Genomic DNA, 72,089 nt, shown 5'->3' with positions numbered 1-72,089 from the left:
ATCATTTCCAAATTATTTCTTCTCACTAATCCAACAGAAGCATTCTGCAATAACAGTGATTCTAGATATTTTGATACCGATGGCTTCCCTTGAGCTATGAGTCTTCATTGAACACCTGACCTGGTACCTAAGAATTGAGTAAAGCTTCCGAGACGCGTCGCAAATCAAAAAACTTGAACTTCAGTGACAGGAGAAGCTGCGTTTTTTTAATTACATTTTAAATTATAGCAGTCTACAAAATACGCGTTTGTGTGAATTCATACACGATGTTTAATTCATGCTTTACTACTTAAAGAGTGTCAATGATACAGACTATGAATCATATAATTACTTATTTACAGTTTGTACAATGTAGGCGATGAAGCCCACACGTCGCTAACACACAATTGCAGTTGAACTTAGCACATCGTGAGCGGAGTTATTCCCACATGAAGCCATCCCCTAGCAGACCATGTCGGAAATTACCCATCCTCTTTATGGGGCCATTTGCAGAAATTTCGGCCCCAACTCTGTGTTCCAGCATGCAACTTGGGAACAACCTCATCCCACGCGCCTGCCCTCCACCAAGTCCCTACAGTAACACCCACAGCCTGCGACACGACTATGTTGCCATTGCCTTCCTGGCGCACCATTCCCCCCCCCCTCTCTCTCTCTCTCTCTCTCTCTCCATCTATCTATCTATCTACAACTTCTTACAATGAAAGTTACCAACATTTCGTTCATCAGTTTACAATCTATAGTATAAAAATAATTACAGTGCACTTTTAGGTTTCTTTCAGATTTTGTTTCACATCCCGGTGAAATTGTTTGAAAAACTACTGTATTTCCACAAATACTATAGGTATAGACTATGTAATTTTCAAGAGGACTAGTAAGACAAATCACATCGAACACACATTTCAATTTTTTCACATAGCAATAATGACGGTGATGTTTGCGCCAATTTTACCTCCTTTGAACAATTCAAGTTTTCAAAAAGAACTGTTAAAAGATTCCTGTAAGAAGTTTGTTAAGTACTTTACAATATTGTGACTTTATTAGTTCACTAGCGTTAACGCTCAAACAAAACTCCATTCAAAAGTGATAGACAGTTGTTTCGCATTCTGTACAAGATGAGGCAGCTAAGACAGGCCACTCCATATAGATCCACAATGAATAAATGTATCGAGATGCAGTTCTCACCAAGTTTTACTAAAATTTCCTGACGTTCACAAGTAATTTGTATCCTCTGTAGTCGCCAAATTACAACACCGACTTTTTGCCCCTTCTTATAATGGAGCTATACACTTTTTTCTGAGGCATTCGAAAGAAAAGCCTAAGAGAACTCCTACGACATACAATGTATGGGACTTGATCAAATAATATCAAGATAACAGCACCGCGGACAGCAGTTCCGCCAGAAATAAAGGTCCCACAACATCTGTCCTATTATTACACCCGTAACTCAAGTACTGTTCTTCTGTTTTCCTGTGCGCTTGTTCTGCTGTTCTAGCAATCAGATAACTTTCTCGTTAAGCTACTGAAACATTCATAATGTATACGACAGTCGAAAAGTTAATATACTTTATGGCGAATGTCACCAAATTACACACTTCAAAAAAAGTTTTGCATCACCTCGGTTCTGAGAGTTCTGGAACCTGTACAGAAAATTGGAACAGAGAACAACATAAATATCATTTCCACCCTTTTTATTGCTCATGAAAATCACACATTGTATGTTGTACCACTATAGAGCGAGACCTTCAGAGGTTGTGGTCCAGGTTGCTGTACACACCGGTACCTCAAATACCCGGTAGCCTGTCCTCTTGCATTGATGCATGCGTGTATTCGTCGTGGCATACTATCCCCAAGTTCATCATGGAACTGTTGGTCCAGATTGTCCCACTCCTCTACGGCGAATCGGCGTAGATCCCTCAGACTGGCTGGTGGGTCACGTCGTCCATAAATAGCCCTTTTCAATTTATTTCAGTCATTTTCGATGGGGTTCATGTCTGGAGAACATGCCGGTCACTGTAGTCGACCGATGTCGTTACCCTGAAGGAAGTCATTCACAAGATGAGCGCGAATTGTCGTCCATAGGACGAATGTTTCGCCAATATGCTGTCGATATGGTTGCACTATCGGTCGGAGGATGGCATTCACGTATCGTACAGCCGTTACGGCGCCTTCCATGACCACCAGCTGCGTACGTCTCCCCCACATAATGCCACCTCAAAACATCAGGGGACCTCCAGCTTGCTGCACTCGCTGGACAGTGTGTCTAAGGCGTTCAGCCTGACCGGGTTGCCTCCAAACACGTCTCCGACGATTGTCTGATTGAAGGCATATGCGACAGCCATCGGTGAAGAGAACGTGATGACAATCCTGAGCCGTTCATTCGACATGTTGTTGGGCCCATCTGTACCGCGCTGCATGGTGTCGTGGTTGCAAAGATGGACCTCGCTATGGGCGTCTGGAGTTAAGTTGCGCATTATGCAGCCTACTGTGCACAGATTGAGGTGTAACACGACGTCCTGTGGCTGCTCGAAAAGCATTATTCAACATGGTGGCGTTGCTGTCAGGAGCCATAATCCGTAGGGAGCGGCCATCGACTGCAGTAGTATCCCTTTGGCGGCCTGAGCGAGGCATATCATCGACAGTTCCTGTCTCTCTGTATCTCCTACATGTCCGAACAACATCGCTTTCGTTGACTCCAAGACGCCCGGACACTTCCCTTGGTGTGAGCCCTTCCTGGCACAAAGTAACAATGCGGACGCGATCGAACCACGGTGTTGACGGTCTAGGCATGGTTGAACTACAGACAACACGACCCGTGTACCTCCTTTCTGGTGGAATGACTGGAACCGATCGGCTGTCGGACCCCCTCCGTCTAAAAGGCGCTGCTCGTTCGTGGTTGTTTACATCTTTGAATGGGTTTAGCGACTTCTCCGAACAGTCAAAGGAACTGTGTTTGTGGTACAATAGCCACAGTAAACGTCTAGCTTCAGGAGTTCTGGAAAGCGGGGTGGCGCCAGAAACTTTTTTTTATGTGTGTGTAATAGCAGCGGTGCGGTTGTATGCAGATCGTGCCAAGCAGTCACGATCTCTCTTTGCAAAAACGCAAAAAATGCTCTAGAAACTTGAAGTATGGAGAATAAAATACGCCAAGGAAATGAAGAGCAACCTATTAAATAAATGAAACTAACATTTTAGCAGCAGTAATACACAATGCAAATCTCACTAAGAGGCATGTCGGAAGTACATTCCATCGCAATTCATCTTCTTCAAATATCGCCGCATTTACTATTTTATGGCGGTGACTTCCAAAACTGGTTACAATTTGCCGAATTCTGTCAACGACAAGTACAAAACGATGTGGTATATCTATGCAAAATTTAGTTTAAGGAAAAAGCATCGTTTACAGACCATGGATAAGTCATTCTTCACAGTATGCACTAATCGTCAGTTGAATATCCATTCTGACACAAAGAAGGGGATAAAAATAACGCTCTCGGTCTGTTAACGTTTGGTGAGGGTTCTTCCAGACCTACATCATTGGACCCACTTTTATTGTGGGAATCTAAACACACTCAATGATCTCGCGTTCCTACGATATGATACTGTTGCAGTTATAAGACATAACACTGAAAATAACGCAATCAGTGTGGTACCAACATGGTGGATGTCTCACCAATGGGGGGCGTGCATTGACAGAACCTTTTAAGAGAATGTATGGACAGCATGGAACGGTCGTTCAGGACACGCAAAATGGTCTGCACACTCACCCTCTTAACACGACTATATTTTGATCTGCGTGAAAATTATAACAAGAGGTCTATCAGGAAATACCGACAGCTCCCGAAGGCATGAAATGCATTATAAGACGGGCCTGTGCTGCCGTTAACTCCAGATAAAATTCAACGTGCAGTGTTGTTTCTCCAGAATCACTTTATAGCATGTATCAATGCTCAAGGTCAACATTTCGATCACTTTGTATGATAGCCGTGATAGTAAATATACGAACCGTATCTGAGTTACGTGGTTGCTTACATTTGTTATAAATGTGCGTACTTTCGCGGAACGTTTTCGCCAGGCGGCCTGACATCGGTTCTACGGCGTTGTTACCTCGATACTGTTTGATACTGTTTAACTAAATCCCATGCATGTTATGTCACTGAAGTTCTCTTACAAGCTTCTTTCATATCCCACAGAAAGAAGTACATGGTTCCATGAAAAAGAAGTAATGTCGGTGTCGTAATTAGGCTACTATAAACGATAAAAATTATACTTGCGAATCTCAGGAAATTTACCATTTTGTTCGCTATAACTTGATGGAAATGCACGTCGATATATTTCTTCTTTTTGGATATATTTGAGGCTCCCTGTCTTAGCTGCCTCGCCCTGTTTATGCCCAGTGCGCTTACAAATATCCATATACAATACATACTGTAGTGCTACGCTGAATTACTGAGTTTATCATTCTCTGGTAAACTGTGGAAGGTATTCAGATGATTAAATTCACGTTATTCTCTTGCCTTTGCACTCACTGAGCAGATATGCGACCAATTTGTATTGTGATGATTAAAACTTTTTTTGCATGTTGTAATATGCAGATTGTTCCAGAACAAATTATAAATGTTCTGGGGACTGCTAGTATAGATTAATTCGAATAATAAATTCCAAATAACACTCGTCGATTTTTTGTTATTTACTCAGATACATCCGTTAGAGGGTAACCCAATCAAATTTCACAAAAGGATATAAGCAAGGGCAATATTAGGTTTACAAGAAGTGTCACCTGAAGACTAGAATATGCAGAGACTCCGTCAAGCTTGAAGGACATAGCCATCGTTGTAGCCAAAGGAACCTCTTCCGACAATGCTGGCGGTTTTTTTTTTTTTTGTCTAGATAGTGGAGCCTTGTAAGACAATGCGGTACCATTCCAGATCCAATCAATTGGTTCTCTTTTATACTGTCAACATATTTACACAGAAACGTACTTCACGAAGGCGTGTTAGTTTTCGCCGGACCAAAGACGTGAGTTACGAGTGTTATTCATACCATCAGGAATGTCAGCGACTGCATCAGTAAACAGTATTAATGGGATTACAGGGCGATGTGCAATTATCCAGTGATAGAACTCTAGTCGTCTTCTCTCCATCTCGAAGGTGTTGAATTTGCTGTAAATGATAACGGTAGAGGCCGTGCATACCTAATGTCCTTCATATTCTTGTATGTGAAACACTAATAAGTGCAGAAATTCTGTGTGTGTTTGTCGAAGGACTACTTTGTACCAGCTGAATAATGTTTTCTGTTTCATCCACACTCTTTCTGTCTGCATCTGAGATGAAGTATGAGTGCTGGACACTGCACCAGCCTCGCTTATTTTGATGAGTATACGAGTAAGCACTCTCGAACCCCCTACTTTGCGATTACGAAATCCTCTACCGTATTCCCTACAAGCAACAGTAACATTTCCACAACAAAATCCGTACACAAATATCAAACTGACATACTCAGCGTTATATATATGCAGACCGAAGTGAAGAATGAAAATTTATATCAAAGGCAGGGTTCGAACCCGAGTCTCCTGCTCACTAGGCAGATGAGCCAACCACTACGCCACCCTGGCACAGTGGCTTTGCACAGCTGCACGGATTGCTCTAACACGCCTCCCTCCTCAGTCCAAATTCAGATTCACTCCTAACTCGAACAGCACTGCAGAGGCTTTTCAACTATATCGAGTAGAACCTCAGCATCCAACAAAATGGGAATCTTGCCTCAAACCAGGCAGAGGTTCTTTTAATCAAATGACACCGTATGGTTCCTGAATTCGTACATCACAGATGTTTCAGACTTGTCAAGGTCTCTGCAACAATATAGTTACATTTGCTCATAATCAGCATTAGTGAAATGCGACATGCTTAAACGACGTATTAGAATTGGCCAGTACAATCACAGTTGAAAAATTCATTTACGTAGACTTGTAACCTCCCCCTCACTTATCGACCTTAATGACAGTGAAAAATTAAACCGCGTGCACCTAAAGGAAATTTGGGAAAAAGTAATCGTCACCGAAGTTAATTTGTCGGTAAAGAGGGAGGAAAGGGTTACATCTAAATGAAAGGAAAAATGCAAATGAAATTGGTGGAAATTAACTTTGAGAAAATGGTAAAATTAATAAAGAAAGTAAATGTGCGGTCGTTACATTAACAATTAATTGGCGTTAATTAGATACTTGAGATTTGGGTAAAATTACGGTCGCCAGTCCTATGGACAACTACTATAATAACTGAAAATGAAAGATTAGTGCACATATATTTAGCACTAAAAGCGTGGCAACTGAAAGTTGACACGTGTTGTGTGAAAACTGAATGTTTGCCAGAAGTAATAAATTTCGCTACACTCTGACTTAATTTAGCAAAAGATTTAATAAAACCAGAAAACTGAAAGTTAACTTAGTGACTGAAATTAATAGTGAGCTTTGTTTCTGAAGCACTTCGAAATTCAGTAAAATAAGGTTAGTCTTAGGCTACCTCAACAATAATTTCAAAAGCTACTTGAATCTACGCAATTTATAAATAAGAGATTTAACTTTGAACTTGAATTGAATGATTCTGAACAATTAACAATAGTAAAATTTAGTATGTACCAAGCTGAGCTGCAGTCACAGGTAAGCTAAAATATGGTAACAAAACTCGCACTCTTAATTTGTGCTTGTGTAATCTAAATATTGTAGCCAGCTATGAATACTTTAACTGAACTTTGAAATTAAGACAGTGAAATGGAACGATATTACTTTAATGCTGGCATTTGAATTTCAACGACACTCGGGTTCATTCTGGAAAAGGAAGGGACCTCGCTTGGTAATGCAATTGGGACAATGAGCAACAAATGTCCATACTAAGTTGCTGTAATTCTAGTTATGAAAATGGAAGCCGAGGTCTGCCATACAGTTCTAAAACTTTACGTGCTTCCAGTCTTCCTTGATGGTTGATTGAAGGTTTGAAGCTGTCGATCGAGGAGGTGGCGACAATCACTCACTGTCGGTCGTAGCTGTTGCAGAAGCCGGATGTTGGCACGCCTTCTTCTCGACACGGTCACCAGGCGAAACGGGCTCTTGATGTGCACCAGCTAATACTTCCCGTCCGCGACACCATGTCAGAAATTGTCATAGCAAGTCCAGCGCAATTACATGCTGCCAAACCGAAAGTGCGGCAACTCGCAGGAGTGTCACACAACACACCTGCTCCACCGCCCTACTCCAGCCAGACTCTCTCTGCCCGTGCTCCACGCGGCAGAGTTCACACTAGCAAAGATCCTAAACACATTGGTTCTCCACACGACCTATCGATGTAATCGTTTGATAGCATAGTTTTCCCTAGGCAAAACCCAGCATAAAAATACAAATAATATTTACAAAACAAACCAATTATACATCGATATATATATATATATATATATATATATATATATATATATATATATATATATATATATATAGACAAATTGTAAAACAATTACAATATATAAACGCAGAGAAATGTCGTATCTTCAGGTAACAAAATAAGGAAAGAATTTATAGTGCAATAGATGTAAATAGGAGGATATGCATTTCCGGTGTTACAGACTGAAACAAAATGACAATAGATAAATAAACATATACCAGCTGCAGAATGCAAACTTATGTCTATAACCAGCTGTATCTCTGAAAACAATAAAAAAAATGGACACATGTTATATGGTATGTTTTATTCGTGGAGGTATCGTAAATAATAGCAAAAAACTAACTTGGTTGAAAATGTACTAATACCTTCTATAATATGTTGTACTTTTCCTTTTGAGTCACCCCGTATGTATATGGGGTGTATCGTAATTGACAGTGAAAACTGACCTGACTGAAAATATACAACAACAGAACCAAAAAAGTTAGCATGAACATGGGCTGATCATTTGCTTCTTTTATCTGGGCATAGCGCAATGATCTCACAACAAGCTGACTGAATAAGAAACCCACTATGTAATCTTCCTTAAATATAGAAAGCAGGTGGCGTAACATATTTATTCGCCAATATCAGGCTGTCGACTCCCAATAAATAAAGGGGGATAGGTCTGATGCTAACAACTACCGCCCAATCTCACTTCTGACAGCTTTCTCAAAAACTTTGAAAAAGTATGGTATTCAAGAGTAGCTTCACATATTTGCAAAAATGAAGTACTAACAAAATGTCAGTTCGGTTTTCAGAAAGGAGTTACAACAGAAAGTTCTATATATGCTTTCACTGATCAAACATTAAATGCTCTGAATAACTGAACATCACCCATTGGGATTTTTTTTTGTCATATCTAGTTTAATTCATATTTAACTGGAAGAACGCAGAAGGTTCAAATTAACAGTACAGATAGTCTGCAAAATTCAGTACATTCCTCTAACTGGGAAGGTATCACACACAGGGTTCAGTCTTCGGTCCCTTATTGTTCTTAGTATATATTAATGACTTGACGCTCTACATTCATGAAGATGAAAAGTCAATTCTCTTTGTTGATCATACAAGCATAGTAATCACACCAGACAACAAAGGAACTAGTTGAGGAAATTGTAAATAATGTCTTTCAGGAAATTATTAAGTGGTTCTCTGAAAAGGACTCTCACTAAACTTTGAGAAAACATAGTGTATACTGTTCTGTACAGTAAATGGCGTAACACCATAGTCTTTGAACCGAAGTCTGTTGCTAAGACAGAATATTGAAAAATTTTTGGGTGTTTGCATTGATGAGAAACTGAACTCGAAGAAAAACATCGATCATCTACTGAAACGTTTGAGTTCAGTTTCATATCCCATTAGGGTTATTACAAATTTTCGTGATAAACATATCACTAAATTAGTCTACTATGCTTATTTTCATTCACTGTCTTCACTTGGCATCGTATTTTTGAGGTAATTCGTTATGAGAAAAAGTGTCTATTGCTCAAAAGCGTGTAATCAGAATGGTAGGTGGGGTCCACGTAAGGTCACCTTGTAGACATTCATGAAAGGAACTAGAGATATTCACAGCACCTTCACAATACATGTATTCACTTATGAAATTTGTTATTAATAACCCTTCTCATTTCAAAACTAATTGCAAAGAGCATAACTACAATAGCTACAACACTAGAAGGAAGTATGGACTTCACTACTCTGGGTTAAATCTGACTTTGGTTGTGAACTGTGCTGTCACAGAAGTCTCTGGTTGTTTACAAAATACCATTAAAAGTCTGACAGATGGCCAACCAGCATTTAAATACAAATTAAAAGAATTTTTGACTGACACCTCTTCCTGCTCAATTGATGAATTTTTAGATACGAAGATGTAATTTAAAAAACATTTGAAGAAACGTTATGTTAAACTCACATGTTCCACATCATTACAAATTGTCGTATTCGTGATGTATGGAATAAGCATTAAATACGTAGCGTACAGGTGCATGTTGTGACACATGGGCGACGGCATACGCAAATTTTGTGTCTGGCTGTGATTCGTGTTCAGATGGCCAAAGCAGCGAAGGTGACTGTTCACATGAAGAAGGAAATTCGGGTTCGAGTGCCGGACTGGCACAGATTTTCCTTGACATCGTTCCAGTATACAGCCGAAGGTGGTTCACATTTGCAACTGCTAACATATTTTCTGTAGATGGCATTAGCCCTACTTGCCTGCATGTGGTTGCACAGAAATATTTGTCATCTGCATAACCAAGCATATCGAACATTTCATGGAATTTTGACGTAAATTGTGTGTGTGTGTGTGTGTGTGTGTGTATGTGTGTGTGTGTGTGTGTGTGTGTGTGTGTGTGTGCGAGCGCGCGCACGCGTTTGTGAATAGGGTGACTCACCTAAAACTTGCACTGCAAATATTGCGGAAATGTAAAGTGCTATTGATCTGCGCCTTTCCACAAAATGGATTGGTAGTCAGGGGCTCATATTCCTAGCTAATTAAGATTGTAACGATACTAATAAGAAGTAATTTTTGTGCAGACGTGTACTTTTTTAACTGGAGCAATGACTATTGACATCAACAAACTAAAAGTAGGTTAAATTAGAATCTCAGTGGAGTTTGTCGCAGGATTCTAGTGCGAGATATCGTAATTTGAAAAATTCCCACACCGACGCTCGTACTTTACCTGTGGTAACACAAGTGCACAAATTAGTTATGTGGATTCTGATCAGTAATGACACAGTTGATCATGGCAGGTTGTGTTCAACTTGCACCGCAAATATTCCGGAAATGGAAAGTGCTATTGATACGCGCCTTTTCACAAAATGGATTGGTAGTCAGGGGCTCATATTGTTAGCCAATTAACAGATTGTAACGATACTGAGAAGGTGTAATTTTTGTGCCGACGTGCATTTTCTTAAATAGAGCAATGCCTATTGACATCAACAAACTTAAAGAAGGGTCAATTAGAATGTCAGTGGTGTTTGTCGCAAGCTTCCAGTGCGAGATATCGTAGTTTGAAAAATTCCCACACCGACGCTCGCACTTTACCTGTGGTAACACAAGTGCACAAACTAGTTATGTGGATTCTGACCAGTAATGACACAGTTGGTCGTCGCAGGTTGTGTTCAAAATAACCATCGGCAGTGGAAGTACACGCTTCCAGTCTGAAATGGAACAATTGGTGGACTTGTGCTAGCATTTCAGCGGAGATGTCCGAGCAGGCTGCTGTAACATGTCGTTGCATATTATCGGGTGTGGTTCGTATGTCCTTGTAGGCAGCGTCTTTTAGCTTTCCTCACAGAAAAAGGTCTACTGGCCTCAAAACCGGGAACGGGTCCGCCAATATATAGATCCTTAGCACCCAATACAACGATTTGGAAACAGTTTGTGAAGACATACCATAGTACTTCGTGTACTATCGGCTGGACAGCCATCATGTTGGTGCCACGGGTCCATGTAGTTTGCCGAGTAACGTCTTTTAGCATCTGTCGAAGATGACATGTTAGGAGATGCAATACTTGGACGCATTCAGTCTTTCGCCTATGAGCTAATCGTTCACTATCCTGCGCCACCCATTTACACTCCTTGGACGGTGACATTCCATCTACGAAGCCAATGGGGATTGTCAACAGAACAATAGTGCATGTTTCGGGGATTTACCTGGCCATGATTGATAAATATGCCTTCATCACTAAACACGATACATGATACTTCTGTGATATCCTGTCTTAATGCCGATTTACAGAAGATAACAGGATTCTCATAATCGTTTCCATGCAGTTCTTAATGGACAGATAGGGATGGAACGTATGTGATCGAGAACGCCTAGGATACATGCCTGACTCATGACACTTCCCCAGGCGATTGGGCGGGAGCTAACGTGCAGATCAATTGCAGCAGGATCAAGAACATTAATTTACCGTTCTTCTGTTGTGACTTTTTTGCTTCTGTTTTGTTAGTACTACCACAGTACTGGCACTAACGAGAGGCGGTTTTGAAACTTCTCATAAATGACTCGCATTAGAATCCTACAACAAACAGCACTGACATTCTAGCGCAAAGAGCGTTTAGAAAGTCAAATTTTAAGTTTGCAATCCAAGAAATCAATTTCACAGTTCCCCCCACCCCAGATAAAAGAAATCTCGTTCGGCCATCTCGAAAAAATAAAAATTAATTTTTACATAAAAAATGACAAGCAACACTGAGCTCTTTGAGAGCTTAGAAAATCAAACCAAAGAAAAATTTAATTTCAATACAGAAAAAAAATCAATCATTTCTTAAATACAACAACGTGAGTTGAATGATTTTATTTACTTTTTACCTTGATAAACGAAATGGAAATTTACAGGTTTATCTAATTTTTCATCATTTTTAAAGATTTTAGTATATCGATCTGGAAGAGTAATTTCATATTTTTCATCTAAAATTAATGATATCTCCAAATTTAGTCGACAAAATTTCTGCTTTTGAAATTTCTTATGGTTTATCTTTTCCAGGTCTGATAATTTCGTAAAAATTGCTGAACAACCATTACTATAAATGTTGAGTTTGGATAACAAAACCTTCATTGCTTCCACTCAGTGACATTTTTATTTATGTAGAAAAGGATTTTAAAAAAATAAAAAGTTAAAAAATGAAGAATGGCAAAAATTGAAAAAATAAAGAATGAAAAAATGAAATGTTTTCTAAGTGTTTTCCAACCGTTTGGGAAACATTTTCATTTTTGAAGAACTCAAGTTTTCAGTTTAAAAATTTTCAGCAAGTATTCTCTGTTGTGAATCATAAGTTAATTTCTTTTTGCGAAAAACAATAACATATGCTGTTGTATCATTTGGAATATTTTCGTTGAAGACTACACATAATTTAATTGTTGTTTCTTGAGTTGTTACAACATTCATTCTTTTATATATATTAATTGCATAAATCTAATAATTCTGAATAAAACTAATGGACTCATATTTAAAACGATGTTTAAGTGTTATTCTTTTAAAATCTCTGAAAGCATCATAAGCTTTTAAGAAGTTATTTGGCAGTTCAAGATTCCACAATTCTTGTGCAAAAACTTCATTTGTGCCATTTTTAACATAGATGTTTTGTAATTTGTCATGGTTGAATAAAAAAGAATCATTCAACTGATTATTTTTTGGTTAGTTTGGAAAACAACGACAATAAAGTAAGGTGTATCAAATTACAGTAATTAATGATACTTAGTTCAAAATTTCGTTTCTTCTGAAATGCAGCAAATTCAATGGTTTGGAGTTCAAAGAAAGAAACTGGATTTTTTTTATTTTAAGCATTTCTTGTTCTGATTCAAGCGAAAATTACAGTTCATATTAACAACAGGAATACGAACAGTTTTTCCTTCTTTTGGTCGAGAACCAGAAACACCAAAACCACCTTTAGTTTTACCAAACCATCGAAAAACAGAATCTTCAGAAATAGAACTCAAAGTGAAAATTATAATTTAATCACTGTCAAACAAAATTTCTTTTTAATCTTTGAAAAATCTACCAAATAATTCCAAAGGATAAATAAATTCATTTTGTTCGTTTTTAATTTTTACATTGTTAAGAATATGACCTTCCCTAGCCAATTCCATCGAAAGAGAAGAAGTTATGCGAATAAGAATGAACAAGTAATAAAAGGTTTTTCGATTCTTTCTTTGTTGTGATAACATCAAACAACTTTAAGACATACTCGAACAGGCCATGGGTGTACGGCCGGTCCACAGTCTCCAACAAGCACAATATTTCGGCGATCAGACATATCACCATTGTCATGTGCGCTGACGAACTGAGCTCCTGAGGGCAGGCAGCCGTCTTAAGTCCCCTCTCCCTGCGAGGCATTCTCCCCATGGTCTGCACCCATGGCCGCACTTTGGCAGTTGCTGAGACCCTGGCGTCGGCGTCTGTGGTGGCGTCGATGTAATTGTCTCGACCGCCCTGGTCGCCTGTTCGTTTTCTTTGCTGAGTGTCTCTTTAATTAGACTCAGTGCTGTTTCTCATGCCTTGCTGAGGTTATAGCCGCAATCTCGGTTGATGAGTCTGTTCCTAGTACGAATTTTGATAGCCTCTGTAACGACGCTATCCCAGTATTTAGATGTCTGCACCAAGACCCTGGTATATTGGTAGTCCATTTCGTGATTTTCTTGCTAACAGTGCCCTGCGGCCGTCGATTTGTTGGGGGACCTGAGTCGAATGTGCCTCTGATATTCTCCACAACGATCTTCGATGGTGCGCACTGTTTGTCCAATATAAGTCTTCCCACACTGACACGGAATCTGGTATATGCCGGCCTTCCGCAAACCGAGATCGTTCTTGGCACTTCCCAATAATGCTCCTGTTTTATTGGGTGGGCAACAGACAATTCCTACTCGCTGTTTCCTCCATATTCGTCCTATTTTCCCCGACAGAGCGCTAGTATACGGTACATAGGCAGTGGCTATCTCTTCCTCTGTGACTTCTTCCGTCTCCAGATGCTGTACTGTAAAGGTGGGGTGGAAAGCGCGTCTGATCTGCCATTCCGAGTACTCGTTTTTCCGGAATACAGTTTTATTGTGTTCCAGCTCATGAGGTAGACTCTCTGCGTCAGACATGGTGCGTACCCTGTGCACCAATGCTTTTAGCACCCATTCCTTTGGGAGGGATGGTGGCACCTATCCGCATGCAAATACAGGTCGGTGCGCGTTTTCTTCCTGTATACCCCGTGACCCAGGGTGCCATCCGCTCTTATTTTGACCATGATGCCATGAATGGTAATCTTCCTCCTGCTTTGGTCGCCATAGAGGATTTCATGTTCGGATGTATGGAGTTCTGGTGTGTAAAAAAGTCTAGGAGCTTGTCCCTTCCATGGGGCCAGATCAAGAACATGTCATCCACATAACGGAGTAAACATGTAGGTTGCCACTTGGATGACGCCTGAGCTTCCTCCTCGAAGTACTCCATATTGAAATTCGCGACCACAGGCGAGAGTGGGCTCCCCATTGCGACTCCTTCTGTTTGTTCATAGTATTCTCCATTAAAGAGAAAATACGTGGAGGTCAGAACGTGCCTGAAAAGGTTGGTCGTCTTCTCGTCAAATTTCTGTGCAATAACCTCAACTGACTCTTGAAGAGGCACCCTGGTGAATAATGAATCAACGTCATAACTCACCAGGATATCTGCTTCTTTCAGATGGAAATCATCCAGAAGTTTTACGAAATTCACAGAATTACGAATGTCATGAGGGCATTTACCTACATAAGGGCTTAGTAATTGTGCTAGGTATTTGACCAGCAAATAAATAGGTGCCCTAATGTTGCTGACAACTGGGCGTAAGGGCAACCCTTCTTTGTGGACTTTAGGGAGTTTATAAAGTCTTGGCGGTACAGGTTCTTGAAGTGTCAATTTCTTGGCGACACCCCGTGGTAAATCCGCGACACTGAGAAGAGCCCTAGTCTTGTTCTCCACCTTCTTTGTGGGGTCAGCGTTGATTTTTCTGTAAGATTTGTCGTTTAGCAGGCTCTGGATCTTCTCAACGTTGTCCTTATGGGAAAGAACAACTTTAGCATTGCCTCTGTCAGCCGATAAGACAACAATCTCAGGGCTCTGTCTCAGGTCTCGAATGACTGCCTTCTCCATGCTGGTAATATTCGACTTGATCAGTTTTGTTCTCGCCAGAGCACAGCAGGTTTCCCGGCGTTCTTCATCAGCTGCTTCAGGTGGTAGTCACACAGCAACCTGTTCAACTGCATGGACAGTGTCCGCTACCAGCATGAACCTAGGTGTGGGAGCAAAATTAAGTTCCTTCTCCAGAACGGAAACTGCATCCCCAGTCAGCTCAATGTCTGTGAGATTGATGACCGTCTGGCGTGGGGCCCCCACAATAGTTTGTCAGAGAGACAAGAGAATTTAGATATCTGACGTCTGGAGGCCTTCTTATGTGCAGAATCGGCATTCACCTAGGTAACACCATCAATCCAGTCCTAGGCCCCAGAAATAAAATTTACCAGCCGCAACCTTGAGTACAGCTCCAAGGAACTACTTAAACTACATCTACAACTAGCCAATCACTTTAATTTCGTTTTCATCAGTGATAGTTATCTTTAAATTTTGAATAATATCGAAAACTGACATCTTTAAAGGGCGATTAGGTTCATAAATTATTGGACCTCCAAATTCAGAATTTGGATTAAATGAAACAATTATATTAGTTTCTTGATGAAAATGATTATTATGATTAACAAACATAACAGCCAAATTAAAATTTATGTTTATTAGCTCAAATGGAATAATTTTAGGAATCTCTTTAGTAACAGTTTTTTGATTAGGCTCAATAATTTGATTGTTAAAACCCAAAACAGTTGCAATATTGTTTTCTTTAATGTCTGTGTATATCTTTTTATCACTTTCAATAACGATTCTATTTAAAATTCATCTGCTCCAATATCAATATTTGGATTTCTTGATTGAACAAATTTCACTAGATTTTTCAAGTTATATAGACCAACACGAATCTCTATTGTTTCTCCATCGCAGTAAAGTTTATTATTTTTCAGTATGATGTTCAGAGTTAAAAATGTTGCATAAAAACCAACTAGTGAAACAGTGAATCGTTTCTTCAGAACCGAATACTTAGCATTCAATTGAAAGAATCTACTCATTTACATCAATGTTGTCGTTGTGGTCTTCAGTCCTGAGACTGGTTTGATGCAGCTCTCCATGCTACTCTATCCTCTGCAAGCTTCTTCATCTCCCAGTACTTACTGCAACATGCATCCTTCTGAATCTGCTTAGTGTATTCATCTCTTGGTCTCCCTCTACGATTTTTACCCTCCACGCTGCCCTCAAATGCTAAATGTGTGATCCCCTGATGCCTCAGAACATATCCTACCAACCGATCCTTCTTCTTGTCAAGTTGTGCCAGAAACTCCTCTTCTCCCCAGTAATATTCAATACCTTCTCATCAGTTATGTGATCTACCCATCTAATCTTCAGCATTCTTCTGTAGCACCACATTTCGAAAGCTTCTATTCTCTTCTTGTCCAAACTACTTATCATCCACGTTTCACTTCCATACATGGCTACACTCCATGCAAATACTTTCAGAAACGACTTCCTGACACTTAAATCTATACTCGATGTTAACAAATTCCTCTGCTTCAGAAATGCTTTCCTTGCCATTTTATACCCTCTCTACTTCGACCATCATCAGTTATTTTGCTCCCCAAATAGCAAAACTCCTTTACTACTTTAAGTGTCTCATTTCCTAATCTAATTCCCTCAGCATCACCTGACTTAATTCAACTAAATTCCATTATCCTCGTTTTGCTTTTGTTGATGTTCATCTTGTATCCTCCTTTCAAGACACCATCCATTCCGTTCAACTGATCTTCCAAGTCCTTTGCTGTCTCTGACAGAATTACAATGTCATCGGCGAACCTCAAAGTTTTTATTTCTTCTCCATAGATTTTAATACCTACTCCGAATTTTTCTTTTGTTTCCTTTACTGCTTGTTCAATATACAGATTGAATAACATTGGGGAGAGGCTACAGCCTTGTCTCACTCCCTTCCCAACCACGGCTTACCTTTCGTGCCCCTTGACTCTTATAACTGGAATCTGGTTTCTGTACAAATTGTAAATAGCCTTTCGCTCCCTGTATTTTACCCCCGCCACCTTTAGAATTTGAAAGAGAGTATTCCAGTCAACATTGCCAAAAGCTTTATCTAAGCTTACAAATGCTAGAAACGTAGGTTTGCCTTTCCTTAATCTTTCTTCTAAGATAAGTCGTAAGGCCAGTATTGCCTCACGTGTTCCAACATTTCTACGGAATCCAAACTGATCTTCCCCGAGGTCGGCTTCTACCAGGTTTTACATTCATCTGTAAAGAATTCGTGTTGGTATTTTGCAGCTGTGACTTATTAAACTGATAGTTCGGTAATTTTCACATCTGTCAACACCTGCTTTCTTTGGGACTGGAATTATTATATTCTGCTTGAAGTCTGAGGGTATTTCGCCTGTCTCATACATCTTGCTCACCAGATGGTAGAGTTTTGTCATGGCTCTCCCAAGGCCATCAGTAGTTCTAAGGGAATGTTGTCTACTCCCAGGGCCTTGATTCGACTCAAGTCTTTCAGTGCTCTGTCAAACTCTTCACGCAGTATCGTATCTCTGATTTCATCTTCATCTACATTCTCTTCCATTTCTATAATATTGTCCTCAAGTACATCGCCCTTGTATAGACTCTATATACTCCTTCCACCTTTCTGCTTTCCCTTCTTTGCTTAGAACTGGGTATCCATCTGAGCTCTTGATATTCATGCAAGTGGCTCTCTTTTCTCCAAACGTCTCTTTAATTTTCCTGTAGGCAGTATCTATCTTGCCCATAGTGAGATAAGCGTGTACATCATTACATTTGTCCTCTAGCCATCACTGCTTAGTCTTTTTGCACTGCCTGTCGATTTCATTTTGAGACGTTTGTATCCCTTCTTCCCTGCTTCATTTAATGCATTTTTATATTTTCTCCTTTCATCAATTAAATTCAATATTTCTTCTGTTATCCAAGGATTTGTACTAGCCCTCGTCTTTTTACCTACTTGATCCTCTGCTGCCTTCACTATTTCATCCCTCAGCGCTACCCATTCTCCTTCCACTGTATTTCTTTCCCCTATTCCTGTCAATTGTTCCCTTATGCTCTCATGAAACTCTGTACAACCTCTGGTTTAGTCAGTTTATCCTGGTCCCATACCCTTAAAGTCCCAACTTTTTGCAGTTTCTTCAGTTTTAATCTACAGTTCATAACCAATAGATTGTGGTCAGAGTCAACATCAATACAAAATATAATAAATGACAGAAGACAAGCATGGTAAACTTTTACCAAATTCAGTCTGATGTGCAATAATTAAACCAAGGAGATACAGAAAAACAGCATTAATGATCTATAATTATATTCTAGCACCAGGATGGCTAAACTGCAAAAAAATTAATCATTTGTATCTTTATTCAAAAAGTTAAGATCAACCAAAAATCAATTTACAAAACGATGTGAAAAGAAGATGAGCATAAGAAAAAAAGCTACTTTTATTGTGAATAATGATGAAATTATTCCAGTGGATGAATCCCAAAATATATCAATTGTTTTTGATGACTTCATTCTTGGAAATCATGATATAAGGGGAAGACATAAAGGAATAGATTAATTTTACTTCAGTCAAACGTACTCAAAAATTCTAAAACAATTAGTCAGAGACAATCTCAATTTTTTAAAATATTTTCAGTGATTGATAGACACCTTTCTTTTAAAATTGATTTTTTGTGGAGGAACCAAAATGGAGCACACCGATTTTTGTGGAATTTTTTGTTATTATGTTAATTCAATATGATGAGCAACAGTTAAAGCAGATGCAGCCTGAAGACTGCTTTGGCAGTCGCCAGTCTCAGGCTGTGCCAAGATTCATTACATCATTAATCAGTTGTTCTTGTGTATAGTTATCCAGAGTATTGAAATAATTTCGATAGGTAACAATTCTTAAAGTGTCTCTCATTCGATCATAAGTATTTATTGAATATGTTACATAATCAATTCTTAAAATTTGTTCACTGTTTTGGTGCACATTTCTGATAATATCTATTTGCTTTTGTGCACTTCTAAATTGTGCTTGAGTAACATAATAACCATAACTGAAATTGTGTAGTCTTAAAATAATGAAAGTTGGTCTTAAATTTTGATCAATCAGTTGTGGAACAACATTTGGTTACAGTGTATCAATTTATCTGTTTCTACTGTTTATTACATGAAGAGCGATATCAACCATTTCTCTCAAAATTTCGGTCTGTTTTTATCCAATTTACTTATTTCTCATAAATATTTTATTTGATATTTATAAGCATCTACCATCTCTTTTCTAATCTTATATTCACCTTGTTCGCGAATTGCTGGTGAAAATTCTTCAGTAACACAATCTTGAAAATCTTCTGCAGAAGACATTTTGTATTTCATAATTAAAGAATATAGATCAGGTTCCTTGACAAATTTTGTTGGATTTTGTACATATTTCGGTAGCATCATTTGAGTGCTACCAAGATTTTCAAATGATTTACAGTATCTTTAACATGATCTTTAAGCGCATTCCTAGGATGTCCATATCCTAACAGATCAGCAACTTGATTTGCATAAAAACATGGTTCATTACTTTCATCAAAAATTATAAAAAGAACTTCTTATTGATTAGCTCAACAAGCGACTCCATTCATCTATAAAAGTATTTAATATATTTTTAATTCTATTAAATTTTTACATTATAAATGGTGAGCGAAAATAAAATGATTTGTTCACTGTGTAACGAACAAAAAGAAATTCACGAAGAAATTAATATCGTAAAATGTCATTTACCATTCAAATTGGGTTGTAAAGATTGTATAAGACAGATGCAAAACGAACGAGTTCATATCTGGCATAATCAAACTTTTCATTGTGAAAAATGCGGAAAGGCACTTAAAAATATTTCTAAGTATGTTCATAACTGTGATTATCGAAACATAAGAAATTAGCTTCATTTTATCAAAAAAATAAAGAAAGAGATTGTCATAACGTTGACTGTTATGTAGAACATTTGCTTGTAAATTTTATTTGAAAACACATCAGAAATCATCACATCATGAAAAAATATTAAAAAGTAATTATTTTCTGTTCTTTATTTTAATGTTCTATGCAACTGTTTAACTCATTTAAGAAATCTTTATCATTTAATGTCCATATGGTAATGTATTAATTACGGCTTGTAATACAACTCGTTTATCACCATCATAACTTAAAACAGTGTTATTGCCCTCTACTGTATACAATTTATATATAAGACCTGTTTAAATTATTTTTTCTGTATTGTTTTATCTTGTAATCTTTTATAATCAGAGAAAGCGATTTCATTTTTCACAACTGATTTCTTGGCTCCTTTGGACTATTTCTCTTCCTTTGGACCAACTCTATAAGCATAGATTTTTGATCGTTAACTCATGTGTTCCATTATGATTTTGGCACTAATTTCATTCTTTATTTTTCATAAGTACTTGTATCAATTTTGTTGTTATTGATTTCATATCTTTATAGAGATTCTCTATTCTTAGAACATAAATGAAGTAATCAGCGTCAATATAACATAGATCAACATTTTCTCTATATTTTTGTTTCATTAGATTATAGTGGAAATCATACATTTTTACTTTCGAAATTTCTAGAATGCTGATTCCAACATCAACTGGTTTATAGAACAAGACTTTTATTTTCTTCATGTGTAGTGCTCCTAAGTTTTCTGATAATACTGTCATATGCTCACAATTTGGTCTTGAAACATGTAATCCAAGATTTAATTATTGTTCAAGATTTCTGTAGTGAAGCAAATATTTTTGTTTGTCATCTAGCATTGTCAACAATTTATTTCCTCCTTCTGGTGCTAAAGGCAAATCTTTATGTAAATTATGTAATTTTTTTTAATAATCTGGATCAAGTGCAGAAATATATATCCATATTTATAAAAATCTGGGATTGCAAGTATTTTTTCTGCACTATGAAATTTTGGATCCATCCAACTGAAATCCTTAAATGGGAAAAACTGTGACATCGCAAAACCATACAAATGATTTGTATCTAAGTATGCAACATAGTCAAATTCATTTTGTGGCTCAAAATGTTCATATATTTGTTATTTGCTTTTGCATGGCATCGAATTCCTTTTTCAAGAAACAATCATACAATAAATAAAGTCCAGTTTGTGTCATTTTTAGCATCGAATCCCAAGCCAATCCTGGAAATGTGAAATACCAAGATGGATCGAGGTTATAAGATTTAATGCATGTATGTCTAAAATTTTTGAAGATGTCTGCTAAAATTAAAACATCTGATTTGTCATATAATCTTGTATATTCATCTAAATTTTTGAAATTGAACTTCCTCCAAACTGTTTTAGCTCTTTTGTATTCTTCATCAGAAATATCTTATTTATTAAGTCTCTAATAAAAGCATTCTTTTTTGGGTAGTTTGATTTATTGTAATTTTTCTGCAGAATCCATGTACTCATAAGGATATACCCCTTTTTTAGTTATTAAATCTATTTGTTCGCCTTCAAAACATTTTGCTGTTTCTCTAAATTATTCTTTTGCAAGGTTAGAAGATAATTTATCAATGCTTGAAGCCATAAATCTAAAAGTGTCCAAAAATCTTAGAATTAATCCATGTTCAAACTGTTTATAAAAAAAATATATTTTTGTTCAGTATATGGAATTGCATCAGTATCTTGCCTGTCTACTGCTAATTCTTTGATAAAGGAATGAACATCATAATTTGTTAAATTACGACTATAAACTGGAAGAAATTTTGGATTTTTGTAATTAAGATTGCAATCTTCATGTACATCGCCTCGATATTTTGCAGTTAAATGAACGTGATGCCTTGCTTTCTTATCTTCAAAATCGAATTATCATTCACAAATATCACAAATCTCTGACTTTTTAAAATCTAGTGATCTTCTTTAGTCAGTTTCATTTGAACATTTCGTTCGTATATTCGAGCAATTTCTCTCGATTCTTGTTTTAACATGTCAACGAATTTTTGTGCTGCATCTTCACCACCATATGTAACTGGATTTTTATAGTCACCATTTGCATATTGCACATGATAACTAAATGAAATTGGCAACTGTTTATGTAATTTGTTAATGTAGGAGTTTTCAGTGTTTGGCTGACAATTTTGAATATCTATTAATAGGCATTCGAAATCTGCATAAACAATAAAAGCAACCCTTAATGAATGATTACAATTTATAAATTCAATTTTTTGATGTTTATGTGGCATATCTATTTTTACTTCTTTGTGATCTTTGCAATCGATTTCATGAATGTCTAATTTTTCTTGCGACTAAAACTATCTTAAATATCGATCACAAATATAAATTTGATGTTCATATTTAGTTTCTGTGATCTAATTAATCTAGATAGATTTTTATCCAACAATAATATCAATTGTTTTCATCTCAAAACAAAAGGAGATTAACATGTTTTCCTTGCTTATTTTGTGTATGGTAAATGGTATATGTAATGGTATTTTCTCCATCTTTACTGCTTCTGTCATATGAATAATTATTGAGTGAAATATTTGATTTTTCTCTCAAAGTTTGAAATATCTGTTAATTCCAAAATTCCATCTATTTCTAATCGAATGTTTTTGTATTTATTGACTCTTTCTGCCTCACGTTATACAGCATATAAAGCAGATTTTATAGCCTAACTTAAATTTTTTTTGGCAAATCGACATAAGAAGAATGAAAAATTGGACTTTGTTCGTTAATGTTTAATTCTAAATTGTGTATATAAACGAGAGACCAACCAGATTATTTTCTTTGCATTTCTTCCATTTCAGTTATTAGTTTATTTGTTGATTTTTGGTAATAATCTTATAAATCCATTGTTCTTAATAAAATTTGTATTGATAATATAAAGTTGAATTCTTGTATTTCTTCTCATATTTTAAATTACAACAAAATGTAATGTTAACTTTAGTTGATCTTCTTTGTCCTAAAATGTTCTTAAATTTGGCAATTATTAGTTCTTTATTTTGATTAAAAAATTCTTATAGTCCCACAATATTATCTATATTGTCAAATCCAGAAGTTATTATTCTTGACTTGAAAGTAGGAGCTTTTCTATAAAATTGTCTAGGTGACCTAAAAAATTTGTTATCATCTAGAAGATGGAGACATGGTAAATTTTTCTGATAATTTTTGTTTAAATTCTTGATATTTACCCACTAAACGTTTTTGAAGACAGTTTTTATTAATGATTTTGCGCTCAGATCCGTTGATAAGCTTGATTAATTCTTGTTTATTAAGTTTGCTAATTTTATAAAGTTCATTTTTTACTCAAATCATCATCATTATTAATCTTAACTTCAGTTCCTTTGATAAAATCAATTATCTGACTTTTTGTTAGCTTAGAATAATTTTTTTAATTTTTAGCTTCACAGATTTGATAAAGTTCATTAAGAGATTTTTTTACTCAAGTAGTAAATTTCTTTGTCAACTTGGCTTGAAATACTATCAATCAAGTTTTTCTTTTAAAGTTTGGAATAATTCTTCAATTTTTCTCTTTTAGCGATTAATCAAAGTTCTTTTGTACTTTTAAATTCTAATTCTTCCTTCTTCATATTTTTCTTCGTTTCTTTTCTGTTAAAATAGTCAATAAACTCACATAAGTCGTTTGTAGTTAAGTTTGAGAAGTAATTTTATTTTACAATAAGCTCCTAAATCCTTTAAATCCAATCCATGTTTTCCTTTACAAAAATTTTCCAAGCTGTCAGAAAACTCAGCTTTGTTTGTCATTTCTTTTCCCACTGTATTTAGAAATGCATCTATTTGATTTATTTTATTTAAACGTTCCATGTGTCTTTGAGATTTGAAGTTTGTTATGTCCATTTATTGAGAACAAAAAATAATAGTTTTGAAATTTATTAGTGGATAAAATTGAATTTGATGTTTCGATATAGGCAATTGAGGTTTGACAGCTCTGGTTTATAGAAAACAAAATATAACAGTTTTTAAATTTTTTTAATGTGTTGAAATTTAATAAGATAGGCAATTGAGGTCCAAATTGTTGAAGATGGCTGAACAAGATTATTTTTGATCTGGGGGTAGGGGGAAGTAAGAAAATGATTTCTTGGATTGCAAACTTGAAATCTGACTTCAAAACGCTGTTTGTGCTAAAACGAGTACAAGAATACTACTCTTGTTACTGTCAATAGGCATTGTTCCATTGAAAAAAGTGTATGTTTACACAAACAATATGTGTTCTCAGTATTATTACAATCTGTTTATTGGTTAACATAACGAACCTCTGTCTACCAATCAATTCTGGAAAACCAGCACTTCAATAACACTTCCCATTTTCGTAACTTTTGTGGTACAAGCTTTAGGCGATTCACCTTATATATATATATATATATATATATATATATATATATATATATATATATATATATATATGTGTGTGTGTGTGTGTGTGTGTGTGTGGGTGTGGGTGTCTGTGGTGTTCAAGAAAATTGTGTGGCCACTACATGTTATGCAACCCAAATGGAGCAAAATGTAATCGAAAGCGAGCCTGATTCACTGCGAAGTAGGGCTAAAGGATGTATGAGAATGCGTGAAAACCGCATACAGCACTGCCTGTATTGTCTATCTCCATGCAACAGGCAAATGGGAATATGCGGAGACTAATTGGCCCGTATTTGAACACGTATTGGTTTCCAAACAAATCACTAAGAGAGCTTTTCTGATAGGTTTGAGCAATACTATCTCCATAAGAACGTCTGATGCTTTTTTGAACACCCTGTATACAGGATGTCCCAGTAGAAATTGTCAGTATTCAGGGATACGAGAGGAGCGATCGTTTTCTAAGCAACAGAGAAAATACGGGCTCTGAAATGCGCATCTTAAGAGCTATGTGGACGTGTTCAATTGGAGAGATGTGTTTCACATTAGTGAAGATGAATAACTGTTCCTAGCTCTTTAGGTACGCATTTTAGAGCCTGTGTTTACTAGGTCTTTTTGCTTTGAATGTTTGTTCCAGTCATACATCTGAATATTGCTCATTCCTACTGGGACACGTTGTATTCAGGGTGTTCAGTAATTCCCGTTACAAACTTATAGGTCCTGTAGACGAGATTGAGTAGGCCTACACAATATTATGAATAGAAACCAGTGTGAGACGAACCGTTTGTATGTAACATCCATTTGAAAACATGTTTGGTAGGTAGGTCTGGTTTATATGTAGTGTTCAGGTCTTCCAAAAAGCCGTCAAAATTACTTCAGAATGTAATGATGCCTTCAGTGCTGAAATAATGCTCAGGTTTTCCTGACGCTCCGAAAACACACTCACATACTGTGTCAGTGAGGAGATTCCACTGCTACAGTCTTGAGGCCAACAGATCGGCGATATGCTTTGGAAGATCTAAATCCTTAATCAGATCACTGAGTTCACATTGTGTGACTTTGTATTGTTTTCCAGGTGACAATGATGGTGTAAATGTAGGGTCAGTGTCAACAGTAGATGACTGCACTTTTCGCCTGTACGTGTCAGTTCAGTATCATCGCTGTCACTGCTGGTGGTACATGTGGGGGAACAGCAACTGGCGATCTTTAGCCAAGAGCCACAGGGCGAATGACAGATGGGATGCCAGGATATTCAATATTCCTCTCCCTCTCCAAATTGACTCCTTTTCTCAAGGAACACATCATAAAAAAATAGCAATCTGATGCATGACTTGTGGGTTCAAGTCAAATAGCAGGCACAGTAAATCTTATTAAGATGTTTGTACCATACGTTCAGTGTACATCAACGTGAAGTGCAACACATGTGTGGAGCCCAAGATTTATCTTGCTCTCCAGTTCAGTATCCGATATGCAAGGCATATGCTTGTTTTTCTGCTTTTGTCTATGGTCACCTTCTTGAACCACAAATAACATCTGCACAAATGTAACAAAAGTTATCAGGTTTGTTACTACAAGTGCAGGGCATTTTTTGTGAAAGTGAACTCGCGACTTCGTTTAGTGCACGGAAACTAATCTAGATACGTTTGTCGTTAATTTAATATCTGCTCTTCCTAATACCTTTTATTTCTCTGGTTTGTAGCCTATCCATATTCTATGCTCTGCTACTGTTTACTCCATTCATCAGGTCCCGTAATTCTTCCTCGCGTTCACAGTTGCTAGCACGTCATCAGCGAGTATTATCACTGATATTCTTTCACCCTGCTTTTTTTAATTCCCCACACGGGTACACTTCTGTGAATGGCTTATTCAGCAATGTATCAACCCTCACTTTAGTGCAAATGTGCTGTTCACAGATGATGCTACGTTTAAAAATAGTTGATTAATGTGCTGAAGACTTGAAGAAACTGCGCTCTAACATGGAACTAAAGCATTTCCAGAGCCATGTCCATGTAACATATTCCCTGACTGTACCTTTTTGTTACACAATCATGTGTGTGTGTGTGTGTGTGTGTGTGTGTGTGTGTGTGTGTATGTGTGTGTGTGTGTGTGTGTGTGTGTGAGTGTGAGTGTGTGTGTGTGTGTGTGTGTGTGTGTATTTGCGTTTGAGAGCGAGTGAGTGAATCAATGTTACCAAGTAAACTAAAAACAGAAAGTAAAACCAAAGCTAATCCAAACTGACGTGACATACTTTAGAACCAACATATGCGTTTGTTCCAGGCTTACGGTCTGCACTGCGGCGTCGGTTAGCAAAGTAACTATGAATGTAGCACCCCATGTTCGTTCACTTGTAATAATCTAGACCCAACCTATCTCTCATCGAGTATATTTCTCTTCATTCCAAAAAGGCCCGTGTATTGCGGCTCTGCAAGCGGTAACAGTCCAGCGGACGTGTTTACGGGTCAAATGGTAACACTGTATAGTGAGCGCCAGAGGCATCGTCCACATTGGTTGCTCGAACAAGTTTCCACTACGTTTACTTTCCGCTCGCTTCGCGCAGTGCAGTACGCCACGCTACAACTCACAATATTTTTGTAGCTATGGCATCGGAATTCCTCTCTAGTAACAAGTGTGTCGGGCAGCTCTTGTAATGTTTTCGCAACGTAGGTGCTTTTGTACCGCGAATATTTTGTGAAATGTGCCCAGTGGTTTAAAAACTGTAAAAAATTTTTGTGTTGCAGCTATGAACTTTGTACATTTTTGCGTATGATCTCTGGAGACTCTTAAATCACCGCAGGCAAGCGGAAGTCAAGTTAGAATTTTTAAGGTGATAATATTTCATTCTGAGTTCCACTTTTAATGAGTATAGACATTGTTGAACGCACTATGAACGTATTTCGTGTGGAACTGAAAAAGTGATATGATAAGCATTGATATCATTCTGAGATTATTAATTAAAAACTTTATGATGTGTGCACAAATAGAAATGCGACTATATCCTTGGAAGTTAGTGCACCAAACATAAACTTTATTTATACCTCAAAATAAACTCCACAATACTTCGTGAGAATAACCTTTCAGTTTTAATATTGCGCACAGTGCTGGATACTGAGTAATCGATAAGGTGATTTTTCTGTTTAAATTTGCCTGACCATGACAAACAAAGAACAGAGAATCTGGCATAAGGAAAGGCTTCTTGAAAGCATTTAGAGCCTTTAAGTATTTCTTGCGATGACAGTATAAACTGTTTCAGATGTCTGAAAACCTCAGAAAAATTTATATACGCTACGGTGTAAGACGGATAATATACAATATGTACAAAAGCACCAAGAAGGAATAAGAATGGAGGACTGAGGTTAACTGCTCGGTTTAAAAGGGCATACGGCAAGATTACGATGTTCTCCTCTACTGTTCAACAAAATGGTTCAAATGACTGTGAGCACTATGGGACTTAACTTCTAAGGTCGTCAGTCCCCTAGAACTTAGAACCACTTAAACCTAACTAACCTAAGGGCATCTCACACATCCATGCCCGAGGCAGGATTCGAACCTGCAATCGTAGCAGTCACGCGGTTCCAGACTGTAGCGCCTAGAACCACTCGGCCACCCAGGCCGGCTCTACTGTTCAATCCGTATATCGAAGAAGCTGTGATGGAAACAAAAAAAGGCGCAGAAGTGGGATTAAAAGTTCAGGGTGACAAAACATCAATGATAAAACACACTGATGTCCCATTATCCTCTGTGAACGTGAGGAAGAATTACAGGACCTGATGAATAGAGTGAGCAATCTTCTGGGCACAGTACGGAAGGACGGCAAAACAAAGAAATACGAGATATTTAGGAAGAGCTTGCTATGAAATTAGCGACAAACGTATCTAAATTAGGTTCCATGCACTAAATGAAGTGGAAGAATTCTGCTGTCTTGGAAGCGAAATACTGCACGGTGGGCAACCAAAGAAGCCGTAAGAGGCAGTCTAGCATAGGCAATGAGGACATTCCTCGATCAGAGAAGTTAGCAAGTATCAAACATATGTTTTAATTTATGGAAGAAACTTCTGAAAATAAAGGTTTGGAGCACAGCTGAACTGAAGTAAGTCATGGAATGTTGGAAAACTGGAAAAAAGGAACAGAATGATGTAGTATTAAGAAAGTAAGTTCCAAATTAAGGGGACTGATAAGAAGTCTGCAGAATCGGAAAGGAATACTTGATAAACACTACCTAGCAGAAGGGTCAGGGTAAGAGGAATCTGTTAAGGTACCAAGAAGTAAATTCCACGACGGTAGAAGAAGACATAGAAGGAGAAAAACTGTGGGAGGAGAGTGTTATTGGAGTATGTACACAAAAAGACTGGAGACGTTGTGCGTAATTATTACTCCTTGGCACAGGAGAGGAAATTCTGGCGACGGGCATCCTTTAATGGGCTCCCCACACATTATTACTAAATTACATCACAGAGATCCCTATTCATTTTGTGAAATTTTCTTTACTGCAGACATCGACACTAGTTTCATCAATGTGTTGGAGCAGCTGCGACATTGACCCCTTCATCTTTCCAATAGTGTCACTAAGGCTTATGTCAAATCGTCTACTCACATGAAAAAGTGCACAAAAAGGACATACTATTTATTGAGTAAGTTAACTGTGTTTGATACACTCTACAATCACTTTGACATTAATGAAGGTACTGAAATTTTAGAAAACAGCTCTATTAAATTGAATGCATTCTTATACTGAAATGAAATAATGAATGGTTTGAATGTGAACGGCTAACACTTAAGTTTCTAGATCAATCCTTGTTGTTAATGCTAGCAAGTTGATGAAATGTTAAATTAATTCGCTCAAATATCTTAAAATTAATGCTCTACTTGATCTCACAATAAATCAAACCTCAACAACTGACACAGTTGTTGCTGTGTTTTCGTAACATTAAGGAAACATTCGTAACAAACCCTCCTCTTACAGAATAAGTGATAGTGACATGTAACTGCTTTCTTCGGAAAGCCTCAGGAAGAAAACTTGCTCCAAACCGAACTGAATATTCGTAAAAATGTAACTGACTCTTCTACAACGCACAGGTTCTTCTTCGTCTCTCATTTAATTTCCTACGGTACGTTTTTCATGTGAGCATACGATTTGAAATAAGCCTTTGCGTCAGTGTGGGAAAGATTCAGTGGTCGATGACTTAGTTGCTCCAACACATCGATAAAACACATGTTATTGGCTGCAGTAAAGACACTTTCACAAACTGAATGACAAATTTAAAAATTTCTTTGAAGTAACATGGTAATACTGCGTAGGTGGTCGACTACAAAATTAAATGACACTGGTGGTGGTGTTGGTGGTTGTTATAAGGCATTACAGTGCGCTCGAATTCATTGTCATTAGCATCCAAAACGAAATAATGAGAGAAGGGTGTTGTTAAAATACTAAAATATAAAAGGTTCAAAGAAATTAAGCACGAAATTTCACATATAGTAAAAACTTGTGTTATTCGATCATGTTGCGCATCCACAGCTGATTAATAGGAATGCTAAGAAAACCATTGTAACTGTGATTTTAGGTACGTTTATTAAGCCACACCCAGTTTCCTTCTATACGAACATCTTCAGGTGACCTGCAGCTCAACAAGACACTGGTTTGCATAAGAACTACTAAAACATGCACGTAATATATAAAAATTTTGTTACTGTCACACACCGGTACAAATGTTCCGTGTCAAGATTTAAAATGTTTAATCATCTAAAAAAATTGCTGCGCAGTAGCTATTTTCCTTGTCATGGGGTTGAATAAGATAAAGACGTCTCCCAAGGTTATAGAGAGATGTGGCAGAAGAGTGTGCTGCGACGTCAACCACCGGCGATAGGAATGTAAATAATTGCCTCTTCTGACGGCCTCCACGAGTGGTGTGAGAAGTGATTACGGATGACTGTAGCTGGATCCAATAGCACGTCTATGGCCGCAGCTAACAGCATCGAGTATGCAATGGGATGACTACAAGATTTTTTTTCTTAGAAACAGCTTTATGAGTCAGATAGCATTTCCAAACTGTTGTTCTGCGGCATGAGAATTATACATTTTGCATAGCTGGAAGATTGAAGGCTTTCATTGGCACTACTTATTGATAGTGTCTTTGATAGCACCTGTGGTTCTTTTAGCAAGGTCAACAAGCATCGGTTTTCATGTAGGTCTCAAAAAATACTGAAAAATATAGCCAATTTAGTATCAGTTCATCTGTAAATTGTGTTGCCGTATGGTTGTGATGTCAACACACCCCTGCGCAGTGACGCCGTGAGTGCTCCGGCAAGCGAGTGCGACAGCGTAATCGGCGGCAGCGCGGGTGCCTGCGGCCAGCCGTTCGCGCTCTCAACGTCTTCAAATACCTTTGAACAAAAACTGTGAGTAAAATGACAGCAGTCAATGCTGGAAATACCACACAGTGTATCTTTGACAGAAATGGAGTTAGACCCTCACCATTTGAAATTCATGAATATATCTTTAAAGAGCTCGGTATTGTAGAATGTGATATATTAGGTATTCAGTTGGATTTCCTTCAGAATACTGTGTTCATCAGATTTAAAAATGCTGATAATTGTGACAAACTCGTGACTATAGATGGCAATATTAGGAAATTCAAGCACATTGACGGATGTGTTAGTAATGTTGCTATAGTACATGCATGCTATGGAATCCGGAATATACACTACTGGTCATTAAAATTGCTACACCAAGAAGAAATGTAGGTGATAAACGGGTATTTATTGGACAGTTATATTATACTAGAACTCACGTGTGATTACATTTTCACGCAATTTGGGTACATATATCATAGAGAAATCAGTACCCAGAACGACCACCTCTGGCCGTAATAACGGCCTTGATGCGCCTGGGAATTGAGTCAAACAGAGCTTGGATGGCGTGTACAGGTACAGCTGCCCATGCAGCTTCATCACGATACCACAGTTCATCAAGAGTAGTGACTGGCGTATTGCGACGAGCCAATTGCTCGGCCACCATTGACCAGACGTTTTCAATTGGTGAGAGATCTGGAGAATGTGCTGGCCAGGGCAGCAGTCGAACACTTTCTGTACCCAGAAAGGGCCGTACAGGACCTGCAACATGCGGTCGTGCATTATCCTGCTGAAATGTAGTGTTCGCAGGGAACGAATGAAGGGTAGAGCCACGGGTCGTAACACATCTGAACTGTAACGTCCACTGTTCAAAGTGCAGTCAATGCGAACAAGAGGTGACCCAGACGTGTAACCAATGGCACCCCATACCATCACGCTGGGTGATAAGCCAGTATGGCGATGACGAATACACGCTTCCAATGTGCGTTCACCTTGATGTCGCCAAACACAGATGCGACTATCATGATGCTGTAAACAGAACCTGGATTCATCCGAAAAATGACGTTTTGCCATTCGTGCACCCAGGTTCGTCGTTGAGTACACCACCGCAGGCGCTCCTGTCTGTGATGCAGCGTAAAGGGTAACCGCAGCCATGGTCTCCGAGCTGATAGTCCATGCTGCTGCAAACGTCGTCGAACTGTTCGTGCAGATGGTTGTTGTCTTGCAAACGTCCCCATCTGTTGACTCTGTGATCGAGACGTGGCTGCACGATGCGTTACAGCCATGCGGATAAGATGCCTGTCATCTCGACTGCTAGTGATACGAGGCCGTTGGGATAGAGCACGGCGTTCCGTATTACCCTCCTGAACCCACCGATTCCCTATTCTGCTTACTGTCATTGGATCTCGGCCAACGCGAGCAGCAATGTCGCGATACGATAAACCGCAACCGCGATAGGCTAGAATCCGACCTTTATCAAAGTCGGAAACGTGATGGTACGCATTTCTCCTCCTTATACGAGGCATCACAACAACGTTTCACCAGGCAACGCCGGTCAACTGCTGTTTGTGTATGAGAAATCGGTTGGAAACTTTCCTCGTGTCAGCACGTTGTAGGCGTCGCCACCGGCACCAACCTTGTGTGAATTCTCTGAAAAGCTAATCATTTGCATATCACAGCATCTTCTTCCTGTCGGTTAAATTTCACGTCTTTAGCACGTCATCTTCGTGGTGTAGCAATTTTAATGGCCAGTAGTGTAGAACTTTGTAACGTGTATTTGAATTCCCAAATGAGGTGATAGCGAGGTACCTCAAACAGTAAGACACCATTTTGAAAACTGGAAATTGTGAACGGTCTGGCACTTTCTGATATCAAATCGACAGTGGTGTATGAAACGTTCGGATGTAACTGAAATGACGCATTCCGTCTTACGCATTAATTGCGGGAAATAATGCGTTTGTAACATGTAGTGCGCAACCGCAGACATGTTGCATTTGTCATTCTACTGACCACCAACGTACTAATAGAACTGGAAGATCACTGGTGCAGCTCCCCAGTTTTACTAGATATTGGTAATGAAATCTATAATGGTGCCGGCATACCGGAAGATTTTCTAAGAGGACGCATCACATTGATACTTAATGGATACATAACTAGTAGTTATGCACAAGTCGCGAACAGGATGGTGACGTACACTTCACTGCCACCAGATATCACGATTGTTGCGGTAGTGCATGGGACAACTAAACTTACACAGGAAATGGTAACGGAAATTCAGAAACCAGTCACAGAATGTGAACAAACCGCACGACCCTCAATAGAGGACCCATCTGTGGCTGAAAACCTTACAGAAATTAATTTCAAAGCCAAAGAAGATGCATCCAACGAAACAAAATCAAATTCAAAAGTTGAAAAGAAATAGAAAAAAACTGAGGAAAGTAAGACATGTGAAAACTAAGACATGTGACGAAACGGGACCACAGATGCAAGGTAGCGTTACCTCCGAAGCTGGTGTGTCTCAGACGACTACGTCATTCAAAAATACAGCAGACAAACCGCACAGGAAAAGCGAAACCTGGAGGTCAAAAACCCTACGGACTCTGAAGTTACAGGTAATAGCCCTGAAAGCCTGTCACACGATCATGTCTGATTAAAGATGTCACCCAAGAACAGCCCCCCAAAAAAAATCGATTCAAATTCTACCAGGCAAACAAAAGAATGAAGATCCACCTCAGGTAAAAGGGAAAATCAAATCTGGAGGACGATATGCTAAGAAATCTGTAGTAGCATCTGCTTTTGACATTATTTACTCATACAGTTCCAGTGATGAGGGAAGTGTAAAACCAATGGAATGAGCAGACGATATAGACGACGAGGTGTCCATAGAGCCCAACAATAAATGGCGCACAGTCATGACCTCTGAAACATTCTCACTCTTAAGATAAATAATATACCCATTGTTGCTCTTTTTTAACAACTTCTCAAAGGAGAATAAATGTCATATAGCTTTACTACAAGAAGTCAAAAGCGAATCCGCTAGTCAAATTGTTGACTTCACAGTAATTTCTAACATCGGCCCAGAGACTAGAACTAATACTGCCCTTATAATACATCATGACATTGACATGGAATTTTTACCAAGTGGACATGGAATCGTTTGTGCCATTCACGATGTAACTCTTGTGAAAACAAAGGCAATAGAAAGCGTCTTTTTTTTGTCAAGAATTTGCCAGTTGCTTCATAGAGGTAATAATAAATTTGTCATCGGTGGCGATTTTACCTATGTAATTAGTAACGATGATCAGAAACCTGTTACAAACAAGTTTAATTAACTTAAAACACTGGTCGACAATTACCATCTTCAAGACAATTGGCAAATTTTGAACCGAAACAACACCGAGGACACTTAGCTTTACACTAATGGACATAGCAAACTTGATAGGATATACGTGTCATCTTCAATCCAAGCTCAAATAGTTAAAACTGAAACAAAACCCGTGATATTCTCGGATCATTGCAGCTACATCTACCAAATTAAATTCTCGAAGTTTTCGTCATAAGAAAGGCATTTGGAAGATCACATGTTGACACAAGATTTATTGGTCACACGTCAAGACGTGCTCAAAAAGCGATGCCACGCAGAAAAAACGTCGTAATGGTGGCTCACGCAACCTAAGCCTGTTGTTCGAAATTTATTAATCAACTATAGTGCCGAGAAAAACCATTGTCTCCGCTCAATCTCACAGTACTATCGGAGTTGATATCTTTAGTAAAATAACAGTTCAGCCGACCTTACTACCGAGGTTGGGACAAATGAAGCCAAAACTCCTATGTGACCTCCGAAAGGAAATGGAGTGTACCTTTACAAGGAGTCAACTGGTAGCTGGCAACACAGAACAGGGAACGAAAGAAAGACAGGAATTGTTTTACAATGGAATTAAAAAACATAACGACCAGAAAACTACCGATCAAAATGAAATAAAGACTGAAATCACTACCCATTTTACAAACCTGTTCAAAGAAAGCGATGTCAACCCATCCGCAATAAAGACTTTTCTCCACTGAAACACCTTACATGCTTACGGAAAATGATCGGACGAATCTTAATAAGCCCTTCACTTTAGACGAAACTGAGGAAGCAATGAAAACGAAGAGTAGATGGAGTTCCTGTTGAATTTTATCTGAAAATGTTTTAGCGGAAGTTTTACTAGATATTAGTAATGAAATCTGTAAGGGTGTCGACATACCGGAAGATTTTCTAATAGGACGCATCACATTTATACCAAAATCTAAACAAACGCCAAATTTACGGATACATTACTCAACGTTGGCTATAAACTAATAGCTCGGTGCTTTGCTGGGATATTGAAGCAAACAATGAAAAAAGTGATCAGCCCGTGTCAAATGAGTTCCATTTCGGAGAGAAACGTATATGAAGTCTTGCTAGCATAGAGAGATTGTATTTCGTACACAAAAACCGACGTGTCAAAAGAGGCGGGATTTTATTAATAGTTTTTAAAAATGCTTGCGGTAGTTATAAACATCTGGAAAAAGTTATGATTTAAGTAGGTCTTGGCACCAATTTCACGAATGCAGTTCAGAATATTTTGAATAACGCTATGTCACAAGACATTTTTAATGGTAGACCAAATGAGAAAATTTCCCATCAAAAGATCAGTCAGACAAGGTTGTCCGTTATCTATGGCGTAATATACAATAGCCATAGATCCGCTCCTCCGTACCATATGTTGTGAGTGCCAAGGAATTTCTATAAGAAATGAGAGGCAGACATGCAGAGCTTACGCCGAGACTTGGTGTTTTCATGGAAAGTTCATGGGATGTTGACACCTTACATAACATGCCCCGACGGTACGAAAAAACTTCAGTGCTACTGTTAACGCCCAAAAGACTGTGATGTTGCCAAATGCAAATAATAAGTGGAATATACAGCGGAATTGGTTTACTACCAAACTCAATACAAAGAGTGAGGCGTCTGTATGGCAAATAACCCATAAAGAATGCAGGCTCTCAAGTGGTGCACAACACTACGCAATATAAGAGCGGTAGCAAAAATCCGAACAAGTATAAATTTAGCTATGACAGAAAAAGTCAAGCTGTGCCCACAAAAAACTCGTAAAAGCGTGGTAATTGGTTCAGGTCCTCCCGATGGCCAAAACGCAGAGAGGGCTATACAGCAAGCGATATATTGGTTTATAAGGAGGGATGAAATCTTTAAGGTTTCTCTGTTGACCTGCACCCTCAGCTTAAATGAGGGTGGACTGAGACTAACTGACTTGAACGCAAAATTCGCGGCACTACTCGTCAACAGAACTAAATGTGTAATAGAAAAGGGACCACACTCGCCAACTGCTCTACTGATTCACAAATACCGCCTGACATCAAAGCTAGCGCCAGTTTACACTGGCAGTATCTCACGCGCATTAAAGTTCGTCCAGAATTATTATCTCAATAAAATCTGCATACCAACATACGTCCTAAAACAAGTAAAAGTTCGTAACACGGCCATAGTTCACAAAGGAATACAAATTCCCAATAAGTGGGAGCTTCGGTTACTGCAGTACAACTGGAAAATCGTCTGTGAAAATTTAGCGATGAAATTAATATCAGAAGGCGCCAGATCGACTTGGTACAAAGTGATAAACCAGACAATAGCGACCATCTCCAAGCTTTACTCCATCCAGTTAATACCGTCAGCCATATGTGGAAATTGTAATTCGGAGGATACAATCGAACATCGTTTTGAGTTCCCGAAATTTGTCGAGATATGGCAAATAGCAAGGGACATGATTCGACTGATCAGTGGAACGGACATACGCAAAATACAGGTTTCTAACGCCAGGATACCCCAGTGGAAACCAATTCCCAAAGCAAAGCGACAAGCAACAACGTGGATCGTGCACGCACAATTCACATACGAAGGTTGGAACTTAAATAGTGGCAACTATTTATGCGCAACCGATACAAAACAGTTACATGTTTTCACCTGTTACTGTCCTTCAAAGCAGTCACCAACCTTGTGTAGAACCCATCGCCAGCGATGTGGGAGACGTAGTATACCGTTAGCAAAGCCTGTTGTGTTGATGGTGCGAATGGAGCTGTCTACTGCCTGTCGAATCTCAGTTCTGAAGTGAATGCCACGAAGTGGTTCCTTCATCTTCAGTATCAAATCAAAGTCACAAGGACTTCAGTCCGAGGAGTATGGTCGACCGAACAGAGCGGCCACAGCTTGCGCTGTATGCGCACGCGCATTATCGCGCCAAATGATGGGTGGGTTGCGCAGAAAGTGTTGCCGTTTCTTTCGGAAAGCAAGTCGCAGGTGATGCTCCAAAAACGAACAGTAATACTGTGAACTGACGGTCTGTCGTGGAGGAACGTAATGCGTTAGGATAACACCATCACAGTCGTACACGAGAATCACCATAACTTTAGACCGCTCCATTCGCACCATCAACAGAACAGGCTCTGCTATCGGTATACTACGCCTTCCACATCGCTGGCAACGGGTTCTACACAACGCTGGTGACTACTTTGAAGGACAGTAACAGGTGGAAACATGTAGCTCTTTTGTATCGGTTGTGAATAAATAGTTGTCACTATTTAAGTTCCAACCCTCACAATTTTTGGACTTAACGGACAACTTACAGTACCTGACAGACTTATTGGATGAATACGAGAAAGTAACTAGTCACTCTAAATACAGGCTTACGTACACGAATTTTCTCAAGAGTCCACTATATAAATCTTATGATAGCATTTTGACATGAAACCTCACTGAAGGAAAAAAACAAAGGGTAATGAGAAATCTACAAAAGTTACGTCTAACAAATGGCTCAATGGACAATTTCCTAGAGATATCCGTACAAAAAAAATTTATAACTACTTTTCAGATGAGCTTGTTTTCTGTTATTATGAAACTGGAAACTTTTTTTGCTTAAATTTTGAATAAAAGTCATTGGAAATCACGACGGAGGACTTCCGGCATAAGAAGTCACAATCGTTCTGCCAACGGCCTTGTCAAAGACGGCGGAGGAGCCGACAGACGTTCAGGCACTCTCTTGCCCTTGGAGTGGGAAACTGCCCCTATGTAACCAAAAGTATGAGGATGTAGAAGGCAACTTGAACAACTGCATTAAGGACACCTAAAGTGTATCTGCAGGACATGCAGTCTGTAAATGAAAAAGAGTCATGATGATCTCCTTGGCAAAAGATTCGGAATAGTCCCCCATTCGGATGTCCAGGAGGGGACTTCCAAGAGGGAGGTGAAATGAGAAAAACATTGAATAACTAAAGAAACGATAACGTTCTGTGAGTCTGGTGTGGAATGTCGGGAGTTAAGGCTCGATCTAGATATAGTACGGGTCAGTGATGTGAAACGGAGAGAAAACAAGGATTTATCGTCAGACGAGTACAGGAACAGCAGCGGAAAATTGTATAACGGGAGCAGGACTCGTTATGAATAGGAAGATAGGGTAGATGGTGCGTTACTGTGAACAGTTCAGAGGTAGGGTTGTTCTCATCAGAATCGAAGTAGACCAACACCGATAACAGTAGTTCAGGTATACATGGCGACCTCACAAGCAGAAAATGAAGAGATACAGAAGGTGTATGAGGATACTGAATGGATAATTCAGTAGGTGAAGGAAGATGGAAATCTAATAGTCATAGGGGACTGGAACGCAGTTGTAGGGGGAGAAGTAGAGAAAAGGGCTTGGTACTAGGAATGAGAGAGGGGAAAAACTGAGTTATGCAATAAATTTCAGCTGGTAATAGCGAATAGCCTGTTCAAGAATAACAAGAGGAAAAGGCATACTTGGAAAAGGCCGGGAGATACGAGAAGATTTCAGTTAGATTACATCGTGGTCGGCAGAAATTCCGAAATCAGATACTGGATTGTAAGGCGTACCCAGGAGCAGATATAGATTCAGATCACCATTTAGTAATAATGAAGAGTAAGCTGAAGTTTAAGAGACGAGTCAGGAAGAATCAGTGCACAAAGGAGTGGGATCCGGAAACACCAAGGAATAAAGAGATACACTTTAAGTTCTCTAAAGCTATAGGAACTGAGATAAAGAATAGCTGAGTAGGAAGTTCAGTTGAACAGGAATTGTCGTCTCCAAAAATGGCAATCATGGAAGATGGAAAGAGAAACATAGGTACAAGGAATATAACTACTAAGAAACCTTAGGTGACAGAAGAAATACTTCAGTTGACCGGCGAAAGAAGAAAGTCCAAAAATGTTCAGGGAAATTCAGGAACACGGAAACAGAAGTCATTTAGGAATGAATTAAATAAGAAGTATTGGGGAGATAATGTAAAATGACTGCATGAAAAATGTCAAGAAATCGAAAAAGAAATGATTATCGGAAGCGCTAACTCAGTATGTAGGAAATTGAAAACAACTTTCGGTGAAATTAAAAGTAAGGGAGGCAATGTTATGGGTACAGTTGGAATTCCACTGTTAAATGGAGAGGAGAGGATGTAGGCGGAAAGAGTACATTGAAAGGCTCTGTGAGGGGTGGGACTAATCGAATGACATGAAAGAAGAAGAAATAGGAGTCTATACGGGAGAGCCAGCGGATTAAATACTAGAATCAGAATTTAAAATGACTTTGCAAGACTTAAGTCCAAATGATATATACGGTATAGATGACATTCCATCGGAATTTTTAAAATCCTTGGGGACGTGGCAACAAAACTACTAATCATGCTGGTCTGTAGAATGTATGAGGGTGGCAACGTACCATCAGACTTCCGGAAAAATGTTAACCACTCAACCCCGAATGTTGCAAGAGCCCGCAAGTGCGAGCATTATCGCACAATTGAGAGGAAACGTAAAGGCACCCGAGAAGCTGTACTAACATTGTACTTGATAATGAAAGCAAGACTGAAGAAAAATCAAGACACGTTCATAGAATTTGTCTACATGGAAAAAGTATTAGAGAATATAAAATTCTACAAAATGATCGAAATTCTGAAAAAATAGTGATAAGCTGTAGGGAAAGACGATAATATACAGTACGCACAAGAACCAATACGAACAATAATAGTCGAGAACCAAAAGCGAAGTGCACGGATTAAAAAGGGTGTAAGACAGTGACATAGTCTGTCGCCCCTACTGTTCAATCTACATGTCGAATAAGCAATGACGAAAATAAAAGAGTGGCCCAGGAGTGGGATTAAAACTCAAGGTGAAAGGATATCAATGATAAAATTCGTTGATGACATTGCTATCCTCAGTGTAAGTGAAGAAGAACTACAGGATACGTTGATTGGAATGAACAGTCTAATTACTACAGAATATAAACTAAGAGTAAATCGAAGAAAGTAGAAAGTAAAGAAAAGTAGCAGAAATGAGATCAACGGGAAACTTAACATCAGGATTAGTGATCACGAAGTAGATGAAGTTAAGGAATCCTGCTCCTTAGGCACCGAAATAACCCTTGACGGACGGAGTAAGGAGGACATAAAAAGCAGATTAACGCTGACGAAAAGGCATTCCTGGCCAAGAGAAGCCTACTAGAATCAAACATAGCCCTTAATTTGAGGAAGAAATTTCTCAGTATGTACGTTTGGAGCACAGCCTTGTATGTTAGTGAAACATGGACTGTGGAAAAACCGGAAGAGAAGAGAATCGATGCGTTTGAGATGCGGTGCTACAGACGAATGTTGAAAATTAGGTGGACTGATAAGGTAAGGAATGAGGAGGTTGTCCGAAGGATCGGCGAGAAGAAAAATATGGAAAACACTGACAAGAAGAAGGGACAGGATGATAACAAGTCTGTTAACACATCAGGGAGTAACTTTCATGTTACTAGAGGGAGCTGTAGATGATAAAAACTGTAGAGGAAGACGAATATTTGAATACATCCACTGGTTAATTGAGGACGTAGATTGCAAGTGCTAATATGAGATTAAAAGTTTGGCACAGGAGAGGAATTCGTGACGGCCGTATCCGAGTCCTCCCTCGGGCATGGGTGTGTGTGTTATTCTTAGCATAAGGTAGTTTAAGTTAGTTTAAGCAGTGTGTAAGTCTAGGGACCAATGACCTCAGCAGGCCATTCAGAAGACTGATGACTCAAAAGAATGGGTCTAGGCTTTCCTTTGTATCGCAGCACACGTTTTCACCCTCTACCTTTCTACTCTGCGGAGGTAGAACACAGTTTATGAAAGCTCGCATTGCTGGTAACGTAGAGACCGGCAAAACGAAACAGGCCGATCCAGAAATAGACAACAGCGGAGATCACGAAGTGAACAAATAATCAAAACCAGGGCAGAGCCTAGCACAGTAGTATTAAGCATATACAACAATCAGTGAGCAATCCAAATAAACGTACAACAGGCAGGTCAGAACCTTACTATTCGGAGCCGCATAGCTAAACGCTTCAGTGATTAGCGAGAGAGTGGCTAGCAATTGCCGGGTCGCGGTATTTAGTGATAAATCGTCTCCAGAGGAAGGCGACATCTCAATTGCTAAGCCCCATGTAGGTGCAAGCCACGGCTGTTGCTTGGAGCCGGAGTATTTCTGGCGTGTTCTCCATATCGATACACGGGCTAGAAAGAGAATCCGAATCACTCTCGAATACTAAACATCCTATGGTAGTTGTGGAAGACCAGGATAACTTCACCTCTCCCATACATCAGATAGTAAGAGATACATCAGTTTATGGTAGCCAGAAATGTAGGACCCGGTACATAAGAGATAGCAGCCATGAATGTCGACCCAATACATCAGGAGGTAATAGAGAATGCTGAATAAGAGGTTTTAGATTTTTAGCACCAGTCTCTGTCACCTATCGAAATCGCCATGGAGAGTGGACTTGGCCAACTCGGACTTGAGTTGCAGCCATCGATCGACAACACTGGCGGTTTACCTGCCGCTAGACGACCGTTGCAGCCCATGTTGGTAAGTCAGTTTACTCTACCACCTTCTCGAATCTGGACACGCACAGATTCTAAAGCCTTATCCAGGTTGTAACCAACATTCAGCTTCCTTGTCTGCAATTTGTAGGTGCTCCCTTAGGTCATAAGATATGCACAACCAATTCCGTTGCTGCAATGTTAGCTGAATGCGGACAGAGTGAAAAGTTTGCACTTTGCTTTCGTTGCGTTGTTCTCCTCCAATTGTAGAGTCACATCGTGTATTTCCAGATTGTAGGTTCCATGTAGATTTTTATTTTAATGTCCTTCATTGTCTCTTAAAGAAATGAATAGACTGTTGACCTTGGTAAACATCTTCATTTATCCACTGGTAGGTTAACATCTACTCGGTGTGTGTGTTGCACCTCTTTCATTCCTGTTTCGCAGTAAGTCAATTTAGAGAGCATAATGTAAACACGTCTGTGCTCTAGATCATACACATTACAATTTAGTTTTGCTTCATAAAAGTTTGACAAACTGTGTCAACAGATCTCCTACATTGTTACTTTCTTAGTCTGGTGATTACCAAACGTCAAAAATAGGACGATTATTTTAATTAATTAAATCTTCTTATATCGGTGGTCAATTGTGGGAACATTTTAACAGTTTTGACTGTAAACAGTACATGCAATTTGACTGGTGAGTGAAGCTTGGTATGTGCTCGGTAAGTCAGCAATCTAAACTTACTTCTCTTAAAGCTGTGACTTTTTCAGTGTATTCAGTTAATAGAACAGTGTGAAAATATCATTCGAATTTTGTTATTGACAGAAGACGAATCAGTTGTGTTTGAAGATGTTATTCTAATAAATCCTCGATGCAGCAAATTTGACGAAATGTGGAAGGGTTTCCGGTTTCTCCGCCACCAGAGGTTTCTATTGAGATGTAAAATTTAGAAATTTCAGTGTTGCTTCCTTGTTGTTGTAACTTTGAATGTTATCTACTACGCGTTGGCATCAGTAGCAGACAGTATTGGAATCGTTGTGCAATAAATTGCTAAGCTTTTCTTTTTTTCTTTTTTTTTGTCATCAGACATAACTAATCGGAAGAGATCAATCCATTTGTCATGTAGGTAAGTACATGTCAGCATCCCAAATAGCATACAAAAGATTGTTATTTCAATTAGAAGTGTAATTCGCAAAACTATAGCGTAACCTTATCATCCAAACCGCTCTATACCTAGTTCCCGCCCCCCGATCCCTCCCCCCCCCCCCTTCCCCCACGCTTCGAATGTGGTGCCTGGCAACCGAGCTGGTTATAAAGTGAATTTATCGATACCATATGCAAAGTGTTATACAAGCGGCAGCGCCACCTAAAGGCACCTGAACAAATTCCCTGATAATGCGCAATGATTAATAGTTATTATGGCCCTGAGAGAAATGTTTTCATCTAACTGCGTGGAGTTCAGTTCAACAACCGGGAGATTCTAGTAATTCAATGGAATAAATATTCAATTCCAAAAAACAAAATCATTCACCACCTGATTTTGAAATATTTCAATATAATCTATCTTCAGTCTGTTTTCACTCTGCAATAATATCACGTCAAATTAATTCAGGTGACAAGCAGAACCAAAGGTTCAAATGGTTCTGAGCACTATGGGACTTAACATCTGAGGTCATCAGTCCCCTAGAACTTAGAACTACTTAAACCTAACTAACATAAGGACATCACACACAAATCCATGCCCGAGGCAGGATTCGAACCTGCGACCGTAGCAGTCGCGCGTTTCCGGACTGAAGCGCCTAGAACCGCTCTGCCACCGCGGCAGGCCAAGAACCAAAGGATAAATGTTGTAAGTCAAGTAGCTTATGGGAGTCGTCGCCGGCAGAATAAATTGTGTCTTCTTTTGAGCGGACTAAATGACAGTTTGTTTATACCTTAAATGATTATTACTCTTCCCTGGACTAAGTGACAGTTTGTTTACTCCTTAAATGATTATTACTTTTCCTAAATGATTCTTTTGGCAGTTCATGACGTTGCATTGATAAAAAAAGTGTTTTTATCACCATGTTGACATCCTGTGGTCTAGTATATTCCGTAGCGAAAACACAGAAGCGCTACAAGCTTATATTGTTCGTGATTCCGTACAAATACTGCGAATATTGAGTCGTTGGCTATTTTGAGTTTAGTCTCCAGAATTAACTTCAATTCAATACAGATTCAAACAAACCCGACCCAGACCACTAATCTTTACGAAATACAGTCCAGAAAAGTACTCAACATTAATAAATAAAGTACTGTGTTTCATTTTCTTCAGCCGAGGTGCTGGGCGGTGTCTGTCTACCAACAGGCTGTAGCCTCGCTATCGTGGCTCGAGCTGCAGGGTGCCAATTACTGTTCTTTCTACCAGCGGCGTCGAACCGTATCGGGTTCAGACAGCTTACCTGATGAGCTACGCCATCACCAGGTCGTATTTTTAGAGAATGCATATTATGAACGGGAGATTCGTCATTCCTAATCCTCGGCGCTTACTAGGCAAAGTGGGGAGCTGGAAGAAAGTGAAGAGAAATGGTCGTCTGTCCATACGTTTCTTCATAAATATGGAGATTATTAGAGAAACAAAGTCAATTGCGTCTTTCGTTCGCCAACGAAACTCAGAGCCCTTTTAGACTCAGTGAAAGGTGATCTTGCGTTAACAAGGCCTGGCGTCTATGAGATTCCCTGTAGCTGTGGGAAGTCATACACTGGACGAAATTGTCGCACCATGGAGGAAAAATGCGTCCAACATCGACTATACACATGCTTGGACCTGCCAGAACAATGGCCGCGAATTTTCCCAGTACGGCATACAGTATGGAATACAAAAACACCAAAATTCTCTCGACGTGTTCGTACAGAGACAGCTTTATTAAAGAAACAGTGGACTAATGTGATAACGGGCACACAAGGTACCAACTCTGCATTGCAGGGGATCCAGCACTGGCCACGTTAAAATCACGGCCACCACAAAGAACTGTTGGTCGTACAAGGGATGACCCTGCGATGGCGACGTAGATATTCGGTTGATAAGAGCGAGGATGGGCAGACGCCAGCGCAGACACGTATTCCGACAGACGGCTCCCACCAGAGAACGTTGGGGCCGCCGACGGCAGAGCACAGTATGACTGACAGCCTCTGCACATGCGTTCATCGTCCGACTGGTGGCGTAGCTGTCCCTCTCGCTACCGATCTGTATATCTGTGTTGTTGGTCACCGAAGTTCAGCGCGTTCACGCTTGCGCAGTTTCCTTTCAGTTTCTCATAAACAGGAGACTTCGGACACAGCCTTAGTCACAGTCGAGCACGTTATGGCACAGTGTGCGGATCGTGGTGGGCGCTCGGCTGCCTCCGAAGGGGTCGGCTGATCGTCATCCGGTGGGGCTTCCCTCCGCCTTCAGCCCCATCGGATACCCCACTTACGACTTTGACTACGGCGGGCAGGCACCCGATTACAACTTCGGATACAGACACGGTGCATGGAGAAACAATAAGGACAGGAAACGACGGAGAGCTGGAGCCTCCGCCTCGTCACCATAGGCAACGATCGAGTTCACTCACTAGACGAAACTCTGCGGGCGGACGATACAGGCTTGCTCACCAGCAGTCGACGTGTTACTGTCGTCATCAACTGAATGCAGCGCCAACTGAAGCTCATGGTCAACTGGGTGGCTGACCACCTCATCCAGTTCAAATAAGGAAAAACAAGGGCCATAATGTTTACTCGTCGCAGACGCGACCTTCGGGACAGGCTAGTGTTGAGCGGAAAGAAATCATCTGGACAAAGCGGTGTGCATTTCGACAGCAAGCTCCTCTTCAAATTCCATCCGACTGAGACGAGAACGAAAATTCTTGGATTGATCTACCTTGGCCAGCATGCATAAGAACGTCTGCACGAAACCCCGCCTCTGTAAAACCACGGTCTTTCGGGCCATGTTGTATTGGTGCTCCGCTTTGGGGACGGCGTATGCATCCTACATCAAACTACTCCAAGTTTTAAAAAATCGGTGCTTTCTGGTCATCCATGACGTACCCAGATTAGCTTGGGTCCGTGACTTGCACAAGGAACTCGACATACCGATTATTGAGGAACTTGTCGTCTCCCACATACGTAAACTTTTGGACAAAGTGGACGTGACAAGACCTTCGGCAAGACATCTGGACTATGTGGGGACAGTCGCCCCTGAACTCTGGCAGCCGATATTGGGTACCTCGAACCATAATTGAGGTAGCACAATAAAACATGAAATAAAGTCAGATGAAATCAATTCATACCTCGAAACGTGATTGTAACCATTTTCTAAAAGATGTACATATACATGTGTCTGACGTCCCGTCTCTGACAATGATAGTCTTTCCTTCTCATCCCGTACGATACGTCTCCCCTGACCTGCAGCTCTGGGTGACTTTCCCAAAATCTACTCCTTTTCTTCGACGTCTCCAGTCCCATTCCTTCACCCTTCTTCCTTTCCCTTCAACCCTTCTGCTTGAAGAAAGAGCCACTGAATCCGAAAGGTTGCCGATCACAAGTATTTTAAGAGTGTGTTCTGCCGCCACTTGGTGAGTAGAATTTTTATCTGCCTAATTACATAATCTTATCAATAAATGACAGTACTCTGATTGATCCCATTATAAGAAACAATAGTTACTTCTCCCACGAATTATAAAGAAGTCAATTCTCAACCATCTGACTGAGAGTTTTAAAATACCCTTTAACGTCTCCTAACAATTGTTCCGCAACGCTCCTGTACGCAACAGATAAGTTACCTCGTTTTGCCGCTACAACTGCGTTATCGGCAACATAACAAAGTATTTCAAAAAGGAATACAGCGATCCATGCAGAGTGCAATGCATGGACTGACTGCAACAATTACTGCCATACTTTTATACATAGGTGTTGAATTATCAGGCGCGGTTTGATCAATTAACATTAAACAATGTAAAGAAAAATGAAAGAAACCAATAAAAACTTTTAATTTACTATATTCAGAAAATTGATTGGTTAAGTGCTGACAAACTTCACACAGACTTTTAATTATTCCACAATGTCTATACTCAATAAGCACGTTGCTGGCCACGAATATTACTCTGAGTGTATTCATACACAAATCTAACAAAATCCCTCCAGTGCGCAAGCAATCAACAACTGTGTGCAGCGAAAAGGCAAATTACCAAAAAATCCTCAATTCCGAAGTCTTCTCCGGCGCTATTAGCACGATCACGGCAGGCTGCGACCTCTCAGGTCGCGCACCTTCTCTCCACCGCACCCTGTGTCCGACCACTTCCGACTCCCCTCGATAACTGATCGTTCGCTACTACCCGCAATAATACAAGGGTAATCCCAAAAATAAGGTCTCCTATTTTTTATAAGGACATCGACCTGTTCATTTCTACAATGGTTTACATCAATTTACAGCTTGAACATTTAGCTATTTTTCGACATAATTACCATTTCTGTCGATGCATTTTTATAGAATCTGTGGAAGTTTTTGTATGCACATGTCATACCAGCTCGCCGCCAGTTCCGCGGCTTTGGCGAAGAAGGATGCCACCACTGGCGTGATTGTTGCTTGGTCTCAGGTGTAAAGTGGTATGCCTAGGTTTCGTCACCCGTGACAATTGAGTCCAGAAAGTTGTCCTGTTCGGCTGCAAGGCGGTGAAAAAATGCGCGGGAAGCATCAACTCGTTGCCGCATGTGGTCCTCAGTCAGCATGCGTGGCACCCATCTTGCGCACACCTTCCGGTAGTTCAATGTTTCCGTTAAAATTCTGTGAGCGGTGCTTCGGGAAAACTCCGGAACCAACGTGCAGAGATCATCCAGGATGCTCCGCCGATCTTCACGCATACTTTGCTCAACCTTCAACAATGTCTCCTCAGAAGTTGATGGTCTCCAGCTCCTTTGTTCGTCGTGAATTTCGGTCCGACCAGCTGCAAACTCTCTACACCACTTACGAACATTTTTGACATCCATGCACGACTCACCATACACTTCGCTCAATTGGCGATGGGTTTCAACAGGCGCAGTGCCCATTCCGTTCAAAAACCGAATAACTGCGCGCAATTCGAACTAGGCAGTAACATCCAACGGGAGCTCCATTCTCAACGGATGCCAAGCCAAGACAGAGCGCGTCAGCGCGGCGTGCGCGTGTTTACACACAGCGCGTGAAGCACTCTTCATAACAGTGTGGCCAACTGCCACACAAACAGAGTTCTGTACTTATAAAAAAATAGGAGACCTTACTTTTGCGATTACCCTCGTATTATTTCTGACTCAGAGTTGGTGTATGCACATAGCAGGATCACAGAAGTCCAACTTTCAACCTCAGAAGGGCTTAAGGACTTCTCCGAGCCCACAGCACTCCTTATGCTTAAATAAAGAATGAATTTCCCATTTACCTGTCCAGGAAGTCCAGCCACCAAGATGGTAGCATTCAGCACACTACTAGAAGATAAAAACAACCAGGCTCAGCAGTGTGTTTGCCACAATGAAGATGTCGGTCAGTTGTGTCGATGAAATATTGTGGAGTTTTCACAACAACATCCTACGTCTCGCCAGAGAACTACAAGGACTCGGATCTGTCTTTAAATTAAGAGTCGGTTGATATAGGTCACATGCTAATTGGCCCACTAGTTTAAAAATGAATTTAATTAAATGCCAATTAATTCATACCGAATGAACCATCCCAGGCAATTAGGGACCTCCGTAGGCTTGCTTAACCACAAGACTCCCGGGTCCTGAAGAGCTTATAATTTTCTGACGCCTGGTTTAATTAATATAGAATCTGTAGAATATGGTGTATTTCTGGAAGGTCAATGTAGCCCTTAGCTTGACTTTCAGATCTTCTTCAGAAGCGGTGGAGGGACACTGTTTTGGCAGAACACCTGCTATTCCATGTCTCCCTACCTTTGGTCTGCTGGCACAGCCTTCACGGACTGGAACAAATTCGCAAGATGCGCACCTATTAGGCTGGCCACGGGGCAGCTCTTCTTGCTGACCATTGTCAGCGAGTGAGCTGCCGTCATTATACACGGGTGTCCATCGACTGTGGCCATCGATCTTGCGATTCGCTACAGTTTCATCAGTAATCAGTTTCCGCACAGTAACCGGTAATAATTCCCACATAATGCCATAGCGCGTGCACTGAACAGTAGGAGTGATGATTATATCATGTTTCCGAAAAAGTGATCTAAGCCACCTCTGCCCACGTCGGTCTCCTCAATTCTCATGGCTACTAGCATTCAGGTATCTCTCAGCGCACTCTCTCTTAATTCAGGGGTTAGACCATGCAACACAATGTCCGTAATTCTTTCCTGTGTAATCGTTCTTGTGTCTTGACCTGTAGCAAGACTAGTTTTCGCCAGATTCTTAGCTTAATTTATGTGCGGTAATCATTGTTCTCTTGTAATAGGCTACCTCTTATTTAACGTGTTCTTCTGAGGCAACACATGTAACATTTTACCAGATCGGTCTGATTTTCCTTGGTCTGTGGCTTCCGCCTGTTGTCCCACTTTATTATCAATTGAATGCTGAAACCCCAGCTAGACCTAATAGAGCTTGTCGGCCTCGATCGAGACAACAGCAGAACCACAAGTAAGGTATAACATTGACACTTCATCAGGGGAACAACGAAACTGACAGTCAATTTAACCATTGCTAATATACTTTCAATCAATCTCATCATCTCACGCCAACTCAAGAAGCACTGCTGCCACAAACAGTCAACGTGTCTTTGCCATCTGACAGGAAATTTTCATTCTTGCGAAGACTGGAGAACTTCTAAACGGGCTGAGAACGTTGCTGAAGTGTGTTCACATCGCAGGATGACAATTATTCAAATCTTTCTTTCATATTTCTTATAAATTCAGGTGAACTGCAAGGCCACACCCCTAGTCCTCCTCGACAGACCCATCTTTAATAATTTTTGTTGGATACTGTCATGCGAGGCACAGAAAGTGGGATGCTACCCTGTCGAAATCAAGTCATATTTGTGATCATTTCGCAAGGATAATGTACTCAAATAGCGCAGGAGCCGGTGATAAACAGCACCTGTTCATTTGTCTGGTTAAGTGGATGGCCTCACTAGTCTGTCATCTACAATCTTTCGGGCATGTAACTGTACATCGGTATTCTTCTCCATTGGTAACGTTCTTCCGCTAATTACACTCATACACAAATTGTGACAAAATTTTGGCTTCCATTTCTTTTTCAGTCGTTTATAGGTAATATTTGTATACTGATTACGGATATCACCCCCATTTTGACATAGTGTTAATTGTTTAGTAAATATACGAGAATACAACGCAATGAAATACCAGGTGGTTATAATTAAACTTTTTCTGTTTAACACGTTATAACACGGAACCTAATTACCGTACGAGTAACAAATTTGGTAGCATTAACGTCCAGAGTATGGGATGCATGATTTCCATGCCTCACAGCGCCACCGTCCAGTTCTAACAATGGCTACCAGGTGCCGTGATCAGTCATCGTGATTCATAATCTCACACAGATGACCAGTCCCAGTGCACTTGTTGATGTGTCAACATGGTTCAAATGGCTCTGAGCACTATGGGACTTAACTGCTTAGGTCATCAGTCCCCTAGAACTAAGAACTACTTAAACCCAACTAACCTAAGGACATCACACACATCCATGCCCGAGGCAGGAGTCGAACCTGCGACCGTAGCGGTCGCTCGGTTCCAGACTGGAGCGTCTAGAACCGCTCGGCCACTCCGGCCGGCTGATGTGTCAACATGACCTTGGACAAAGGGAACATGGGTTTACTGGTGAAGCTCTATTACCGAAACAACAGAAATGCCGCAGTTGCGCTTCGAGAATCGCCGGCTAAAAGGATTGATTAAATCGCTGCTGCTATGGCAGACAACGCTGCACGCAATTCCCGAACGTCAGTCAGGCAGGGCGCGTCCTGTGTCACGACTGTTGAACAGCCCATGGTCCATCCCGTAATCCTAGTTTCATATGCAGAATCCATGGTAGCGTCTTCTCCCTGGTACTAGATCCAGAACTATTACATGGTGACCACCTGGAATTAGCTCTTCTCTTACAGTCCATACTGTTTGTACACTGTGTTTGCTGGTTGCCCGACTGTTCCAGAGGCAGAGAAAGCACGCATATTTTGTGGACCCATTTTGTAAGTACAACAGGAAATCAAGCACTGTAAAATCACCACATATATCCCATTGCTCACTGTCGTACTGAATTTTTCTAGTATCACCTTCACACTGGACTAATTTTCATTCAGATGGACAGAATAAGCTAGTGGAATAGACTGAAACGGGTTTCCATTGCGTCAAAGAACATCCTTTAGACTAGTCCATAAACAATCGCCATTCGTCTTGTTCATAATGAAGCCAATTTCATTAAACAGACCATTTATGTCATAACAGTAACACAATGAATCTTCTGTTGCAAAACAACTTGAAAACTGTGTGTGCTTTATTGTATGCGGGATGGAAGTAGAAAGTTCCTCTCCGTAAGTCGTGAAGCTAAAAATTCAGAATTATTTTTGGGTGGTTGTAAATCTCTGATTAAATTATCTAACTGCTGCTGATTCAGCAACTGAGGTTTCCTTGTGTTGCTGTCACTAAAATCTTCATCCGAACTATCAGTGTCATTTGTTTCTTCGACATACACGGTTGCAACTGGAGGTGAAGGAATCGTCAGAGTTTCACTAAGCAGGATTCGTGCTCTGGTGGATGTTATATAAGGATACTGCTGCTGCGTGTGTTCTTGCCCTTCTTGAAATGTTTAAAGTCCACCACACAAAAAAAGCAATCATTATGATTGTTACTGGGTTGCCTCAAACTCATGGCACAACAAATGGAATACTGTTTCTCCTACCACGCAATCAGTGTGCCAGTGTAGATCGACAGTTACCATATGTCACGTGTGGAGCCCATAGTTTACCAAGATCTCGTATGGTAATACCAAAATAACCTTAATAAGCAGAACAGAATTTATTTCCAGTCATAATACGGTGTTTAACTTGTTTTGGTCCAAGACGTAGCCACGCACATAGATGAAAGAGTCAGCCTGTAATTTACATTTACTTGCTGACATATTCTCTTTTATTCATGTATAATGTGAGTGACTGATAACGATTGTACTGTCATTCAGATATAAACAGAAAGTAAAAAACAGCTATACTCACATATATGCCACACAGTTTTACCTGAGTTGATGAGGTGTTACGGCGTATGTTTTACAGTTACCGAACTCCTTTAAAGTGCACTCAGGTTATACAAACACTCAACGCCAAAGAAATTAACTTATTATGTTGAATGCGTGCTATGACCATCTATTTAATGACAAACTTACTGCCATCTAGCTAGATTTTTAAATAGGAGAACCGTCAACAGCGTTCTAACTACTATCCCCACAGAAAAATAAGTGCCAGATTCGAGTTCAGCGGGTCAAAATCTGCAATGATTTTTCAGAAAACACTCTTTAACAAAATCTTTATCTGTGTTTCTTTAATTTGGTGGAAAAACTGAATTCATCACGGTCCCCAATTATTCAGTGTATTACCAGCTACAATACCTGTCATTACAATATAGTCTGCGTCATCGCTATTTAACGGATTCAAACATATATTCCTATTTAACACACAGACTCAACGTTATTTGATTACACTAATAGGATTACATTTGCATCTGAGCTGGGAAGCAATAAATAAATATAACAACTATATGTAATTTCGCCTGCGAGAACACGTCTAAAAAGATTTGTATAATGGAATATGAAAGGGACGTCTTTAATCTGTTTGATTCTTGTTATGAACACATGATACTCTTTGTCTTGTTCACGTTTGTTGCCAATGTTATTCGATGCCCAAAGATGTATGCAAACGCTGGCGTCCGCGGAAATTTATCCAGGAGAGAGGCAAGGTTTTAAGATTGACGTTTTTAATATTGATGGTTAGGGAAGTTTGAGAATACTTCATGTCTCAAGAATTAAAACTTATAACAACGTTCTGTGTCTCAAACGGGTAATAGCTGCCCACGCGTTGTTTTTAAGGCAGATTACTTGAGTACGTAAATGATCAGTGTATTTCATTAGTAAGTGCAACGTACAAGGTTTAATATTGTTAATACAAATGTGATGCAATCTTTTTGATTCAGCATTCTGTAATTACATCCTTCTCATGATTAAATCCAAGTTCTCCAACAACTTAGTCACGTGACAATATTTTTATTCGTATTCCAGTCGTGCTAGACTGAAACCAAAAATAAACAATTGAAATCAAAAATATCATGATGCTTGAGAAAATCCTATTATACAGGGCTATTACAAATGATTGAAGCGATTTCATAAATTCACTGTAGCTCCATTCATTGACATATGGTCACGACACACTACAGATACGTAGAAAAACTCATAAAGTTTTGTTCGGCTGAAGCCGCACTTCAGGTTTCTGCCGCCAGGGCGCTCGAGAGCGCAGTGAGACAAAATGGCGACAGGAGCCGAGAAAGCGTATGTCGTGCTTGAAATGCACTCACATCAGTCAGTCATAACAGTGCAACGACACTTCAGGACGAAGTTCAACAAAGATCCACCAACTGCTAACTCCATTCGGCGATGGTATGCGCAGTTTAAAGCTTCTGGATGCCTCTGTAAGGGGAAATCAACGGGTCGGCCTGCAGTGAGCGAAGAAACGGTTGAACGCGTGCGAGCAAGTTTCACGCGTAGTCCGCGGAAGTCGACGAATAAAGCAAGCAGGGAGCTAAACGTACCACAGCCGACGGTTTGGAAAATCTTACGGAGAAGGCTAAAGCAGAAGCCTTACCGTTTGCAATTGCTACAAGCCCTGACACCCGATGACAAAGTCAAACGCTTTGAATTTTCGGCGCGGTTGCAACAGCTCATGGAAGAGGATGCATTCAGTGAGAAACTTGTTTTCAGTGATGAAGCAACATTTTTTCTTAATGGGGAAGTGAACAGACACAATCTGCGAATCCGGGCGGCAGAGAATCCTCACGCATTCGTGCAGCAAATTCGCAATTCACCAAAAGTTAACGTGTTTTGTGCAATCTCACGGTTTAAAGTTTACGGCCCCTTTTTCTTCTGCGAAAAAAACGTTACAGGACACGTGTATCTGGACATGCTGGAAAATTGGCTCATGCCACAACTGGAGACCGACAGCGCCGACTTCATCTTTCAACAGGATGGTGCTCCACCGCACTTCCATCATGATGTTCGGCATTTCTTAAACAGGAGATTGGAAAACCGATGGATTGGGCGTGGTGGGGATCATGATCAGCAATTCATGTCATGGCCTCCACGCTCTCCCGACTTAACCCCATGCGATTTCTTTCTGTGAGGTTATGTGAAAGATTCAGTGTTTAAACCTCCTCTACCAAGAAACGTGCCAGAACTGCGAGCTCGCATCGATGATGCTTTCGAACTCACTGATGGGGACATGCCGTGCCGAGTGTGGGAGGAACTTGATTATCGGCTTGATGTCTACCGAATCACTAAAGGGGCACATATCGAACATTTATGAATGCCTAAAAAAACTTTTTGAGTTTTTGTATGTGTGTGCAAAGCATTGTGAAAATATCTCAAATAATAAAATTATTGTAGAGCTGTGAAATCGCTTCAATCATTTGTAATAACCCTGTCGTATTATTCAAGGTTATATCATCAATTACACTGATTCCTTACATCTGAACGTTTTAGCCAATTTAATTATCTTATGACGAAAACAGATATATGTATACAACATTTGTGGACAAATGTGCATAATCAGAAGCTCGTACAATCATGCATCTCCAGACCTAGTTTCCTGATCCATCCGATCGCTTCAAGAGCTACGTGGTGAATGTCCACAGTCGTTCCTTTGTGCACTTGAAGAGGACAGTCAGTGACGATATGGGAAACGGGACTATAGAAAGCACACAGTCACAATTTACACTCCTGCCCCATCGCCAGCTGCGGTTTAGACAACACATCTCTCTTGTCTGGTTCGAATCCTGTTCATGATCCTCCATTGACGTCCGGGGAAATCGAATGCTATGAATCTGCGTGGAAGGGTTCTCGGTTAGATGATTGTTGACTACAGATGACTGCTCCCACTGAATTTTTCATCATTGGTCGACACTGAAAGAAGGCACAATAAAGTTGTTTGCTACGCACCACGACGGTTTCCTTGCTTTGAAGCGTTGGTGTTCTGTTTGTACAATATGTCGATGAACGAGGATTCTTCTGAATATTGTACCAGACCTTCAGGAGAGCTTGTGATCTTACTAGGGCTGGAGCAGTGGTCTCGCTGAGAATAGGAAGCCGCAGGATGCCTGTACTCCGACTACATCGCGTAATTATTCTGATTGCCTTATTGAATTGCACGTATGTTCCCTTAATGTGGGCATTATTGATCCAGGTGGGACAGCAGAGAGAGCTAACGCTGTGGATCTTAAAACATGAGCATTACCTTCCATCGAGGCACTAGCAAGTTTTTGAAGAACGTTGTTTCTCATTTTGACTTTAGCAGCTACATTTGAAAGGTGCTGCTTTTACAGTCAGTTAGAGTTCTGTCTAGTGTTATTTCCAGATATTTTCGTGTCCCGCAGTACTGTAACACTTGGTTTCTGAATCTGATTCCCGGTTTTAATTTGTCAGTGCATTGCGGACGTGAAATCAGACGATTTAGGCGCAGGCACCATTTCTTGAACTATACGTCCAAGACTTCTTATCAGTGGATGAAGTGGTTTCGGCATCAGAAAATTGGAGCTTTGTGCCCCTATACCCTACATTGTTTAATGTTTACTGACGTCATTAAAGTTGAACGAAATGTATCGTGAAAGCTACATTTGTTGGGCTGTTTGACTAAAGTATGACTTGGGGCCGGCCATAGACTAGATGAATGTGGGAATCTTATAGAAACCACTGTCAAATTGATCGATGGAATCAATTTTTACAAGATCAGGACTGAACAATGGCTGTCCCCGTCTTCTCATTGCGACAATTTACTGTGCAGCAGTGCCAATTGGACTGCAGGATTGGTGCCCCCATAGCTGCATGTTGAGCTGTGTCGCGCCCCATACACTTTTCGACCCTGGGGTTTCATACTACTACTTCTCTCTTCTCGACTGATTCAGTTCGTTCCGTAGATGAAGCACAGATGTATACATGTACAGTACACTCAAGCGCCGAAGAAACTGGTACAGGCATGCGTATTCAAATACAGAGATATGTAAACAGGCAGAATACGGTGCAGCGGTCGGCAACGCCTATATAAGACAACACGTGTCTGGCGCAGTTGTTTGATCGGTTTGCCGCGCGGGGTAGGCATCTTGAAACGGTCCGGGCGGCTCCCCACGTCGGAGGCTCGAGTCCTCCCTCGGGCATGGGTGTGTGTTGTCCTTACCGTAGTTTAAGTTAGATTAAGCGGTGCGCAAGCTTAGGGATCGATAGCCTCAGCAGTTTAGTCCCATAAGACCTGATCACAAATATCCAAAAAATTGATAGGTTACTGCTGATACAATGGCAGATGGAAGTGAGTTTGAACGTGGTCGGCGCACGAGCGGTGGGACACAACCTCTCCGAGACAGCGATGAAGAGAGGATTTTCCCGTACGACCATATCACGAGTGTACCGTGAAAATCGGGAATCCGGTAAAAACATCAAATCTCTGATATCGCTGCGGCCGGAAAAAGAACCTGAGAGAACAGGATCAACGACGACTAAATAGAATCGTCCAACGTGACAAAAGTGCAACCCATTCCTCAAATTTTTGCAGCTTTCAATGTTGGGTCAACAACAAGTGTGAGCGTGTGAACCATTCAACAAAACATTATCGACGTGGGCTTTCGGAGCCGAAAATCCACTCGTGTACCCTTGATGACTGCACGACACAAAGCGTTACGCCTCGTCTGGGCCCGTCAACACCGACATTGGACTGTTGATGACTGGAAACATGCTCCCTGGTTGGACGAGTCTCGTTTCAAATTGTATCGAGCGTATGGGCGTGTGAGGGGAAGGAGACAACTTCATGAATCCATGGTACCTGCATGACAGCAGGGGACTGTTGAAGCTGGCAGAGGCTCTGTAATGGTGTGCGGCGTGTGCAGTTGGAGTGATGTGGGACCTCTGATACGTCTAGCTACGACTCCGACCGGTGATACGTACGTAAGCATCCTGTCTGACCACCTGCATCCATTCGTGTCCATTGTGCATTCCGACGGACTTGGGCAATTCCAGCAGAACAGTGCGATATCCCATACGTCCAGAATTGCTACAGAGTAGCTCCAAGAACACTCTTCTGAGTTTAAACGCTTCCGCTGGTCACCAGACTTCACAGACATGAACATTTTTGGGCATATATCTGGGATGCCTTGCAACTTGTCCTTCAGAAGAGATCTCCAACCCCTCGTACTCTTACGAAGTTATCGAAAGCCCTGCAGGATTCATGGTATCAGTTTCCTCCAGCACTACGTGTGTTGCGGCACTTCTGCGAGCTCTCGGGAACCGTACACGATATCAAGCAGGGTTACGAGTTTCTTTGGCTCTTCAGTGCAGATCTGCCGCGCTAAGGAAATGGTATGATTTCCCGTGGCTGTTTGCCAGTCAAGAATTTCGAGTATATAGCGATTGCTAAAGCCATGGCAGTTTTCCTCGGAAATGTTATGAAGACGATTTAGTAGGACTTGAGGCAACCATTGTGTAATAATTCTGTAATGATAAATCTGTATCCAATTTCCCACACCTTGCAGACATCTATGTATGCAAAGAAGTCTCTCCCACCTCGTGACGTATGATGACTCGAGTGATGCTGAAGTCTCTGCCTTTGCTTGGTGCCATTCTTTATTTTATGGAATATGCACCAAAGTAATTATTGATTTTCTAGCACATTAGTCGTTAAACTACGACCCACGAAGCAAGTATTCGTGCGGCCTTCGGTTCTCAGTCGTATTTTATAATAATATGCACCTAGCAACTAACAGACGAACCGAAAAACGTCAACTAACGTTAAAAGCGTCTTATGAAAGTGGTTTTGCTGCTCAGAAACAAACAAAAATACTTACAGGAACAGTAATATTTTAAGATGTAAGGTACATAGAAATTATAGACAATAGCTGTGAGCGGGCTTTGATTTATATCAATGGGGAAAGTTTAAAATTTGTGTCGGGATGGGATTCGAACCCGGATCCCCTGGGCACTAGGCAGATGCTCTAACCACTGCGCCATCTCTTTTCTTTTACGACGATGACCACTTTTTTTAGAGGCTCTATCCATTCTTTTTGTATAAATATATAGAACCTCTTTTTTTTAAACCAACACTAATTAAAATAACAAAACGCGTACGTAACACAAATGGGCATTTTTTTTAATAGCCAGCTATCTTAGCCACTTTTTTTAACAAAAATGAAAAAAAGGAAAAAAGGATTCTGGAAGGTTTGTTTTTCTGCTTTTTTTATTTTTATTTTATTTTTATACAAATGGATAAAAGGAAAGCCGTTTCTCTTAGGCTACATAAACAGAATAATAGGAAGTCGTCCCGTTACGACAAAGGATGCTCCATGCTATAGCCCACTGCGAATTTTTCGATGACTGTCGTCTCGTTGCTGTGTTGTTTCCGTTGTTTGTTCAGTCTCATAAAAAAAAAAGGATTTGGGAAGAGGTGCTATGGTTATCTTCTTATGTCATCGATAATCCAGCTGCGAGGCGGATTATGGAATGCGCTCCAAAGAAAATTAGAAAAATATTGCCTATATTTAGGGTTCTTGACGATCGCACAATGTCGTTCGTTGAGGTAATACCAAAAATCGGGTATTGTCTTTTTGCCATTACCGAATAGGTAATGAACAGTGTGGCCGCTGATCCACGTCACAGAGTTCGTTTTTGCTCTTGGGAAATAAATCCTATCGGGGAAAAGAAGTGATCGGGTAGTTATCCTGTCGGGAGTCGTGCGTGTGAGAAAAGCCAATATCTGACGCACCAAATACCAAACGTCCTTTGGCGACCCGCATTCGAAACGATGCTCATCCGTGTCAATCACTTGGCATGTGGCACACAAGGGTGAATCAGAGAGGTGGATGTGATGTAGGCGGGACTGGCACAACTGTTTCCCATTAACAGTTACGTACCATGCAGATTGCACGTCAGTATCAAGGGTGGTGGCATTCACTGCCTGCCACGCAGCGCGCCACTTTGTAGTGGGGTGTTTGCTTTCAATCACATTCGGCGTCCTGTTCATTTGCATGGCAGCATATATCGCCCTCGTCATCATCAAGCGTGTGGGTGGTAGTGCGGTGCGGATGTAGCTTAATTCAAGGAAGAATTGGCTAATGTAGAAGAAAGGTGTTGGGATGTCCGATATCATCACAGGGGGTGCGAGTGAGATTGGTCGTAAGGCTTCCAGTAAGAGACTTGTGAAGCACGTCGGACTTCGTCGCCACAGTTGCAGGTGACAGCTGACGAACAGGGCCTTCGCTCTGTTCTGAACATGACAAAGGCCTAAACCCCCTCTGCTGCTCGGAAGGGTTAGGGACTCGTAACGAATCTTAAATAACATGCCCGTATTAACAAAGGATCCCAAAACCGCCAACATGCGGTGAGCCAGGGTAGGTGGTATCGGGAGTATCTGTGCAAAATGGGGGATACGTGACTCCAAATAGACGTTAGCATATCGTGTCCGTTGCAGGAGGTCTAGATGTCTCAGACGGTGGTCACTTATTCCTGCTCTCATCCGATTCAATAAACCCCTGCAGTTAAGAGCTGTTGAACGCTTCATGTCAGATGTGAAATCAATGCCAAGACAGCGGATTGTGTCACTGATTCGTAGCGGTACGACGCTCTCATCGGGTAGGCCTCTGCCTATAGACAGGGCGTGTGATTTGTGGAGATTGAGATGGCTCCCCGATGCCGCGCCGTAGGTCGCCACCCACGCCAGTGCTGCACGAACATCGTCAGTATTGCGAAGAAGGAGTACCAGATCATTCGCATAGGCAGTGCAGCAAAAAGTGTGTCCACCAAGGGACATCCCAGTCAGGCGTTGTCGGAGGCCGCAGAGGAGTAGTTCCAAGACGAGGGCGTACAATATCGCCGAAAGAGGGCAACCTTGTGGCACCGATCGCTGGATCTGTATCGGTGGCCATTATATAACACCTTGGACGTCGCGCCGCGTAGGAGACGCATCAGTACTTTAGCTATGACGTCCGGATTACCCATGTGTCGCAGTACCTCCATCAAAAATGTGTGGTCGACTCTGTCAAAGGCCTGGCTAAAGTCGAGTGAGGCCAAAACTCCTGGCAGTTGGCGAGCTTTGGCTAGCGCGATCATATCTCTATATCGGCACAATGCAGTGCGAATATTATGGTCACCACCTAACGATGCCTGGTCCTGCGACACAACACATCGTACTGATCGCTTTAGGCGTGCAGCCAGAAGCCGGGTGAAAATCTTCAAGTCACTGTTGAGTAAGGTCAATGGCCGATAGTCACTGATCCTGGATCCGCCTCGTGGTTTGTGTATGGGCACAATCAGTCCTTCTAGGAAACCCCAGGGATCTGCATCGTGGGAGACATAAGATCGCGGCAAATATCAGGCCATGCTGGTGCCAGCAATTGTTGATATGTCTGGTAAAATTCCAGAGGAACGCCATCAGGTACCGGGGACTTAATGAGCAGCCCCAGCCTGTATTGCTTCAATGATTTCCTCTTCCGTTACATCTGCAGTCAAATCCGCTGCCGCTGTCGGAGAGATCGTGCCATAAGTGAGTTCGGCGATCACCTCTGGGGGATGTCGATGTTCCGAGTGCAGCCTAGTGTTGTGAGCATGAAGGGCGTTTCCTGTGTCGCGCTGGGTATCAAGGCGTCGTCCGTCTTCCGTCGTGATAGCTTGGATCAGTGTCCTGCGTCGGCGCCGTCGTTCTGCAATGACGTGGTACATGGGCGGTTCCTCCTGGGCCACTCTGTCTTGAGTGTGCGCTCTGACGATCGCACCCTCAAGGTGGCAACGTGTTAATCTGATGATCTGTGCCTTGGCACGGTTCACCGTCACCTGTCGTGCAGGTGAGTACGGCAGTGCTGTACATTCTCTTACGATGCTGTAGTAAAAGTCCATGTTTTGTCTCTTCCATGCTGCAACTTCTCGGCCGTAGCCTATCAAGGTCTTCCGGAGGGCTGGTTTGGCGCAGAGTAACCACCACGACAGTGTAGACCGGTAGGTGCCACGCCGGCGGCTACAAGAGTCCCACGTGTTCTCTATAAGGCGGCGGCATTCCTGAGAATCTAGGTGGGCGACGTTCAACTTCCAAGGACCACGGCTGTGCCATACCTTCTGGCGGCCGAGGGTAATAGCGCAGATGTAGGCCTCGTGGTCAGAAAAAGCTGTGGGCCAAACTTCGGTAGCTCTTGTCCCCACAGCTATGGAGCGCGAGATGTAAATCCGGTCGATGCGGCTGGAGGAATGGCTGGTGTAGTGAGTAAATCCTGGCCGATCGCCACAAACATGTTCCCACGAGTCCACCAATTGAAGATTATTTATAATTGTCGTACGTTCTGCGCAGGGAGAATGATGTGGTAATTGATCCTTAGGTGCTTGGCTACTGTTGAAGTCCCCTCCGATTATCAAGGTGTCCTGACGACCCATAAAGAGGGGCGTGATTTTATGAGCGTAAAAGGTGGATCGTTCGCGACGCCGACCAGATCCTGACGGTGCATAGATGTTAATAAGTTTGACTCCTTGGATAGTGAGAGCCATGCCTCTAGCGTCAGGGAGATACTCGACGTCTTCTGCGGATATACCTTCGCGGAGGAGGATCGCCACACCACTGCCATGGCAGACGCATGTGAGACCCAAGTCTTGTAGCCATAGGGTTCCTCGAAGTCTGCGACAACACCTCTTGAAGGAGCGCAATGTCGATGTCTGGTGCGTTGAGTAGATCCTGTAGCATCGCTAGTTTATGTCGGGCACGTATGTTGTTGATGTTAATCGTCGCTAGACGGTATGTTTGGTCAGCCAGGTCGGCAACTGGGTTGTGTAGGAGGCCAGGTGTGGGCGGCAGGGGTGGCCCCACAGAGGCTGACGATACAGCCGTAGGCACTGTGGTTGGTCGGTGCTGGGTACAGCCGAGGGAGCATCTCTGCCTTCGGCATCGCCCTGGTGCAGTGGCTCATCCTCGACATCATCCGCCCAAGAATCAGGTGCAGCAATTGGTAACTGTTGATTAGTGCTGTCAGTAGGGCGCTTGCGCATATGTTCAGTAGCAGAAGTGATGTTGTCAGACCGAGGCTCAGAAATTGTATCCACCGTAGCATCGTGATGGGAAGGGTGAGTTGTGGTGGTAGAGTCCTGAGTGTCGTCCGACGCCGGATATTCGTCCGGGTCACACATCCGAAGCAGGCAATCATCGGATGGCGTATGGCGCCGTTTCTTGCGTTTTCGAGGGGACCGTTGTTTCCGGACATGTTGTTCTGTGTGAGAGTGCGGGCGACAATCATCTGATGCAGTCTCCATTGGTAGGAAGGCAGAGGTCGGGACAATTTGCTTTTCTACTTCCATCTTCTCTTTTGGCTCGTCTTGGTGGCACAATTGATCACTGTCTTGAGGCAAGTCTGCCGATGACGTCGTAGAGGGGGATATGCTGTCCGCCACACTGTCACCGACCACTGACTGCAGTGTGGTGTTTCGATCCTGGGCAGGAACAGCTGCTGCGGTTGCAGCCGCTGCATACGTGATGGGGAGTGAAGTAGGCGTCGCCGGGGATGGAACTTCGCCAACCGGTGTCTGAGTCAGTCGGCGTTGAACGCAGGCCGATCGGACATGTCCTTCCTGGCCACAGCCGGCGCAAGTACGCGGTTGTCCGTCGTACATGACAATGGCTCTGCAGCCGCCAATTACTAGATAGGATGGCACATGCTTCGTCAGTTCAATCTTAATTTGTCCCACTCCATTTAAGACGGGGTACGTCTCAAACGTTTGCCATTTTTTAGCCAAGTGGCTTAGCACGTTTCCGTACGGTTTGATAGCTGTCATCACAACATCTGGCAGGACTTCGAATGGCAGCTCGAAGACCCTCAGAGTGCGAAGGCCTAATCCAGCGTGGTCGATCGTGACAGTTCCTATGTGACCATCAGAATGCTTAAATTTAAGTCCATGAGCGTGTCGGCACACAACATCAGTGCACGCCTTTTCATTGATCAGTTTTATGTAGACGACACATTGTGTTATAGAAAAGTGGATCCCAATGACGTCTTGAGGTGCAATATGAAGTTCTTCCCGGATGAAACGTTCAATGTCAAGTGCTCGAGGTCTTGCGTATTCCGCTTGAAATGTGATCTTAATTGTGGACTTGCGATACGAGTGCGCCATGGCACTACCGAGACACGGACGCGTGACGTTCGCCGCAGCGGAAGGTAAACAGTAAACACTCGCGCGCACGGTGCGCTAACAGGGGGACACAGGCACGACGACCTTGGTTCAAATGGCTCTGAGCACTATGGGACTTAACATCTGTGGTCATCAGTCCCCTAGAACTTAGAACTACTCAAATCTAACTAACCTAAGGACATCACACACATCCACGCCCGAGGCAGGATTCGAACCTGCGACCGTAGCGGTCACGCGGTTCTAGACTGAAGCGCCTTTAACCGCACGGCCACACCGGCCGGCACGACGACCTTGCCCCACCGCTGCTAACAGCGGACTGACATCCGGACAGAGTGGTCAACGCACGTGCACTACTCTAGCACAGCACGCCTCCCACCACACCCAAATTCTCAACTTATCCACACACTACTAATGTAGTGCCCCTCGCCCATTATCCTCAGTGCTCGCGGCATTTCGCCGACTCCCACAAGATTCGGGCCTGCTGAGCATCAGCGCTAAAGAGATCATTGGCTGCCCTCACCTTAATAATATATTTGTGGTGTCCGTTCTTTCGGACATGTCCGAAGTTTGCAGTGCCTTTGTGTCTTAACTCATAGTGGCTGCTGGAACAAAATTGGGTCTGTTCTTTCGGACATCTCCAAAAGAACAGACACGACGTATGTTTTAGGAAGTGCGTGATTTTAATTGACCTTAGTGAATTCTGCCGTGAGCTAATTACAGGTGGTCTCTTAGCTCAGTGGCAAAACGGTAGGCCGCGCGGCCACTGAGGAGATAGGCAATGTGAGTGGTGGAATGTTTGTCTCCCAATGCTGACATCTCACGAGCGTGCGCCACTCGACAAACTGGTATGGTATACATTTTGACACCGTGGTAACGTGGATTCGTGAATGCTCATTACAGAGGCGGTCATCTTCAAATATGGTACTTGGAATGTGAAATTACATTATGGCTGTTGTAATACAACAATGAGTAGAAGAAAAATAACATTCAAAACATTTAGCAAACATTTTTGATCACGTCTCATACTGCTTAATGCATTTAAATGTAAGTTCAATTACTGTTATTGGTCAATTAATCATCCGCCCACACAGATAACACAACGACACTTCCTCAGACAATTATAGCGTCCCAGCTTCGGAGTCGTTGAAGCATACTGAAGCAGTGAACAATCGACACGACGTTTTCCGAATGGTGTCGGCTTCTTGGAGGCCAGCGGCATACTCTCCGCGTCCTTACTATCGCTAGTCCATCACAACATAATTTATGTAGATTACCAGTTAAAACAAGATCAGAATCATTTATGTGGATTACCAATCAATAAGACCGGTACATATGCGGCTCGAGGTGCCGCACCACGCTGTTAAGTATAGCCCCTCGCGCAAAAAAGTTTGACGACCGCTGCTCTAGGGCGACACTGGCTACAATCAGTAACTCCGAAAACTACAGATGAATTCTGAGGAGCATATCAAGAAATATCCAGGTGGGATTAACACTTTCAGTTTACTCACATCACTTATTTTGTATGTGCTCGCAACTGCCGACATGCAGGGTGACTCACCTAAAATTTGCATCGCAAATATTCCGGGAATGGAAAGTGCTATTCATGTGAAGTTTTTCACAGAATGGATTGTCAGTGCAGGGATCTTGCTGTCAGCCAATTGTGCAGAAAATCGGAGCCGATCGAGAATCGAACCTGGGCCCCTCGGGATGGAAGGTCAGCAGTGCTAGCCACAGTACCGTGTGCTGTTGAGACTTATTAGTAGTTTTATTATGATGAGAGACAATACTAAAATAAAACGTGGACCTTCTAAAATTATTAATTAGCGTTAAACTGACGAAGAAAGAAAAATTATTTGTAGCTTGATGCGGTGCAAATCTCTATATATAAAAGGCAATATCCTGACTGACTGACTGACTGATCATCGCCCAGCCCAAAACGCCAAGGACAGAAAACAGAAATTTTGAGGACGTGTAGACCTTACATTGTAGGTGTCGTTTAAGAAGGGATTTTTCGAAATAACAACCCGAAGGGGGTGAAATAAGGGATGACGTTTTTTAGATAGGCATCCGAAAATTCGTATTTGGTTTTTCAGTCAGAAAAAAGTATGTGTTTCAGAATTTTTGGATATTTAACCCTATGGGGGTGAAACAGTGAGTGAAAGCTTTTATTGAAAATATAGCATTATTAAAGAACTACTAAAGTATTTTTAAATCTACATCTATGAAAATTTTAATTTGACCTCTGAGAAATAAAAAAATGGCATTTCACTGTTATTGCAAATTCAACCCCTATAGGGGTCAAAGAGGGATGAAAGTTTTTATGGAAATGTTTCACTGTTCAAGCATCTTTGAAGCTAAATCTATCAAAATTTGTATCTGGCTTCTCTGTTAGAAATAAGACATACACATGTCACTGCTTTTGGAAATTCAACCCCTAACAGGGTATTGTATGGAGATAGCTTGAACGCTGAGGAGGGACGTAGGCTACTCTTTGAAGTGTTTAGTAGAAGATATTTCTTAATTTGAAGAATATAACGGGAAATATGGAATAATAATTACTCAATGAAAAAGCTACTCACTCTTAGACTTTCGTAGTACATCGGATTTGTGAAATTGCTGTTATTTTTTGATATGTTCTGCACAATACAATTCAAAGTAATGAATACAAGGCTTATACAATCCTTAACGTGTTTAATCTATAATAATATCAGTCACAAACCCGTCGCTGAGCGTCACGCTTTTGAGACGCTTCAAGACTCACAGGGATGGCATCATTCAAATGCTGTACGGAAAACACAGACACGTCACGCCTTTACACGTAGAACGTGGGAGGCTGTTACTGATACGCAAACGCAACCGCGAGTAACAAGCAGATACCTGACGGCAGCTGACATTATTGCACCATAAAACTTGCTTAGCACCCGCTGCTTCGCTCGTGTAGAGGGTATGGCCTGATGAGATGTTTTTGTTTCTATTTAATCGAATTTTTATGTTGTTCACAAATTGCAACACAGTCTAAGCTTGTTTCACTAATTAAGGTCTTTTCCGAATGTACTTCTGACCAAAAAGCTTTTGTTAATCATGTCTCTCCTTTCTTTTGGAGATATTTCCATAGCAACATTCATCTCCTAACAAATATTTCTTTGTATCTAACCGAGAAGTGAAATAGCAATTTTTATAGATTAAGCTTCAAAATCTTTTTAATGTGAGGAAACGTTTTCTTAAAAATTTCCATCCCCTATTGCACTCCCTATGAGTTGAATTTCCAGAAACCCTGAAACACATTTTTTAATTTCTAACAGAGAAGTCGAATACCAGTTGACATAGATGCAGACTTAAAAATCCTTTGTTGTTCTTTAGCAATTATTTATTTTCAAGACAAGTCACCCACTATTTTACTCCCTTAGTGGATGAATTTCCAAAATGTTGAAATACGTACTTTTTATTTTCTGACTGAGAAACCAAATAGCAGTGTTCGTAGTTCTAGCTTCAAAATTCCCTTAATAGCCCCATACATTCGAAAAGCATTTCATCCCCTGTTTCACCCCCTTAGGAGTGAAATTTCGGACAGTCCCTTCTTAAACGACGCCACACGTTCTCCAAACTCAAGTTTCTATCCTTAGCGGTCTGTGCTGGACGATGATGAATCAGTCAGTCAGTCAGGAAGTTTCCATGTATGTATAGGGATTTGCAGTGCATCGAACTTCAAATAATTGATTTTCTTTCTTCACCCGTTTAACATTATTTAATAATTTTAGAAAGTTCACATTTCATTTTAGTTCCATCACTCATCATGACAAAACTACCAATAAGCCTCAATAGCACATGCTACTGTGATTAGCAATGCTGAACTTCAGTCCCGATGGGTTCACGTTCGATTTCTGCACAAATACAAAGATTGTCAACTAAATAAAGAGGAATTACAAATTACGAACAATTAAAATTGGAGCAATCACATAGATAATGTTGTGGGGAAGACAAACCAAAGACTGCGTTTTACTGGTAGAACACTTAGATGATCCAAAAGGTCTACTAAATGGACTGCTTCGCGTCACGCTTGTTCCTCTTTTGCTAGAGTATTCCTTTACGGTAGGAGGTCCTTACGAAATAGACTGACGGAGGACAGCGAAAAAGTCCAAATAAGGGCCGCTCGTTTTGTATTATCGCAAATGAGAGGAGAGTGTGTTATGGATGTGATACGTGAGCTGGGGTACAAATCATTAAAACAAAGGCGTTTTTTCGTGCGGCGAGACCTCTTAACGAAATCTAAATCTCCAAAGTTTTCCTCTGAACGCGAAAATATTTTTTGACACCCATCTACACAGGGAGAAATAATCATTGTAATAAAATAAGAGAAATCAGAGGTCGCACGGGAAGATTTAAATGTTCGTTTTTCAAAATGGTTGGTTCAAATGGCTCTGAGCACTATGGGACTTAACTTCTAAGGTCATCAGTCCCCTAGAACTTCGAACTACTTAAACCTAACTAACCTAAGGATATCACACACATCCATGCCCGAGGCAGGATTCGAACCTGCGACCGTAGCGGTCACGCGGTTCCAGACTGTAGCGCCTTTAACCGCTTGGCCACACCGGCCGGCTGTTCGTTTTTCCCGCGCCATGTTAGAGAGTGAGGCGGTAAAGAAACTGCTATGTCCACTGTCTATGGACAGAAATAGAAAGTTCCAAGTCACTTATAAGGATTTTTTTCCAGGTCTTACTACCAACTAAAAAGACAAAGTAAAAGTGCTACTGGAAATTTCTGAGGCCCACAATACAGAAATTATATCAGAAAACGGTTCCAGTTCAAACAAAACTTAATACTACTTCGCAAGACGGAAGTTCGACCTTGCCGTAAAAGTTAATCAACAAAACAGTTACTCGAGTAAGTCTCGAGCACCGCCGGAGACCACATAACTATCTGCGATGACCGGTGACGTGAAGACTTCCAAGTTGACAGTCGGCGGATTGTGGACCGCGCCTCGGCTGTTACTAGGAGCGGATCACTCAACGTGAACACCTCCCGTGACTAGGCGCGGGGCTATATAGTATGACTGCTCCAGGATACATTGATGATTATCCCGTCAAGTGGTGTGCTGAAGAAAGAAGAACTGTAGATGCCGCGGTCTCTGGTGGCCCAAGAGAGGCCGCCTAATGGCCGCCGATGAGTGTTTGTGTATATCGGGGGACCGGCAAGGCAACCCCTACCCGGTCTACGGCCCGCTTTACAGTTCCGTTTCGCAGGTGGCCGGTGTGGCAGGCGCTCTGCGTAAACATATTAGAAATAGTACGGAGGTGGTTCTACGTACCCTCTGCCAGGCACTTAAGTGTGAATTGTAGAGTAGTCATGTAGAGGTAGATGTAGATGTCGGTGCAGGGATTACCCTCTGGCCAGCGCCTCTCATATTTCCATTTATTAATATTTGTCAAAGTATAACTCAGATCTCAATGAGAATCATAACTGATATCCTCACAGTAGTCAGGTATCTTCGACACATTTTAAGTTTAATTTTAACAGCCAGTGTCAATAAAACTAGAATAACGAAATGCAGACAAATCACTTCGTGATTCTCCAGATTCCCGCCACAAAGGTGCTAACAGTGAAGTTATTCGGGCTGTGCACTTCAGTAACAGGTGAGGGGTCATACACTACAGTATAGTACAGCTACACGATGGTCAGAACGGTAAATATCTTAAGTTGTGTACCGCACATGATATTCTTGTGAAATCGTGACTCTGTGAGCAATGCGGAGAGGAACAGAGTTTAGTACGTGTTATTTTATTTGTAGCAGCTGTTTCTACGATGTATATAATGTAACATGATTATATGTGTAGTGTACGAACCACTTCACGTGACTCTGTAGGCGGACAGTCTTCTTAACTTTTCTAATCTGTCTGCGGCCTTATCTGATGGAAGTGAAATTAAGAAACCATTTTTATTTTCATTCAGTAGCATAGGTGAGCCTTTGCCAACGCACTAGAAACTTTGTTTTAGGCTCAGCTTAAGAATAACGGACCTAAGTGCTACTTATGTGCAGGAACGAGAACATTATTTCTAACCATGAGGTGGGTGGACATTTTTCAGAATTTCAGTGTTCTGCTCTGATGTGACAAAATACAGAACACTCCCCACACGTCTCCAGTACAGATGGAGGCAGTTGCGTACAGTCTGTGGTAACGCAGAGGAGGGTGAAGCGGCAGGGGGCTGGAGGGGAGCGCTAACTTGCTGCGAGCACAAAATAAAGTGCACTGGAACAGCAGTTTACTTTCAGAAACAATTAAACTTTTTACAACAAGAACATACACAGTTTATAATGGGAGCCCTAACGTCTAGTGAATAAGGCAGTTAAAGTCAGTGCTCGCCACATCAGTAAACAAAATGCTTGAAATACGTGGGATCCAGACAACAGTAACAAATACAAATCGCCCCAGGTTAACGGGCTAAAATGAAACTATTAAAATAAGTTAAGCTACTAAGCAGTTGCAGCAAAATTTTTAACTGCCACGGCGTTGCTCGTTAATAGGCAGTCACAAGTCAAGAAGATCAACTGATCAATCAAATAATTGCTCTTAGTAACTGCTCAAACAGCTAATTGAAATGGATTTTCTGATGATGATTGTAAGTAAAGCGTCAATAAACCAGTCGCCTCACATCCACAGACTTACAAAACCAAAAATTTTTATTCGGCGTCCATATCAGCTTGTTTCTGCATTTTAATTCAGAAAATGGGTGCATATCCATTGCGTGGCTATGTGTCACACTGTGTGCCAGTGATAAATGCCATCCACAACGAAGCCAAAATAATTTACAGTATTTAACTTTTACATACATATTTCATTAAGGAACTCGATGCCTCGTTCATCAAGACCACTTTATGGCAACACTGGCCAATCTTAAGGGAACAAAACTGCACTACACAGAACTTAAATAACACTGAAGCAAATAAAGATAACAGTATTAACGGGCGGCGGCCGTGCAAACGACCCTTATAATTAGTGAAAGTGCTTTAGGATTTACATTAAATTTGGTTAAAACATAAGATATCCATTACTAACTATTTTGAGGGATCTTGCTCGAACTTCTGAATACGCCTCCACGGGCAACAAGTTTATCATGCTTATAGACACAGTGACCTTTACAGCTCAATCGCCGACGAAAACACTACGTTGAACGTACACTAAAGTTCGCCTCTAGATGTTGTTGCGTAGATTTACTTAGGCGGGAATTATAAGAAATAAGTTGGATTACATCATAAGGGAAATGAATTATAATATTCCTTCATCGGGAACATGTGTAACTGAAATGCAGAACACCACGCAAACGCTTTATCTCGGGTGTTACAGCTAAGCAAACGTCGGCAGTAGCCGACCAGATATACAGAACCAATCAGCCAAGCCCGGCGGCTAGAAATGGCAAACAAACAACTCGCAATGGATATTACTCTGACGGCTGGATCAGACAACAGCTAATGACGAGAAAGGCGGATTCACTAGAATCAGAGGGGCAGTTGCTTTTCCAAAACAGATACCTATTCCACAGATGTATGAGGGATTGACGTTACAAAAAGTTTTGGTGAATGCTATAAGGGCATCCAAAGCATACAGTTAGGTCACTTTGCGGGTTTGTCCCTGGGCTAGATAAAAAACGTTTTAAGTAATGGCTACTCTGTCTTGCAGTACGCATGTGTAAGCATTATTAAGCACTGTACCGGTAAAATACAAAACACCAATGAATAAAACATGCCTGGCAAGCACCGTATGCGTTAAACACTGTTCTAATAAAATACAAAAGCACCACTGAGGTCCTTATAGAGAAAGGGATTACTGAACAAAATGTCATCATAGTGACCTTTGTTACTCAAGTTAATAAATCAACCAAGAAGGCTAGGAGAATATTTCTGCTAGAAAGAGCAGACAGACAGTTGCTAGCATCCCACTTATACAATGAATTGACATCATTTAGCTCCAGTACGATAGACGTACAGGAATTACGGGCAAAGTTTTAACGGGTTGTAAATCATATTCTCGAGAATTATGTTCCTATTAAATGGATTAAGGACAGAAAAGACCCACCGCGGTTTAACGACGACATTCGGAAAATGTTGAGGGAGCAAAGTCCTAAAGAGAACATGCAAATGACAACAGGCAAAAGTTAATAGAAATTCGTGTATCTGTAAAAAAAAAAAAAAAAAAAAAAAAAAAAAAAAAAAACTCGACGCTCGTAGCTTACAAGTATCACCGTTATACCTTATCAACAGATCTTGCCGAGAAACCGAGAGGCCTCTACCCAGACACTCATTGACTAGTTCGGTGTAAGAGCAGAAGATAGCTACAGTAAATCCGAAGTTCTAAGTTTCGCATTTAAGCAATCATTCACGCAGGAGAATCATAGAAACATACCGTCGTTTGACAGAGTTTCTCGTATAGAGAACACAGTAATATGCATCCCAGGTGTAGAGAAACAACCGAAAGAGTTTTACAAAGAGTACTCTACACGACTGGCTCCTTAGTTAGCTTGGATTAATAGTGAATCTCTCCACCAAGCGCTTGGGAAAAAGCGCCGGTGACTCGTGTGTATAAGAAGGTAAAAAGGGCGCACCCGCAAAATTACAGACCAATATTCTTAATATCGGCTTGCTGCAGAATCCTCGAACACATTCGCAGTTCGAGTATACTAAATTTCCTTGAGAGGAAAAAGCTTCTGACCGCCAGGAAAGCATCGCTCGTGCGAAACTCAGCTTACCTGTTCCTCACTTGATAGTCTGCGAAGGATGAAGGGCAACAGAGAGATTCCATATTCCTACATTTCCGTAAAGCATTTGACACGGTGTCACTCTGCCCACTGTTAACGAAGGTACAAGTATACAGAATAGATACCCAGATATATGAGTGGCTCGAAGACTTCTTAAGTAAAAGAACCCAATACGTTGTCGAAGACGACAGTTGATCAGAGACAAGGGTGTCGTCAGGAGTGCCTCAGGGAACTGTGATAGGACCGCTGTTATTTTCTACGTACATAAATGATGGCGGACAGGGTAAGCAGCAGTCTGCGGCTGTTTGCTGAAATGT

This window comes from Schistocerca serialis, chromosome 8 (assembly GCF_023864345.2).
Source record: "Schistocerca serialis cubense isolate TAMUIC-IGC-003099 chromosome 8, iqSchSeri2.2, whole genome shotgun sequence".
NCBI classification, from domain to species: domain Eukaryota; kingdom Metazoa; phylum Arthropoda; class Insecta; order Orthoptera; family Acrididae; genus Schistocerca; species Schistocerca serialis.
Note: the sequence above shows the minus strand (reverse complement) of the source record.